The sequence below is a fragment of the Neoarius graeffei genome, chromosome 11 (assembly GCF_027579695.1).
Source record: "Neoarius graeffei isolate fNeoGra1 chromosome 11, fNeoGra1.pri, whole genome shotgun sequence".
NCBI lineage: Eukaryota > Metazoa > Chordata > Actinopteri > Siluriformes > Ariidae > Neoarius > Neoarius graeffei.
In genome coordinates, this window is record NC_083579.1 from 37862905 (window position 1) to 37927319 (window position 64415).

Here is a 64415-nt window from a genome sequence, read left to right on the forward strand (position 1 = left end):
AATCTCTCCGTCTCCCATTGTTTCAGTGTTCCAGTGTCTCAGTGTCCCTGTATTTCAGTGGTCCAGTGTCTCAGTGTCTGAGTGTCTCAGTGGTCCAGTGTCTCAGTGTCCTTGTGTTTCAGTGTTCCAGTGTCTCAGTGTCTGAGTGTCTCATTGTTCCAGTGTCTCAGTGTCTGAGTGTTTCAGTGTTCCAGTGTCTCATTGTCCCTGTATTTCAGTGTTCCAGTGTCTGAGTGTCTCAGTTTTCCAGTGTCTCAGTGTCTGAGTGTCCCAATGTTCCAGTGTCTCTGTGTCTGAGTGTCTCAGTGTTCCAGTGTCTGTGTGTCTCAGTGTCTGAGTGTTCTAGTGTTTCAGTGTCTGAGTGTCCCAATGTTCCAGTGTCTCAGTGTCTGAGGGTCTCATTGTTCCAGTGTCTCAGTGTCTGAGTGTTTCAGTGTTCCAGTGTCTCATTGTCCCTGTATTTCAGTGGTCCAGTGTCTCAGTGTCTGAGTGTCTCAGTGGTCCAGTGTCTCAGTGTCCTTGTGTTTCAGTGTTCCAGTGTCTGAGTGTCTCAGTGTTCCTGTGTCTCTGTGTCTGAATGTCCGAGTGTTTCAGTGTTCTAGTGTCTGAGTGTCTGTGTTCCAGTGTCTCAGTGTCCTAGTGTTTCAGTGTTCCCGTGTGTCAGTGTCTCAGCCTCCTTTTGTGTCAGTGTTCCATTGTCTCAGTGTCCCTGTATTTCAGTGTTCCAGTGTCTCAGTGTCTGAATGACTCAGTGTTCCAGTGTGTCATTGTCCTAGTGTTTCAGTGTTCCAGTGTCTCAGTGTTTCAGTGTTCCAGTGTCTCAGTGTGTGAATGTCCGAGTGTCTCAGTGTTCCAGTGTCTCAGAGTCCTAGTGTTTCAGTGTTCGTGTGTCAATCTCTCAGTCTCCCATTGTTTCAGTGTTCCAGTGTCTCAGTGTCCCTGTATTTCAGTGGTCCAGTGTCTCAGTGTCTGAGTGTCTCAGTGGTCCAGTGTCTCAGTGTCCTTGTGTTTCAGTGTTCCAGTGTCTCAGTGTCTGAGTGTCTCATTGTTCCAGTGTCTCAGTGTCTGAGTGTTTCGGTGTTCCAGTGTCTCATTGTCCCTGTATTTCAGTTTTCCAGTGTCTGAGTGTCTCAGTGTTCCAGTGTCTCAGTGTCTGAGTGTCCCAATGTTCCAGTGTCTCTGTGTCTGAGTGTCTCAGTGTTCCAATGTCTGTGTGTCTCAGTGTCTGAGTGTTCTAGTGTTTCAGTGTCTGAGTGTCCCAATGTTCCAGTGTCTCAGTGTCTGAGTGTCTCATTGTTCCAGTGTCTCAGTGTCTGAGTGTTTCAGTGTTCCAGTGTCTCATTGTCCCTGTATTTCAGTGTTCCAGTGTCTGAGTGTCTCAGTGTTCCTGTGTCTCTGTGTCTGAATGTCCGAGTGTTTCAGTGTTCTAGTGTCTGAGTGTCTGTGTTCCAGTGTCTCAGTGTCCTAGTGTTTCAGTGTTCCCGTGTGTCAGTGTCTCAGCCTCCTTTTGTGTCAGTGTTCCATTGTCTCAGTGTCCCTGTATTTCAGTGTTCCAGTGTCTCAGTGTCTGAATGTCTCAGTGTTCCAGTGTGTCATTGTCCTAGTGTTTCAGTGTTCCAGTGTCTCAGTCTTTCAGTGTTCCAGTGTCTCAGTGTCTGAATGTCCGAGTGTCTCAGTGTTCCAGTGTCTCAGTGTCCTAGTGTTTCAGTGTTCCAGTGTCTCAGTCTCCCTGTATTTCAGTGTTCCAGTGTCTGAGTGTCTCAGTGTTCCAGTGTCTCAGTGTCTGAGTGTCTCAGTGTTCCAGTGTCTCAGTGTCTGAATGTCCGAGTGTTTCAGTGTTCTAGTGTCTGAGTGTCTCAGTGTCCTACTGTTTCAGTGTTCCAGTGTCTCAGTGTCCCTGTATTTCAGTGTTCCTGTGTCTGAGTGTCTCATTGTTCCAGTGTCTCAGTGTCTGATTGTCTCAGTGTCCCAGTGTCTCAGTGTCTGAGTGTCCCAATGTTCCAGTGTCTCTGTGTCTGAGTGTCTCAGTGTTACAGTGTCTGAGTGTTTCAGTGTCTGAGTGTTCATGTTCTAGTGTTTCAGTGTTCCAATGTCTCAGTGTTCCATTGTTTGAGTGTCTCAGTGTTCCAGTGTCTCAGAGTCTGAGTGTCCTAGTGTTTCAGTGTTCCAGTGTCTCAGTGTTCCAGTGTCTGAGTGTATCCGTGTTCCAGTGTTTCAGTGTCTGAGTATCTCATTGTTCCAGTGTCTCAGTGTCTGAGTGTCCTCGTGCTTCAGTGTGCCAGTGTCTCAGTTTTCCAGTGTCCGAGTGTCTCAGTGTTCCAGTGTCTCAGTGTCTGAATGTTCAAGTGTTTCAGTGTTCCAGTGTCTGAGTGTCTCAGTGTTCCAGTGTCTCAGTGTCTGAATGTTCAAGTGTTTCAGTGTTCTAGTGTCTGAGTGTCCCTGTATTTCAGTGTTCCTGTGTCTGAGTGTCTCATTGTTCCAGTGTCTCAGTGTCTGATTGTCTCAGTGTCCCAGTGTCTCAGTGTCCTAGTGTTTCAGTGTTCCAGTGTCTCAGTGTCCCTGTATTTCAGTGTTCCTGTGTCTGAGTGTCTCATTGTTCCAGTGTCTCAGTGTCTGATTGTCTCAGTGTCCCAGTGTCTCAGTGTCTGAGTGTCCCAATGTTCCAGTGTCTCTGTGTCTGAGTGTCTCAGTGTTACAGTGTCTGAGTGTTCATGTTCTAGTTTTTCAGTGTTCCAATGTCTCAGTGTTCCAGTGTTTGAGTGTCTCAGTGTTCCAGTGTCTCAGAGTCTGAGTGTCCTAGTGTTTCAGTGTTCCAGTGTCTCAGTGTTCCAGTGTCTGAGTGTATCCGTGTTCCAGTGTTTCAGTGTCTGAGTATCTCATTGTTCCAGTGTCTCAGTGTCTTAGTGTCCTCGTGCTTCAGTGTGCCAGTGTCTCAGTTTTCCAGTGTCCGAGTGTCTCAGTGTTCCAGTGTCTCAGTGTCTGAATGTTCAAGTGTTTCAGTGTTCTAGTGTCTGAGTGTCTGTGTTTTAGTGTCTCAGTGTCCTAGTGTTTCAGTGTTCCAGTGTGTCAGTGTCTCAGTCTACTATTGTTTCAGTGTTCCAATGTTTCAGTGTCCCTGTATTTCAGTGTTCCAGTGTCTGTGTCTGAATGTCTCAGTGTTCCAGTGTCTCAGTGTCCTAGTGTTTCAGTGTCCCAGTGTCTGAGTGTCTCATTGTTCCAGTGTCTCAGTGTCTGAATGTCTCAGTGTTCCAGTCTCTCAGTGTTTGAATGTCCGAGTGTTTCAGTGTTCTAGTGTCTGAGTGTCTCAGTGTTCCAGTGTCTCTGTGTCCCTGTATTTCAGTGTTCCAGTGTCTGAGTGTTTCAGTGTTCCAGTGTCTCAGTGTCTGAGTGTCCCAATGTTCCAGTGTCTCAGTGTCTGAGTGTCCCAATGTTCCTGTGTCTCTGTGTCTGAGTGTCTCATTGTAACAGTGTCTGAGTGTTTCAGTGTCTGAGTGTTCCAGTGTTTGAGTGTCTCAGTGCTCCAGTGTCTCACTGTCTGAGTGTCTCAGTATCTCAGTGTCTGAGTCTCTCACTGTTCCAGTGTCTCACAGTCTGAGTGTCCTAGTGTTTCAGTGTTCCAGTGTCTCAGTGTTCCAGTGTCTGACTGTCTGAGTGTATCCGTGTTCCAGTGTTTCAGTGTCTGAGTGTCTCATTGTTCCAGTGTCTCAGTGTCTGAGTGTCCAAGTGCTTCAGTGTTCCAGTGTCTCAGTGTTCCAGTGTCTGAGTGTCTCAGTGTTCCAGTGTCTCAGTGTCTGAATGTTCATGTGTTCCAGTGTCTGAGTGTCTCAGTGTTCCAGTGTCTCAGTGTCTGAATGTCCAAGTGTTTCAGTGTTCTAGTGTCTGAGTGTCTCAGTGTTCCAGTGTCTCAGTGTCCTAGTGTTTCAGTGTTCCAGTGTCTCAGTGTCCCTGTATTTGAGTGTTCCAATGTCTCAGTGTCTGAGTGTCTCAGTGTCTGAGTGTCCCAATGTTCCAGTGTCTCTGTGTCTGAGTGTCTCAGTGTTCCAGTGTCTGAGTGTCTCAGTGTCTCAGTGTTCTAGTGTTTCAATGTCTGAGTGTCTCAGTGTCTGAGTGTCCCAATGCTCTAGTGTCTCTGTGTCTGATTGTCTCATTTTTCCAGTGTCTCAGTGTCCTAATGTTTCAGTGTTCCAGTGTCTCCATGTCTGAGTGTCCCTGTGTCTCAGTGTTCCAGTGTCTCAGTGTCTGAGTGTCTCAGTGTCTGAGTGTCTCAGTGTTCCAGTGTCTCAGTGTCCTAGTGTTTCAGTGTTCCAGTGTCTGAGTGTCTCATTGTTCCAGTGTCTCAGTGTCCTGGTGTTTCAGTGTTCCAGTGTCTCAGTGTTCCAGTGTTTGAGTGTCTCAGTGTTCCAGTGCTCCAGTGTCTCACTGTCTGAGTATCTCAGTGTTCCAGTGTCTCAGAGTCTGAGTGTCCTAGTGTCTCAGTGTTCCACTGTCTCAGTGTTCTAGTGTCTCAGTGTCTGAGTGTATCCGTTTTCCAGTGTTTCAGTGTCTGAGTGGCTCATTGTTCCATTGTCTCAGTGTCTGAGTGTCCTAGTGTTTCAGTGTTCCACTGTCTCAGTGTTCCAGTGTCTCAGAGTCTGAGTGTCCTAGTGTTTCAGCGTTCCAGTGTCTCAGTGTTCCAGTGTCTCAGTGTCTGAGTGTATCCATTTTCCAGTGTCTCAGTGTCTGAGTGTCCTAGTGTTTCAGTGTTCCAGTGTCTCAGTGTTCCAGTGTCTGAGTGTCTGAGTGTCCTAGTGTTTCAGCGTTCCAGTGTCTCAGTGTTCCAGTGTCTCAGTGTCTGAGTGTATCCATTTTCCAGTGTCTCAGTGTCTGAGTGTCCTAGTGTTTCAGTGTTCCAGTGTCTCAGTGTTCCAGTGTCTGAGTGTCTCAGTGTTCCAGTGCTCCAGTGTCTGAGTGTCTCAGTGTCTGAGTGTCTCTTTGTTCCAGTGCTCCAGGGTCTCAGTGTCTGTGTGTCTCTGTGTTCCAGTGCTCCAATGTCTCAGTGTCTGAGTGTCTCAGAGTCCGAGTGTCCTATTGTTTCAGTGTTCCAGTGTCTCAGTGTTCCAGTGTCTGAGTGTCTCTTTGTTCCAGTGCTCCAGGGTCTCAGTGTCTGTGTGTCTCAGTGTTCCAGTGCTCCAATGTCTCAGTGTCTGAGTGTCTCAGTGTCTGAGTGTCCTAGTGTTTCAGTGTTCCAGTGTCTCAGTGTTCCAGTGTCTGAGTGTCTCACTGTCTTAATGTCTCAGTGTTCCAGTGTCTCAGTGTCTGAGTGTCTCAGTGTTCCAGTGCTCCAGTGTCTGAGTGTCTCAGTGTCTGAGTGTCTTTTTGTTCCAGTGCTCCAGGGTCTCGGTGTCTGTGTGTCTCAGTGTTCCAGTGCTCCAATGTCTGTGTCTGAGTGTCCTAGTGTTTCAGTGTTCCAGTGTCTCAGTGTCTGAGTGTCTCAGTATTCCAGTGTTTCTGTGTCTGAGTTTCTCATTGTTCCCCTGTCTGAGTGTCTCAGTGTTCCAGTGTCTGTGTCCCAGTTTCTCAGTATCTAAGTGTCCTTGTGACAACAGAGACCAATAAATTAAGAAATTTGTTTTTAAATGTGTCACAAATTTATTATTTCTAGTTATGCTCTTCACATATGTTCATTAACAAGACTCATTTTTTTCGTCTTGTCCTCCATGTTTTTTTGCCCTCAAAGCTGTGACCTGATTGGTCAAAAACCCTTGATATCACTCTTTAAAAAAAAAAAGCTTGACTGATGATTAAAAATGGCAAGAGCAGCATTTTTTAAATTGCAGAATTACAAAATAAATTGTGCACTGGTGTTGGAGAAAAGCAGCGATTGTAAAAGCAGAGAGATAAAATATATAAATCTCTCATCCTGGTGGAATGTGACGAATTTTTGTCTCTGGTAGCATTAATGCTTCAGACCTGAAGATGCAGGTGAGAATCATAAATACCAACAGCATCTGTCCTTATCTGTCCCCTGACCCTCTCTCTCTCTCTCTCTCTCTCTCTCTCTCTCTCACCCACACACCCACACACACACCACATTGTGTGTGTGTGTGTGTGTGTGTGTGTGTGTGTGTGTGTGTGTGTGTGTGTGTGTGTAAAGAACGAAATTACATTTAACTGTCTGCTCCCTGACATCTGACTCCTTTTGTCAACTCTTTAATGACTTTATTACCATTTCCTCAGGCTAGACACACACACACACACACACACACACACACACACACACACACACACACACACACACACAAATTAAAATTCCCACAGATGATGATCCAAATGGGCGTTACAGCATCTGGCCAATCAGCGGCTTCGCTTTAGCTCACATAATGCACATTCATTACCCTCTTAATAGACACTCACTATTAACACATACAAGCACACACTGTCTTTAATTCTTTCTTACTTCTTCATCATGTGTGTGTCTTTTTTTTCTTTGCCTTTTCATTCCTATTTTTCTTTCTATCCCCCCCCCCCCCGCCGCAGTATGCAGTAATTGTGTGTGTGTGTGTGTGTGTGTGTGTGTGTGTGTGTGTGTGTGTGTGTTGCAGCCCTGCAGCACTCGTCTGTGTGTAAAACTTTATGCCATTTCCACTACAAGCAAAAACGTGTTCATCTCAGCACACTGTCATTAACACATAAAGTCAATTACACAGGGTAATAATAGCTGAGGAAACAGAAGTGAACACATCAAACACACTGGCTGTGCCACATGTGTGTGTGTGTGTGTGTGTGTGTGTGTGTGAGAGAGAGAGAGAGAGAGAGAGAGAGAGAGAGAGAGAGAGAGAGATAAAAAGCTCCTGCTTTATTATAAAGCTAACAGTAGCTGAGATGAACATAATGACTCACTTTACTGAGTCAGTTCTTTGTGCTGTTCATTTAAATGAATCAAACTTTGATGGTTTGGTTTGTCCCTCAGTGACTGAAGCGAAACACCACACAGGCGGCGATGTTAAACACTGTCTTCAACATGATGTGTGTTTCAAAATAAAGATTCCTGCATTCTTGCAAATTGATTCATCTGATTCAGTTAAATGAGTCGTTTAGAAAAGAGAATGTCACAATATTGCACTGTTGTAAGATATACATTAACTAGGTAATCTTGTGATAACTAACACTACATAAATCATCTCACTCTCTCTCTCTCACACACACACACGCACAGGAAAAGACAAACACACTATTATGAGCCATTAGACTGAAAAACACAGGGTTAACTCCTGAAAATGCTAAACGGAGAACTTCCTAGAACTAATTTAGACAGATGTGCGGCAGGGAGAGAGACAGACAGACAGACAGACTCTGTGCGTGTGTGTGTGTGTGTGTGTGTGTGTCTGCCTGTCTGTCTCTCTCCTCTTGGACAGGAGAAGAGGAAAATCCTAGATGCTTGGCGACGATGGACCCAATAATTGCAGCGTAAACACAGCTGTTGGTTTGTGTGTGTTGTGTGTGTGTGTGTGTGTGTGTGTGTGTGTGTGTGTAGCACATCTGGTTTGGTTGGAAACTGTTCTGCCAGAGGATTTCACGATGACACACTTTATCATTTGTGTATTACTCAATAACGTTACAGCACAGTCTCCCATCAGATTATATACCAACTCTGTTCGAGAACATTCCAATCATTACACTAGAGTTCTCAATCTTCACACTATTAATGTACTACAGAGTGCACATGCTGTAGTGTAGAAACGTCCTTACATGTAAGTGCACTAGTGTTATAGTCAAGATCACCTAAACAGAGACCAAATCATGACCGAGACCAGTGTATCGAGACCGAGACAAGACCAAGACTTTGATGGGTTGAGACCAAGTCAAGACCGAGACCAATGCAGGGTAAGACCAGATCAAAACCAGGACAAGACCGGTGTGTGTGACGTGGGGTGGGGGGAGGGGTGACAGCCGTTAACAGGAAGAAAAATTGCAAATTAGCAATAAGACACATTAGTGGTCACACTTGAAGCAGGACATTTTACATCCAATCACAGTAACAATGTTAACAAATAAATCAGACAATGTACAGGCAATTTAGTGAAATCCCCACAGGTGTGGTCTTGACTGGTCTTGAAATATAATCCTGAGTCCTCTATGTCCAAGACCAAGACAAGACCAGGTAAAAATGCACTCGATTCCGAGACGAGAACGAGACCTTCAAAAAGTGGCCTGGAGACCAGTCTTGAATACAACACTACTTTACACCACAACACAGCAGAAGGTGTTGATTAATTTTCTATTCTTGGATTTCAGTCATGTGACTTTTCTTAGTGATTTCACTTCCGGTAAAACAGCTGGTGGTCAATCAAACCAAAACGGCTGCGGTAGTGCAAACAACTAGCGATAACTTATCAGAGTATGTTGGTAATCTAGAAGCCACTGCTGGCTTTAGATATATTCAGAAGATTGCTATGTGCAATGGAATCGACCCCTACAGTCTGGGAAAGAAGGATTTGCCATACAATCTTGAAAACTACCCTTCAGTCGAGTTCCCCGACATCTCGAACTATCTGGTGTTGCAGACATCCTTCTACACCGCAAAATGGATGAAAGTGTGGAAGGGTATGGAGGCTTACAACCTTTTTGTATGTGGCTGGGTAAAGGACCTTGGTATCGAGTCGCTGATGAATGAATCCTGTATTGTTTTTGCCCGTGTAAGTATGTTTGTTTTAAAGCTTTTCGTTCACATCTTTACAACAAAGTGCTGCAAGTTGAAGTGTAAACAAATAACAGTTCGCTTGATTCTCACTTGTGTTGGCTCTTATCTCTCAGGTAAATCATTCACAAAGATCATCAGAAACCCCTTTAAAGACCTGGATCTTAGTTAAACAGGATGGAGAAGTGATCACAGTGCATTGTAACTGCACAGCTGGGTAAGAATTTTGTCGCGACCTTCATGCATATGGACTTTGTGAGGAGTAAACAAAGAAACAGCTGGGGACTTTAGCGCTTCATGACTAAAAAAAATACCATAAAATAACGACACATAGCAAGAAAAGTACTTGGAAAACACTAAGAACATAGCTGGGAGGGAAATACAAACCTTTCACCAAGTGATCACTGCAAACTCGATCATGCTTCGACTCTGCTCCCTTCGATTTCAGTGAGAGGTTCAAAAGCCACCTTTCTCAACGTCTTTTGTGAAATCCTGTGTTCATTCGCTCTTTTTTATTAGTTCACGAGGAACCCTGAAGAAACTTTTATCAGTTTCACGGTTTGATCAATTTGAACAACCTAAAACAATGCAAGCATGGCATTTTTCATGCGAACAATACACCTTCTCCGTACAAACACTTTGTCAACTGAGCTTTGATAGACCACCAGCTAAAGTTTTGAATAACTAATGAGGCGGATGTGATGTCACATGAAACCCAAGAATAACAGCAGCTCTGACAGTTAATGCACTCATTCTACAGGTAATACATTATTGTTTCCAGAGTAACAGCTCTTTCACAGGGACTTATACAGTCAACACTCCGCTGATAATAAACTGATTAAAAATCATTGATGTGGTGAAGTTTTGTGGAAGGAGAAATGTGTTTCTGTAACATGTATGGAAGGAGGCTCCAGTGTCAGCACTTTGTAACAGTCAGAGGTAAAGCTGTAACTGTAAGTTTTCCGGTTTCTCCGTAACATGACAAGCTGCATTTTTTTTTTGTCTTATTAACTTGAAGAGAGAGAAAAAAGAGAGGCTGGTGAGAGAATGACTGTTTACAGCTGCTGAGAACAGGAACGGACTTGTTTTGTGAACATCCACAACATTAAATGTAACGATAAAGTGTGATGTTGTTCATTAATAAATAAAAAGTTGCCACTGTTGGTAAATCACTGTGGTATGAGTTTACTGTCAGTGTTCATAACAAGTTCCTCTTAGAAGACTTCCAGGACATTAAATCACTGAAATCACATTTTTAACAATGAGATTTTTGCCGAGAACTCTGTTTTCCACTTCTAGTAAAAATGTAAAATACGTTTTGAACAGAAGAGAAGCAATGAACCAGGAGTGGAATAAAGCAGCAGGGCGTCGACTGCATCTCATCCACATTGCTGCCTTTCTTCTGAACACAGAGTCGGTGCATTTGGTGTTAATTAGATACTCACATTATTACAGTGTTTATTAGGAGATCAAAGAGATGCAGCAGCTTTACTTCCCTCATTAACCAACGTATGTGTGTGTGTATGTGTGTGTGTGTGTGGGGGGGGGGGGGGGGGGGTCTTTAATAAGGTCCAGGTTTCTATCCCTGTGCACCAGAACACATCAAACATCACACACTGCTCTTCTATATCATTAATGTGTGTGTGTGTGTGTGTGTGTGTGTGTGTGTGTGTGTGTGTGTGTGTGTGTGTGTGTTCTTCTTCAATGCATGATCAATGGAGGAAAAATCCACTGTTTTCAGTTTTATTTTTAAACATTAAATGGCTTATTTTAACCCCAACAATCCACAAGGGTTACTTTTCACGACTGCAGGGGTTAAGTGGGAGGTCAAAAGGTCAACTCAGGACACTATTATAAGGTGTGTGTGTGTGTGTGTGTGTGTGTGTGTGTGTGTGTGTGTGGTGTCACCTGTGCTGAAACAGTTCACACACACCCCATTCACATCCACATTGTTGAAATACTACACATACCCCCCCCCCCCCACACACACACACACATATACACACACTTTCTTTAATGCAGTATGATGTTTGGTTGCTGTTAAACAGCAGCTGGTTTCTATATTTATGTTGTATTTTATTTATTAAACACATCCTGTTATTATTTATACTGTAGATGAAAAGCTTTACAGTAACATGCTGAGTGTTGCATAAAACCCTGTACATCATTTCATTATTATAATAATAAAATATGAATAACATTTCCATAAAAGTGGCATTAGAGCAGAATAATTATAAAGATTAAAGTGCTGCTTTAATGATGTACTAACCCCATTTCCATAAAAGTTGGGATATTTTCCAAAATGCAATAAAAACAAAAATCTGTGATTTGTTAATTCATTTGAGCCTTTATTTAACTGACAAAAGTTGGGACAGAGGCAAAATAAGACTGAAAATTTATTGGCTATTCAAGTAACACCATTTTGGAAGATTCCACAATAAACAGGTTAACTGGTAACATGACTGAGTATAAAAGGAGCAGCACCAAAGGCTCAGTCTTTGTAAGCAAGGATGGGTCATGGTTCACTGCTAGTGAACAGTATGGGTGAGCTGCATGTGTGTGAAGGTACCATTGACACGGAGGTGTAGCATTTTAGAGAGACGTATATTGCCATCAAGGCAACGTCTCTTCCCAGGAAGTCCATGCTTATTTTAGTAGGATAATGCCAGGCCTCATTCTGCACGGGCTACAACAGCACAGAGTGCGTGTGCTTGACTGGCCTGCTGCCAGTCCAGATCTGTCTCCTACTGAGAATGTATGGCGCATCATGAAGAGGAGAATCAGACAATGGTGACCACTGACTGTTGAGTTGCTGAAGTCTTGTATCAAGCAAGAATGGACAAAAATTCCAATTGCAATAAACATTGATTTGAAATCATAAACAGTTTAACTTGCCAGCTAATTTCCTTATAAAACAGCACAATTTGTACCTGAGACTTTTTTAAGGCAAAGGGTCGTCACACCGAGTGACTTTATTTCATTTATGACTGTTTACTGCTGTTTATAGTATTTTTTAAAATATCAAAACATTTAATTGAAATAAAAGTAGTCACAAGTGCAATTTGTGCAGCTTTATAAGGAAATGAGCTGTAGGTTTTATTGAGTATCTTACAGAATCAGACACAGCTCGTCTGGACACTTTGTCACACTTGCTTATTATTTTTGCAGCAAAACCCAGCAGTGTTCATTATACCTTTTTGTCTGAAAAGTGTCTCTTATGGTGGCACGGTGGTGTAGTGGTTAGCACTGTCGCCTCACTCACAGCAAGAAGGTTCTGGGTTCGAGCCCAGTGGCCAGTGGGGGCCTTTCCGTGTGGAGTTTACATGTTCTCCCTGTGTCTGCGTGGGTTTCCTCTGGGTGCCCCGGTTTCCTCCACAGTTCAAAGACATGCAGTTAGGTTAACTGGCTACTCTAAATTGCCCATAGGTGTGTGTGCGTGCGTGTGTGTGCGTGCACGCACGCACAGAAAGGAACTGGCCAACCTGCTGCTGCAATTTCGGCCAAGTCAACCAAACATGGTTGACTAGGTAATGCAGAAGTCATAAAATAAAAATCTATGAAAAAATTTGTCCTAAAAATTAGGGTTCCTAAAACTTTTACACAGAACTGCAAATGTAAATGAATGTTTCAGTATCATGCTCGTGTCACTGTAATAATAATAATAATAATAATGATGATGATGATGTGAGTGAGGTTTGTGTGTGTAAATGAAGTGAACTTCTCCAGTGCGCGCCTGTGATTTATTCCACGTAGCCTGAGCTTTGTCTCCTGCTGAAGCAGTGATTTCAGTGTCAGAGGGAGAGAAGGAGAGACCGAGGGAGGGAAGGAAGGAGGGTTTAGGGTGGTAAGGGGAGGGAGGTAAAAGGAGATTGTGAAAGGGGGGCAGAATGAGACTCCAAACTGCCCCCGTTACTCCAAGGGAAGAAAAAATCCTTCGCGTCTGGGCTCCGGTTTGGACCTGGATTTAACCAGATCGGGGTATAAAACCTAAACCCGTTCACAGCCAGGTGATGATGAAGTGAGTTTGGGCTGTGTTCCAATCGGAGACACAGGGTAAACCTGTGAGAAGGAGAAGGATCTTTAAAGCTCATCTGTGGAGGCTGTAAATCATGGAGTGGCTCAGTGCGCGTTTCTCCCCGTGCGCCTTTCTGTGGGACTGATCTCAGGACGCGGGACTTACAGCAGGTTTCAGGCTCTTCAGCGGTGTGTTGGGGGGATTTTACAGGATGGCTGGGGTTCGGCTGCTTCTTCTGATGGTGTGTATGTGTGTGTGTGGAGCCTCGTGGGGCGGACAGCAGCGCTACAGCCTGTACGCAGGGAGCAGGGAGCAGGGACACACTGGGGACGGAGCCCGAGCCGCAAGCAGGCACAGGTACTGCAAAGGGACTGCTAAAGCATATACATCAATAAATAAACACAGAGAGGGAGAGAGAGATTTACTCTTAGGAAGTTTAATGTGGGGGGGGGCATCACTGCAACATATAGAGGAAAATACCTGTACATTAATAATATTAACTGATTCATCCACGTGTCTACCTTTAACATGAGACAGATGTTTAAATGAACACACACAGTTTAATTTAATTAATAAATCATAAAGAGTTTAGTGAACACTTATGAAGCACAATGACCTTTTCCTAATATAATATTTATATAATAGATCATATCTAATAAAGCAATGTGTAGTGTTCATCAGTTTAATACCAACATGTGATCAGAGTATAATAATAATTATTATTATTATTATTATTATTATTATTATTATTATTATTATTATTATTATTATTATTTTAACTTAAAGCACCTTTAAAGCACCAAAGTACAGTGTGTAATATATAAAGGTAATCTGAACAAAACTAAAAAGCTAGCAGTAATAGATCATTCCCATGTCTGTGTGTTTATTTTCAGTTTACAGAGTGTATAAGGCATGAATTAGTGTCTATAATAATGAATAAACACAGTAAGTTCTGAGTGAATGAGAAAAGTAGTACATTATATACTCTATACACCAGGCCTATATACTATACTATACTATACTATACTATACTATACTATACTATACTATACTATACTATACTATACTATACTATACTATACTATACTATAGTGAATATTAATTATGTATATATAACTGGAAGGGAAATTTACTATATTCTATACTATACTAGTACAAGTATTATAATACACTGATTATGAATATATATGTGGTATTTATAATTGCAGTACTATACTAAATTGTATACTTTACCATATACTATCCTAGTAAGAGTGTGAGTACTGTAATATAGTGGATATGTGTACACTATAAATTAGTGAAGTAGTATACGTCTTCATCACTCCTATCATACTGTATATGTTCTTTACTGTAATGAAGTGTACAAGGGAAGTGTGTCGGGAAATTTGTAGAAGTGTAAGTGTATAAGGGAAGTGCATCAATTTATAGGCGATGTGTGTAAGGGAAGTGTATAAGTGTATAAGTGTATTGGGGAAGTGTACAGGAGAAGTGTAAGTGTATAGGGGAAGTGTGTGGGCGAAGTGTATCAATGTAGAAGGGAAGTGTATAAGGGAAGTGTATAAGTGTATAGGGGACGTGTACAGGAGAAGTGTAAGTGTATAGGGAAAACATGTAGGGAAAGTGTATAAGTGTATAGGGGAAGTGTAAATGTATAGGGGAAACGTGTAGGAAAAGTGTATAAGTGTATAGGGGAAGTGTATAGGGGAAGTGTATCAGTATGTAAGGGAAGTGTATAAGTGTATAGGGGATGTGTACAGGAGAAGTATAAGTATATGGGGAAGTATGTAGGGGAAGTGCATAAGTGAATAGGGAAAGTGTATAGGAGAAGTGTAAGTGTATAGGGAAAGTGTATCAGTGTAGAAGGGAAGTGTGTAAGGGAAGTGGATAAGTGGATAAGGTAAGTGTATAGGAGAAGTGTAAGTGTATAGGGGAAGTGTACAGGAAAAGTATAAGTGTATAGGAGAAGTGTAAGTGTATAGGGGAAGTGTATAAGTCTATAAGGGAAGTGTGTAAGGGAAGTGTATAAGTGTATAGGGGAAGTGTTTAGGAGAAGTACAACCCCGATTCCAAAAAAGTTGGGACAAAGTACAAATTGTAAATAAAAACAGAATGCAATGATGTGGAAGTTTCAAAATTCCATATTTTATTCAGAATAGAACATAGATGACATATCAAATGTTTAAACTGAGAAAATGTATCATTTAAAGAGAAAAATTAGGTGATTTTAAATTTCATGACAACAACACATCTCAAAAAAGTTGGGACAAGGCCATGTTTACCACTGTGAGACATCCCCTTTTCTCTTTACAACAGTCTGTAAACGTCTGGGGACTGAGGAGATAAGTTGCTCAAGTTTAGGGATAGGAATGTTCACCCATTCTTGTCTAATGTAGGATTCTAGTTGCTCAACTGTCTTAGGTCTTTTTTGTCGTATCTTCCGTTTTATGATGCGCCAAATGTTTTCTATGGGTGAAAGATCTGGACTGCAGGCTGGCCAGTTCAGTACCCGGACCCTTCTTCTACGCAGCCATGATGCTGTAATTGATGCAGTATGTGGTTTGGCATTGTCATGTTGGAAAATGCAAGGTCTTCCCTGAAAGAGACGTCGTCTGGATGGGAGCATATGTTGCTCTAGAACCTGGATATACCTTTCAGCGCTGATGGTGTCTTTCCAGATGTGTAAGCTGCCCATGCCACACGCACTAATGCAACCCCATACCATCAGAGATGCAGGCTTCTGAACTGAGCGCTGATAACAACTTGGGTCGTCCTTCTCCTCTTTAGCCCGAATGACACGGCATCCCTGATTTCCATAAAGAATTTCAAATTTTGATTCGTCTGACCACAGGACAGCTTTCCACTTTGCCACAGTCCATTTTAAATGAGCCTTGGCCCAGAGAAGACGTCTGCGCTTCTGGATCATGTTTAGATACGGCTTCTTCTTTTAACTATAGAGTTTTAGCTGGCAACGGCGGATGGCACGGTGAATTGTGTTCACAGATAATGTTCTCTGGAAATATTCCTGAGCCCATTTTGTGATTTCCAATACAGAAGCATGCCTGTATGTGATGCAGTGCCGTCTAAGGGCCCGAAGATCACGGGCACCCAGTATGGTTTTCCGGCCTTGACCCGTACGCACAGAGATTCTTCCAGATTCTCTGAATCTTTTGATGATATTATGCGCTGTAGATGATGATATGTTCAAACTCTTTGCAATTTTACACTGTCGAACTCCTTTCTGATATTGCTCCACTATTTGTCAGCGCAGAATTAGGGAGATTGGTGATCCTCTTCCCATCTTTACTTCTGAGAGCCGCTGCCACTCCAAGATGCTCTTTTTATACCCAGTCATGTTAATAACCTATTACCAATTGACCTAATGAGTTGCAATTTGGTCCTCCAGCTGTTCCTTTTTTGTACCTTTAACTTTTCCAGCCTCTTATTGCCCCTGTCCCAACTTTTTTGAGATGTGTTTCTGTCATGAAATTTCAAATGAGCCAATATTTGGCATGAAATTTCAAAATGTCTCACTTTCGACATTTGATATGTTGTCTATGTTCTATTGTGAATACAATATCAGTTTTTGATATTTGTAAATTAGTGCATTACGTTTTTATTTACAATTTGTACTTTGTCCCAACTTTTTTGGAATCGGGGTTGTATAAGTGTATAGGAGAAGTGTACCAATGTATAAGGGAAGTGTGTAAGGAAAGTTTATTTATAGTGTATGGAAGTTTATTAACTGTGTCAGGAAAGTTTAAGTGTTGAAGTGTATAAGGAAAGTTTATGTATAGTGTATAGAAGAAATGTATGGGGAAATGTGTAGGGGAAGTGTATAAATGTATTGGGGAAATATATAGGGGAAATGCAGATGTGTAGCTGGAACAGAGTTAATAATGTAAAGCAGTTTGTGTAGCACCTGTGCAGTACACTCATCCTGTACGCTCTCGTACGTCCTCGTCCCAATCCCACTGAGAGACTCCAACAGAGGGCCCAATTAAGTGCCTTTCATCCAAACGCACTATTATCATAAAGGGAATCAGAAAGACACTGAACAGTCAGTAACATTACACAGCTGGGTGAACACACACACACACACACACACACACACACACACACACACACACACACACACACACACACACACACACACACACCTCCCTCACTTCCTTTCCAGCATATCCACCCGCCCTACCACTGGAGTTTTGGCTGTGTGTGTGTGTGTGTGTGTGTGTGTGTGTGTGTGTGTGTGTGTGTGTGTGTGTGTGTGATTATAAGCAGCAGTTCCAGCTCCAGCGGTGACGTGTATGCATCTGGGTTTCCTTTCTGACGCAGTGTTTGAGGCTGATGATTCACAGCAGCACATTAATAACAGTAATAACACACACACACACGCACACACACACACACACACACACACACACACACACACACACACACACACACACACACACACACACACACACAGACACACACACACACATCTTTAGATAGAAGTCATTAACACACTTGTCCAGGTGCTGAGTCACTCTGTCATCACTGCAGAAGTTATTACACTATTAATATGGATACGGAGCAGGAATAACACTATTATAATACATGAGTATAATAATATTTACACCACAGTGCTGCTGAATTCTGGATTGTGATTGGTCATTAAGTGTTGATTAATTTTCTGTAACAGCAGCTTTGACAGTAGTGCAGCTGCAAATCACAGGTTTATATTAATGCGCTCATTCTAATGTGTTATTGTTTCTATAGTAACAGTTTATTCACAGGGACTCGTAGATGGATTAAAAACATCATTGATATGATGAAGTTTTATGAAAATAAGATGTTTAACATTTATGGAAGGAGTCCCCAGTGTTTGATGATAATTTGACTGAATAAAATATTTGTTATATCAAATGCATCCAGTAAGAGTTTCTAAGTGTTGCAAAAAATACTAATGATATTGAAATACCATATTAATATCATATTTTAATATCAATGATATTAAAATATCTCAGAGATTTGTATTGTGCCATAATTGATCACAATATTGATATTCTCTTCCTATCGCTTGGTCCTGAGTGAGAGCAGAGACTCTGTTATCAGCCTGTTTCTAAACACAGCAGCACTATCGGGTGTTTAAGTAAGAGTGTGTGTGTGTGTGTGTGTGTGTGTGTGTGTGTGTGTGTGTGTGTGTGTGTGTGTGTGTGTAAGATCCTGGAGTGTGTTTAGAGCCTCAGCAGGACTCTGTATTGCTCTCTGGAGTGTTTTAGCTGGAAGAAAGAAACACCCATCAGTGTGATGTCATCAGTGTGTAATGCAGAGTGAGACATGATTTACTGAAAACACTTCAGAGTGAAAAAAGCTTTTATTTTCCTTCGCTTTATAAGGTTAGTTGTGATGTTGTAGCTTTTCTCCTTCTGTCCTTCTGCATCTTTTGTTCCGTGTGTTGATGTGGCTGAGAGTTGAGATGTGCGCCAAATGTATGGAATGTGTAAAAACTTTGTTCTTAGTGAATGCTGCTTCATGAGGAGGGGTGGTTCAGTGGATTGCAGATTTCAGGTTCTGAGTTTGAATCCCAGGGTTCATCTACATTTATGTAAGTGTATCAGAAGGTTGCACTTTCTTTAGACAAAGTCATGGTGATGGGGACAGGAAATGATGAAACACAGTGGTGTTAAAGTGCCATTCCACCATTGGATGTATTTTTTTGGCATAAAATACAATATATTTTATGACAACATGACTAGACAGAGAAATCTTTTAGCTTCAAAATGATATATCAAACATAATTTTTTGACAACGACAAGTATATTAATTTTGCGACCAAAGTTACCTACCCTTTTAATTTCCGCGCGGTAGTGAAACGTGATGTCATCGGCAGGTTCCCCTTCTTGTGTACCACGTCACGTGTGACGTGGCACAGATTATCAGCAATGGCGGATAGAACGCGATTGTCAGCTTCGGAAAAGAAGCGAAGGAAAATAGCAAGTGATGCCCAAAGGAGACGGTCGATGGTGAATATCGGCACAGCAATCTACAAGTGGAAATCGCGTTCTATCCGCCATTGCTGATAATCTGTGCCACGTCACACGTGACGTGGTACACAAGAAGGGGAACCTGCCGATGACATCACGTTTCACTACCGCGCGGAAATTAAAAGGGTAGGTGACTTTGGTCGTAAAATTAATATACTTGTCATTGTCAAAAAATTATGTTTGATATATCATTTTGAGGGCGGCACGGTGGTGTAGTGGTTAGCGCTGTCGCCTCACAGCAAGAAGGTCCTGGGTTCGAACCCTGGGTCCGGCGAGGGCCTTTCTGTGTGGAGTTTGCATGTTCTCCCCGTGTCCGCGTGGGTTTCCTCCGGGTGCTCCGGTTTCCCCCACAGTCCAAAGACATGCAGGTTAGGTTAACTGGCGACTCTAAATTGACCGTAGGTGTGAATGTGAGTGTGAATGGTTGTCTGTGTCTATGTGTCAGCCCTGTGATGACCTGGCGACTTGTCCAGGGTGTACCCCGCCTTTCGCCCGTAGTCAGCTGGGATAGGCTCCAGCTTGCCTGCGACCCTGTAGAAGGATAAAGCGGCTAGAGATAATGAGATGAGATGAGATATCATTTTGAAGCTAAAAGATTTCTCTGTCTAGTCATGTTGTCATAAAATATATTGTATTTTATGCCAAAGAATACATCCAATGGTGGAATGGCACTTTAAATAAAATCTCTGATACGCAAAGAGACTCTCAGGATCACGGCAGGGATGAAACACTAAACAGTAATCTGGTGTGTGAGATGGAGAGGAGGTGAATATTTTAGAAAAGGTTTCACTGTGAGGATGTAGGAGATGTATCTTTAGCATAATGACAGACAAACAGACAGAAATCGACAGAGAGACAGATGCAGTGGGCACACAGATAGACAAAAGGTAGATAAGACAGACAGACAGGTGGAAAAATTGACAGAGAGAGACAGACAAGCAAATAGACAGAGAGACAGAAGTAAAAACTGACAGACAGACATACAATCTGACAGACAGCGTGATAAACAGACAGGCAAACAGGGAAATTAACAGATAGACAGACAGAAAGGTAGGCAGTTTCACAGACAGACAGACAGATTGTCAGAGCAATAGAAAGACAGACAGACAGACAGACAGACAGACAGGGAAATTAGCAGACAGAAAGGTAGGCAGTTTCAGACAGACACACAGACACACAGACAGACAGAAAGGTAGGCAGTTTCACACAGACAGACAGACAGACAGAAATGTAGGTAGTTTCACAGACAGACAGAGATACAAACATATTGTCAGAGTGATAGACAGAAAAACAGACAGACAGACAGACAGAAAGAGAAACAATTAAATTTACAGACAGACAGACAGATATAAAATCTGACAGACAGAGCAATAGGCAGACAGACAAACAGGGAAATTAACAGACAGACGAACAGAAAGGTAGGCAGTTTCACACAGACAGACTGTCAGAGTGATAGATAGAAAACCTGACTGACAGACAGACAGACAGACAGACAGACAGACAGACAGACAGACAGACAGAGAAACAGGGAAATTAACAGATAGACAAAAAGGTAGGCAGTTTCACAGACAGACAGACAGAGAAACAGACAGACAGATATAAGAACTGACAGACAGCGCAATAGACAGGCAAAGAGGGAAATTAACAGATAGACAGACAGAAAGGTAGGCAGTTTCACAGACAGACAGACAGAGATACAGACAGAGTGGCAGAGAGATAGATAGAAAACCAGACAGACAGACAGACAGACAGACAGAGAAACAGGGAAATTAACAGACAGAAATGTTGGCAGTTTCACAGACAGACAGATATAAAACCTGAGAGATAGAGCAATAGACAGACAGGCAAAGAGGGAAATTAACAGGTAGACAGACAGAAAGGTAGGCAGTTTCACAGACAGATAGTGATACAGACAGCTTGTCAGAGTGATAGAAAGACAGACAGACAGACAGACAGACAGACAGACAGACAGACAGACAGACAGACAGACAGGGAAATTAACAGATAGACAGAAAGGTAGGCAGTTTCACAGACAGACAGACAGACAGACAGACAAATAAACTGGCACTTGAAATTGTTTTCCTGACATCCACACGATTTCTGCTCTCTCACTTACACACACACACACACACACACACACACACACACACACACACACACACACACAGAGATACACACACAGCTCCACAGTTGTGGTTAAAGTTGATAATGTTTCCTCTGAAAAGTTACTGATAACAGTAATAGTAACATTACTACTTATCTGGAAATCTGAGTGTGTGTGTGTGTGCGTGCGTGCGTGTGTGTTTGTGTGTGTGTGTGTGTGTGTGTACAAGTTTAGCGGAACTAAAAATACAGAGCTTGTGTTCCATCTACACAGTTTCTCACAGTTTATTGACTGATTTATTCTGTTTCTATCAGCCATGTTTGTTTGCATCACAATTTTCTTTCCGTGAACTTGAATGTAATACTGAACTTCAATTTAAACTCATCTCATCTCATTATCTCTAGCCGCTTTATCCTTCTACAGGGTCGCAGGCAAGCTGGAGCCTATCCCAGCTGACTACGGGCGAAAGGCGGGGTACACCCTGGACAAGTCGCCAGGTCATCACAGGGCTGACACATAGACACAGACAACCATTCACACTCACATTCACACCTACGGTCAATTTAGAGTCACCAGTTAACCTAACCTGCATGTCTTTGGACTGTGGGGGAAACCAGAGCACCCGGAGGAAACCCACGCGGACACGGGGAGAACATGCAAACTCCGCACAGAAAGGCCCTCGCCGGCCACGGGGCTCGAACCCGGACCTTCTTGCTGTGAGGCGACAGCGCTAACCACTACACCACCGTGCCGCCCTTCAATTTAAACTCAAGCTTGAATTAAGCCTTTTTTTATTTGTCACATGTACATCAGAGCACAGTGAAATTCTTTCTTTGCATTTACCCCATCTTTTTTTTTTGGGGGGGGGGGGGGGGGGACACAACACGCACACACACGAGTTGTGAACAAGCACACATACCCAGAGCAGTGTGTAGCTGTGCTGCAGCACCTGGAGAGCAGTTGGGGGTTAGGTGTCTTGCTCAAGGGCACTTCAGCCATGGATGTAGGGGGAGGGAAAGGTGCTGTTCATTAACTCCCTCCACCCACACATTTTTTCAAACCGGTGACCTTTTGGTCCCAAAGCTACTTCTCTAACCTTTAGGTCATGGCTGCCCTATGTGACTTGTATTTATACTAGTGCATCTCAAACAAATAGAATATCATAAAAAAGTTCAACCTTTTCCATAAGTTATTTAAGAAATGAACATTTAATATATTCTAGACTCATTACATGTAAACTAAAAGGTTTCAAGCATTTTTCTATTTTATTTTTCATAATTATGGCCTAGATTGCAAAAAAATCTCTAAATATTAGTGTATTTCATTTCGAGTTTGAGTAAACCAGTATAAATACCGTGTATCTCTCGGTCTAGTTCAGTACACACAACCACAATCATGGGGAAGACTGCTGACTTGACAGCTGTCCAGAAGATGATCACTGACACCCTCCACAAGGAGGATAAGCCACAGAAGGTCATTACTGAAACTGCTGGCTGGAAAAGGTGCACAAGCAACAGCGATGACCGCAGCATTGAGAGGATCATCAAGAAGATTCGAATCAAGAACTTGGGATAGCTTCACAAGGAGTGGACTGAGGCTTGTGTCAGTGCATCAAGAGCCACCACGCACAGATATCTTCAGGAAAGGGGCTACAACTGTCATATCCCTAATATCAAACCACTCCTGAACCAGAGACAATGTCAGAAGCATCATACCTGGGCTAAGGAGAGAAAGAACTGGACTGTTGCTCAGTGGTCCAAAGTCCTCTTTTTGGATGAAAGTAAAGCTTGCATTTCATTTGGAAACCAAGGTCCTAGAGTCTGGAGGAAGAGTGGAGAGGCACAGAATCCAAGGTGTTTGAAGCCCAGTGTGAGGTTCCTGCAGTCTGTGGTGATTTGGGGTGCCATGTCATCTGCTGGTGTTGGTCCACTGTGTTTTATCAAGTCCAAAGTCAACGCAACCATCTACCAGGAGATTTTAGAGCACTTTATGTGTCCATCTGCTGACAAGCTTTACGGAGATGCTGATTTTCTTTTCCAGCAGGACTTAGCACTTGCCCACAGTGCCAAAACTACTACCAAATGGTTTGCTGACCATGATTACTGTGCTTGATTGGCCAGCCAACTCGTCTGATCTATACTCCAGAGAAAATCTATGGAAAATTGTCAAGTCAAGTGAAGTTTATTTGTGTAGAGCTTTTAACAATAAACATTGTCACCAAGCAGCTTTATAGAATTTGAACAACTTAAAACATGAGCTAATTTTATCCCTAATCTGTCCCCAATGAGCAAGCTTGTGGCGACGGTAGTAAGGAAAAACTCCCTCAGACGACATGAGGAAGAAACCTCGAGAGGAACCAGACTCAAAACGGAACCCATTTGGGCAACAACAGACAGCATGACTATAACATTAACAGTTTTAACATGAAGTCAGTTTCGTTGATGTTATAACTCTTCATTGATGGAAACTTGAGTGCAAAACTGTTCATGACAACTGCAGTCCTAAAGTTAGCAAGTCAACTGTAGTCCTTAGCCATAAAAGCATTACTGTAAGAGTCCAGAGCGTCCTCCAAGTGTGACTTTCAACTGTCCCCATGGGGCCGTCCTCCACAGGAGCGATGCGATGAGACTCCAACCAGACACAGGGCACCAGGATGGATCAAGCAGGTCCGAGGAGCAGAAGAGGCCAGCACCCCAATCCCAGGACCAACATGCAACCCAGAGGGATAGATTTGGGGGGAGGGGGGAGGGGAGAGAGAGAGAGGGAGAGAAAACACAGGTTGTTAGGTATGTCCAATGTCACTTGAATAAGTAGGAACAGTATACATATTGCACTGAGTACAAGCAGGGACTCCGGCAACTAACTATGACAGCATAACTAAAAAGGGGAGAGCCAGAAGGTAACACAGGCATGAGGGAGCCCCAGGACATAAAGCATCCAGCCACTACACCGTCAACAAACTCGAGTTAACAAGCAAGTGGGGACTGACAGCATCCATACATCCTAGTTTACCAAAACACTGTATGTCTGAGGACCCTCCAGATCTACACCTTTACCTCATAAATACCATTAACAAAAGGCTTAACTAAACAGATATGTTTTCAGCCTAGACTTAAACACTGAGACTGTGTCTGATTCCTGAACACTACTTGGAAGGCTGTTCCATAACTGTGGGGCTTTGTAAGAAAAGGCTCTGCCCCCTGATGTAGCCTTCACTATACAAGGTACCAGTAGATAGTCTGCACCTTTTGATCTAAGTAGGCGTGGCGGGTCATAAAGGACCAGAAGTTCACTCAGGTACTGTGGTGCGAGACCATTTAGTGCTTTAAAGGTCAATAGTAGTATTTTATAATCAATACGAAATTTGATTGGGAGCCAATGCAGTGTGGATAAGACAGGGGTGATGTGATCATATTTTCTAGTTCTAGTAAGGACTCTTGCTGCTGCATTTTGAACTAACTGGAGCTTGTTTATGCACTTATTGGAACAACCAAACAGTAAGGCATTACAATAATCCAACCTGGAGGTAACGAAAGCATGAATTAGTTTTTCTGCGTCACGTAGTGACATTAAATTTCTTATCTTAGCAATATTTCTGAGATGAAAGAAAGCTATCCGGGTAATGTTATCAATGTGAGTTTCGAATGAAAGACTGGGGTCAATAATCACTCCGAGGCCTTTTACTGCTGCACGTGAAGAAACAGAAAGGCCATCCAGAGTTACTGTGCAATCAGAAAACTTACTTCTAGCTGCATGTGGTCCTAGTACAAGTACTTCAGTTTTGTCAGAGTTAAGCAGAAGGAAATTAATAAGCATCCAGTGTCTAATGTCCTTTACACATTCCTCAATTCTATTAAGCTGGTGTCTCTCATCAGGTTTTGCAGAAACATACAACTGTGTGTCATCAGCATAACTAATACAATGTTTATGAATAACATCACCCAGAGGTAACATATATAAAGAAAAAAGCAGTGGGCCCAAGACAGAACCTTGTGGAACACCAAACTTTACCTCAGTACGTCTAGAAATATCACCATTTATATCAACATACTGATAGCAATCAGTTAAATAAGAGCTGAGCCAGGAGAGGGCCATTCCCTTAACTCCCACAACATTTTCTAGTCTATCCAGAAGAATGGAATGATCAGTGGTATCAAATGCTGCACTAAGGTCAAGCAACACAAGCAGCGAGACACAGCCCTGATCAGACGCCAACAGTAGGTCGTTTACTACTTTAACCAAAGTTGTCTCTGTGCTATGATGAGGTCTAAATCCTGACTGATACATTTCATGGATGTTATTCCTATGTAAATATGAGCATAACTGCTGTGCCACAGCTTTTTCAAGGATCTTGGAGATAAAGGGGAGGTTTGATATTGGCCGATAATTGGACAGCTGACAGGGATCAAGTTCAGGTTTTTTAATTAGGGGTTTGATAACTGCTAGTTTAAAGGATTTGGGTACATAGCCAATCGTAAGAGAAGAATTAATTATTTTTAGAAGCGGTTCAATTACTTCAGGTATTATCTGTTTGAATAGATGTGTAAGTAAGGGATCTAGTACGCAAGTTGAGGCTTTTGATGCCGAGATTAATGAAAGTAATTCAGTTTCTTTTAGGGAAGTAAAACATTCTAATTGATGATCTGATACAGTTATATTGTTAACTACAGGGTCACTTACATTGTCTGACCTTAAATTAGTAGTTTGAATTTTTTGTCAGATATTCTCAATTTTATCATTAAAAAAATTCATGAAATCGTTGCTACTACATACTGCACGTATGCATGTGTTTATAGTGGACTTATTCCTGGTTAATTTTGCTACAGTATTAAATAGGAATCAAGGATTATTTGGTTATCTTCTATTAGGGAGGAGAGATATGTTGATCTTGCAGCACTAAGAGCTTTTCTGTACTTCAGGAAGCTCTCCTTCCATGCTAATTTGAACACTACCAATTTTGTTTGACGCCATTTACGTTCCAATTTTTGAGTGGTCTGTTTTAATGTGCGAGTGTCATCATTATACCAGGGTGCTAATTTTTTGTCTCTGACCATTTTCCTTTTAAGAGGAGCTACATTATCTAAAGTATGGCGGAATGTTGACTCTAAGCATTCAGTTGCCTGATCAAGTTCTGCAGGGGCTGACAGTGACCCAATCAAAGTTGATAACTCTGGGAGATCATTTATAAAGCTCTGTGCAGTAGTTGACGTGAATGTACATTTAATACAGTAGCGTGGCGAGGTGCATATATTATTACTCAGACATAGTTTGAATGAGATGAGATAATGATCTGAGATAACTTCAGACTGTGGAAGTATGACTATATTTTCTACGTTTAACCCGAATGTTAGTATTAGATCGAGGGTGTGACCATCACTATGGGTCGGTCCTATGACATTCTGATTAATCCCTACTGAATCTAAAATGGACACAAATGCTGTTTTTAAAGGGTCTTCTGGGTTATCGAAGTGAATATTAAAATCTCCGACAACTAAAGCTTTGTCTAAGGAAATAACCAGATCTGAGATCAAATCTGCAAATTCAGAAAGAAACTCAGGATATGGCCCTGGGGGCCTGTAAATAATAAGTAATGGAATTAACTGGGTAGACTTATTTTTTGAGGCTACATACATTATATGAGTATGAAGAACTTCAAATGCATTAAATTTATAACCAGGTTTTTGTGTTACACCTAGATAATCATTATAAATAACCGCAACGCCTCCTCCTCTGCCAGTTAGACGAGGCTGGTGTACATAACTGTATCCAGGAGGACTCGCGTCATTCAATGCTATATATTGATTTGGCTTAATCCATGTTTCAGTTAAACAAAGTACATTAAACTCCTGATCAGTAATGAGTTCATTAACCATTAGCGCTTTAGATGTAAGCAATCTAATATTTAATAGCCCCACCTTTAGATCAAAGGTGCTGGCAGCAGCTGTACAGTCAGTATGATCTAATTTTATATTGATTAGGTTACTGGAACAAACTCTCTGAATATTTCTACCTTTTTTGTTGAGCTCGGGGAACAGACACAGTCTCGATGTAGTGGACCCTGAGTGACGACTCTGTGCAGCTAGCAGACAGTCGGTTTAGCCTGTTCGTCTGCTCCCTGGCCTTGGCTCTGGATTGTCAGAAATTAACTAGGCCTGTTCTGAGACGATGAGCTATGCTGCAGGAAATGAGAGCAGCACTTCCCGAATGGGATGGATATCGTCCCACCCTAACAGGCCAGCAGTGCCCTCAAAATTAGCCCAATTATCTATAAAGCCCACACTGCTTTCAGAGCACCACCTGGACAGCCAGCAGTTCAGCGACCATAACCTGCTGTAAGCTATATCGCCACGCCACATTGGGATGGGGCCAGAGCATACTACAGCATCGGACATCACCTTCGCTAATTTAAACACCTCTACAAAGTTACTCTTAGTAACCTCAGACTGACAAAGGCGTATATCATTAGCTCCTGCATGGATAGCTATCTTTGAGAACTGGTGCTTGCCTAGGACCCTAAGATTACCTGCTATGTCCAGCACCCTGGCTCCCGGTATACACCTGACTAAAGCTGCTAGTGCCCCTAAAGGCTGAGCTAATTTCACATGTCGTATGATAGAGTCCCCTATAACCAGAGCTCTTTCAGGTTTCTCAGCGGGTGCATCACTAAGGAGAGCAAACTTGTTCAACACGTGACGCGGAGAGGAGTGGTGCTCCTGTGGGCGAGCCTCAGGGGTAGCTTTGGCTCTACGCTTATGCCGCCGAGCCGTCACCCATTCGCCCCTCTGTAAGGGCTCTAATGCCGGAGTTGGGGGATTACTAACTCCACCTAAATTGTCAAGAGGAAGATGAGAAACACCTAACCCAAAAATACAGACAAGTTGAAGGCCATTATCAAAGCAACCTGAGCTTCAATAACACCTCAGCAGTGCCACAGACCGATCGGCTCCATGCCACACTGCATTGATGCAGTAATTCGTGGTAAAGGAGCCCCAACCAAGTACTGAGTGTATAAATGAACATACTTTTCAAAAGTTGGACATTTCTGTATTGTAAATCCTCTTTTTGATTGATCTTAGGAAATATTCTAATAATTTGAGATACTGGATTTCTGATTTTCATGAGCTATAAGCCATAATCATCAAAATTAAAACAAAAAGGGCTTGAAATATTTTTACTTTACATGTAATGAATATAGCATATGTGAAAGTTGAACTTTTTGAATTAAATTACAAAAAAAAGAACTTTTTGATGTTATTCAAATTTTTTGAGATGCACTAGTGTATGGGGAAACCGGAGCACAGCGGTGCTTTAAAGTTTGTGAACCCTTTAGAATTTTCTATATTTCTGCATAAATATGACCTAAAACATCATCAGATTTTCACACAAGTCCTAAAAGTAGATAAAGAGAACCCAGTTAAACAAATGAGACAAAAATATTATACTTGGTCATTTATTTATTGAGGAAAATGATCCAATATTACATATCTGTGAGTGGCAAAAGTATGTGAACCTCGAGGATTAGCAGTTAATTTGAAGGTGAAATTAGAGTCAGGTGTTTTCAATCAATGGGATGACAATCAGGTGTGAGTGGGCACCCTGTTTTATTTAAAGAACAGGGATCTATCAAAGTCTGAGCTTCACAACATATGTTTGTGGAAGTGTATCATGGCATGAACAAAGGAGATTTCTGAGGACCTCAGAAAAAGCGTTGTTGATGCTCATCAGGCTGGAAAAGGTTACAAAACCATCTCTAAAGAGTTTGGACTCCACCAATCCACAGTCAGACAGATTGTATACAAATGGAGGAAATTCAAGACCATTGTTACCCTCCCCAGGAGTGGTTGACCAACAAAGATCACTCCAAGAGCAAGGGGTGTAATAGTTGGCGAGGTCACAAAGGACCCCAGGGTAACTTCTAAGCAACTGAAGGCCTCTCTCCCATTGACTAATGTTAATGTTCAAGAGTCCACCATCAGGAGAACACTGAACAACAATGGTGTGCATGGCAGGGTTGCAAAGAGAAAGCCACTCCTCTCCAAAAAGAACATTGCTGCTCGTCTGCAGTTTGCTAAAGATCACGTGGACAAGCCAGAAGGCTATTGGAAAAATGTTTTGTGGATGGATGAGACCAAAATAGAACTTTTTGGTTTAAATGAGAAGCGTTATGTTTGGAGAAAGGAAAACACTGCATTCCAGCATAAGAACCTTATCCCATCTGTGAAACATGGTGGTGGTAGTATCATGGTTTGGGCCTGTTTTGCTGCATCTGGGCCAGGACGGCTTGCCATCGTTGATGGAACAACCAATTCTGAATTATACCAGCGAATTCTAAAGGAAAATGTCAGGACATCTGTCCATGAACTGAATCTCAAGAGAAGGTGGGTCATGCAGCAATACAACAACCCTAAGCACACAAGTTGTTCTACCAAAGAATGGTTAAAGAAGAATAAAGTTCATGTTTTGGAATGGCCAAGTCAAAGTCCTGACCTTAATCCAATCGAAATGTTGTGGAAGGACCTGAAGCGAGCAGTTCATGTGAGGAAACCCACCAACATCCCAGAGTTGAAGCTGTTCTGTATGGAGGAATGGGCTAAAATTCCTCCAAGCCGGTGTGCAGGACTGATCAACAGTTACCGGAAACGTTTAGTTGCAGTTATTGCTGCACAAGGGGGTCACACCAGATACTGAAAGCAAAGGTTCACATACTTTTGCCACTCACAGATATGTAATATTGGATCATTTTCCTCAATAAATAAATGACCAAGTATAATATTTTTGTCTCATTTGTTTAACTGGGTTCTCTTTATCTACTTTTAGGACTTGTGTGAAAATCTGATGATGTTTTAGGTCATATTTATGCAGAAATATAGAAAATTCTAAAGGGTTCACAAACTTTAAAGCACCACTGTGTGTGTAGATAGATAGATAGATAGATAGATAGATAGATAGATAGATAGATAGATAGATAGATAGATAGATAGATAGATAGATAGATATTCTATTAATATATTCTATTTATGTCATCATAAAACCATTGTGAAACAGTTCCTCCTTCTTGTTTAAAGAGCTTAGCCAATCAGAGTGAAACTATTTACATGGTTAATATTTAAAAGTACAGATGCAAAATCAGCCCCTCTCATCCTATCAGGTTTCATACTAAAACAGCAAGAGAAAAATTAACCAAGGCAGTTTTTCAATTTAAAAAAAACTTCCAAATTTTACAAAATGGTTGTAAAGCATCTCAGGGAATAATCTAAAATAATTGAAAGGTGTATGGAATGTCCCCTTTAATCAACACTTTCTGACCAATCACAATCCAGGACTCAGCAACATGGTGTAATATAACCCTCACTGCTGCTTTCAATCAGATTTACTCTTATGTCCAGTGTGCTGGTATGATATGTCTCCATCTTCACTTTCTGTGTCTGTGTCTCGAGTGATCTGGCCCAGACAGGACCTTTGACCTCAGACCTGTGTGTGATGTGTGGAAGAGGAAATGGTTGTATTGGAGGTTGTGGAATTTCTGAGGTTTTGTTTATGTTCCAGAGGGAGAAAAGTAAGTGTGTGTGTGTGTGTGTGTGTGTGTGTGTGTGTGTGTGTGTGTGTGTGTGTGTGTTTTTATCCTAGCAGCTGAATTTTAAGCTCATTCCATACACAAAAACAGCACGCCTTCATTTTTCTCTACAAAGTCATGCTAACTAAATCCACACGTTTGCACGCTGGAAATAAACCAGATGCTCATGTGGGGATGAAACTTTATTAGTTTGTGTTACTAAAACTGATCCTTTTATTAGCTTGAAACTGACTCTAAATCAGCTGAATACATACGCAAGGTCCATAAGAACCAGTATTTGGTCCTCTTTTGTACACTATACAGCCAAAAGTATATGTACCCCAACTAACACCCATGTGTGGCTCTTCCCCAAAGTTTAAACCACACAATTTCACTTCACTGGAACTAAGAGGCCTAAACCTGTTCCAGCATGACAATGCTCCTGTGCACAAAGCGAGCTCCATGAAGAAATGGTGTGTTAAGTTTGGAGTGGAAGAACTCGAGTGTCCTCTACAGAGCCCTGACCTCAACTCCACAGAAAACACACACTGAAACATCCTGGCTGAAATATCCCACAAGCCTCACTTGTGCTTCCTTACATAATTCAGGTCCACAAATATATGAAAAGGAGTTGATTATGTTGAATAAATTTCAGACTTCCTGTGTAAAGTGTATAAAGGATAGAATTTTGGACAGAATTTTAGAGTCAGATGATTTTAATTTGACACAGAACTGAAAGCAGGTGTGTTTCTGTGTTATTCTATGGAAGATAAGAAGCACCGAGCTGATGGTGGACACTAAACCGCTTGCGTCTGATTGGTCGCTTTATATCCAAAACACATTTCTGAGCTTCTTCACTTCACTGTTTTCTGATCCCTCCCTTTTCCTAGTGTTGTTGTACAGGTGTGTTAACATTTACACAGAGATAATGGAAAGTGTGTGAACGGAAAAACGGAAGCAGCTCCAAACCTGTAATTACAGCCAACATGTGATGTGTTTTCCCTCCATATAGCTCAACAGTGTAAAATAAATAATCCTTTGAAGTTTTTTATTTTATTTCTCCCACTGTGGATATCACACACTCCCCATGTTCTTGACTTTAATAACATATTTCCAACATTATTACGCACATTGTAAAGAATCCCACACTATGACACAATGTATATCTTTTCTAATGAAATATAATTTGTCCAAAAATATTTATTTCCTAAACAGGAAGTACACATCAGTTCCCTGTTCCTTATTCTTTATTAATTTTGTGCCCATCTGTTATGTGTTAAGCGTGAACTTTTTTACAACACATCAAAAATGTCTGAGAACATGCTTTAAAGTCATAATGATTCAGTTACAGGAATATAGAGGTGTCACAGAAACATTCTCACTAACTGAAACAGAAAATAAGACAGCACAAGCAGCAATCATTGGTGTCCAAGCACCGGTTTGAAAAGACTGTCATTAATAAAAACCTATAAGTATTTGTTTTAACATGTTGTTAGTTCCATAAATGTTGGCCTGTCGTTCTGATATCATGTCCTGATGATTATGATATCCTGTGGAATGTTTAAATGTCATAAACATTTTAATAATTTAATAGTCTTTGTGTGGCAGAATTGCACAAACCCATGAGAAACTCTTATACGGCTTCTGTACACACAGCATGCAGCGTTCCATAAAAATTACCAGTGCGTCTCAAAAAACTAGAATATAATGAAAAACTTCAATATTTTCCATCAGGTAATTAAGAAAGTGAACATTTAATATATTCTAGACTCATTACACATAAGCTAAAATGTTTAGAGCATTTTTCTATTTTTATTTTGATAATTATGGCCTACAGTGCAAAAAAAAAAATCTCACAATATTAGAATATTTCATTCTGAGTTTGAGTAAACCAGTATAAATACCATGTATCTCTCGGTCTAGTTCAGTACACACAACCACAATCACGGGGAAGACTGCTGACTTGACAGTTGTCCAGAAGACAATCATTGACACCCTCCATAAGGAGGGTAAGCCACAGAAGGTCATTCCTGAAAAGGCTGGCTGGAAAAGGTGCACAAGCAACAGCGATGACTGCAGCCTTGAGAGGATCATCAAGAAGATTTGATTCAAGAACTTGGGAGACCTTCACAAGGAGTAGACTGAGGCTTGTGTCAGTGCATCAAGAGCCACTACACACAGATATCTTCAGGAAAGGGGCGACAACTGTCGTATTCCTAATATCAAGCCACTCCTGAACCAGAGACAACGTCAGAAGCATCATACCTGGGCTAAGGAGAGAAAGAACTGGACTGTTGCTCAGTAGTCCAAAGTCCTCTTTTTGGATGAAAGTAAAGTTTGCATTTCATTTGGAAACCAAGGTCCTAAAGTCTGGAGGAAGAGTGGAGAGGCACAGAATCCAAGGTGTTTGAAGTCCAGTACGAAGTTTCCGCAGTCTGTGATGATTTGAGGTGCCATGTCATCTGCTGGTGTTGGTCCATTGTGTTTTATCAAGTCCAAAGTCAACACAGCCATCTCCCAGGAGATTTTAGAGCACTTCATGCTTCTGTCTGCTGACAAGCTTTATGGAGATGCTGATTTCCTTTTCCAGCAGGACTTAGCACCTGCCCACAGTGCCAAAACTTCTACCAAATGGTTTGCTGACCATGATATTACTGTGTTTGATTGGCCAGCCATCTCGTCTGACCTGAACCCCAGAGAGAATCTATGGGGTATTGTCAAGAGGAAGATGAGAAACACCCGACCCAAAAATACAGACAAGTTGAAGGCCGTTATCAAAGCAACCTGGGCTTCAGTAACACCTCAGCAGTGCCTCAGGCTGATCGGCTCCATGCCACGTCACATTGATGCAGTAACTCATGGTAAAGGAGCCCCAACCAAGTATTGAGTGTAGAAATGAATATACTTTTCAGAAGTTGGACATTTATATATTGTAAATCCTTTTTTTGATTGATCTTAGTAAATAATCTGAGATATGGAATTTCTGATCTTCATGAACTATAAGCCATAATCATCAAAATTAAAACAAAAAAAGGCTTAAAATATTTCACTTTATGTGTCATGAATACAGAGTATATGAAAGTTTACCTTTTTGAATTAAATTATGAAAAAATTGAATTTTTTCACGATATTCTACATTTTTGAGATGCACTAGTAGCTTGTGTGTCCTGTCACATCCCTAACATTGGGTAAGCTGCCTTGACAAGCAAACCTGAACTAGTAACTTGAAGTGGTGAAAAAGGACCCTTGGTAATAATAAAATCACACAATAGTCAATTCAGATAATGTAGCCTAGCAAGCTACGTACAGTATGTCAAACTAATTTAAATTTTATCAAGGATTTTTTTTTATTTTAACATGGAAATGTGGGGCGGCACGGTGGTGTAGTGGTTAGCGCTGTCGCCTCACAGCAAGAAGGTCCTGGGTTCGAGCCCCGGGGCCGGCGAGGGCCTTTCTGTATGGAGTTTGCATGTTCTCCCCGTGTCCGCGTGGGTTTCCTCCGGGTGCTCCGGTTTCCCCCACAGTCCAAAGACATGCAGGTTAGGTTAACTGGTGACTCTAAATTGAGCGTAGGTGTGAATGTGAGTGTGAATGGTTGTCTGTGTCTATGTGTCAGCCCTGTGATGACCTGGCGACTTGTCCAGGGTGTACCCCGCCTTTCGCCCGTAGTCAGCTGGGATAGGCTCCAGCTTGCCTGCGACCCTGTAGAAGGATAAAGCGGCTACAGATAATGAGATGAGATGAGATGAACATGGAAATGTAATAGAAATTTTAATTTTATATTGTAAATTACTTTACAATACTTTACTTTAGCTGACCAACTAATGTTACCTGAGGGTTTTGACTGGACATGTAAGTGAACTAAGATTCAGTCCAGAAGGAGAACTCTATTACAGTTTTCAATACAACATTTAATGTTTGAGGGTGGTTTTTTTGTTTGTTTTTTGTTTTTTAATTTTGAATGTTTTGCTTACAGTTTGTGGACAGGCGGTCGACCCCAATAAAAGTGGCACAGCTCCATCTTCTTGATTCAGCTTGTTATGGTCATATGATAATGGAGGGTGGTGCCATAAAAAATGAGAGGAGATTCTATGTAAGAATTATGTACTTTTGTAATTGATCTGCGCTGGGTTTCCCCAAAAGATTCTTGACTCTAAGAGTGTCTTAACTAGGAGAGAGCGCATTCATTGTGCTGCTCGCTCTACCATTAACAATGATCTTTGTGCTGCAAAGCTTTTGAGAAACTCAGGCCTGTTCTCTCCACCTATTTTCTTTCTATGGCCATTACAGTCAGGGAAGGTAACAGTCCACATTGAAGGGCCCAGTATGTCCCCAAGTCACATCAACATATCTCATTTCAAAAACAAAAAGGAAAAAGATTTTCCACAGCATGTCCTCTTTAATTCTTGATAACAGCAGTACTCGTCAGCGGGTATGCGTCTGCTGGGATGCATGTATATCCAGATGTTTTACCGTATCTAATGGTGTCAAACAAGGTGGGGTATTGTCACCAATCTTGTTTATAGTGTATATAGATGAACTAATTGTGACATTGGAGCGGTCTGGTATAGGCTGTCATGTTGGGCGTCATTACGTCGGCGTTCTGGGCTACGCTGACGACTTGACGCTGCTCAGCCCCAGTCTAAAGGCACTTAATGAAATATTAGTCATATGTAGCACATTTGCTGTAAAATATAACATATGTTTTAATGCTAAGAAAACTGCTTGTATAAAATTTGGATCAAATGTGAAGGGTAATGAAAAGGTTTATCTGGATGGATCTGTGATCGAGTGGGTTGATTATGTTAAACACCTTGGTCACTATGTGGACTCTGACCTGCGGGACAACCACGACTGCACTGTGAAGAAAGGTGTTTTTAATGCTGCTGTAAATAAACTGGTTGTATTATATGGTAAACTGCAAACATCTAATATTGTGTATCTGTTTCGCACCTTTTGTTGTTCTTTTTATGGATCTCAGTTGTGGGACTTTTCGTCAACTGGTTTTAAATCTTGTTGTGTTCAATGGAACAAGGCTTTGAGGAAACTTTTACCGTACCATACACATTGCTGGTTATTAGGACCAATAACTAATCAACTGCATATTTCTGTCCAACTGCAAATCAAGTCCCTCAGATTTTTGTATAATATGTTTTATCATGTAAACCCTGTTGTTTCGTACATTGCAAAGGTTGCTCATTCATGTGCTATGTCTCCACTTGGTAGAAACATTGCTCATCTTCGTTATGCATATGACACTAATTTTAATGATGATTTGTTGTTGAATATCCGTCGGATACACAATGCATATGAGTTAACAGCTGACCAGAGTTCTATTGTCAGCGTGTATCATGATATGTCCTCTCAATCTGTGGTCATACCAGGTTTCTCGAGGGAAATGTGTGATTATGTTATGAATAATATATGTGTAAATTGATAGCTTGAAATTTGTTAACTGTTCTTTTCTATTTTTAATTTTTATGTTGCTGTTAGTTGTACTTAGAGTACGAAATAAAGACATACATACTGCAGATGCAAATCACAGGTTTATATTAATGCAGTCATTCTAATATGTTATGGTTTCCATAGTAACAACATATTCAAAGGGACTTGTACAGCAGTGTACTTGATGTGGTGCTGTTTTCTGTAAGGAGATGTTTATTTAACATCGATGGAAGGAGTCTCCAGTGTCAGCACTTGTAAGCATCAGTAACTTTAATTCTTCAGGACAGAGGAGTTTATACTTTGCATTTCCTCAGGAGCGTAAGAAGCTGCGTTTTTTTTTTTTTGTCTTATTAATTTCAAGAGAGAGAAAAAAATGGAGGCTAGCGAGAGAACAACTGTTTACAGCTGCTATAACATAAGTGAGAACAGGAACTTACTTACTTCACTGTAACTATTTATGGATAAAAAGTACACTGCGTCATTCATTAATAAAGAAAATATTATAATTATGACAGTACCTCTACATCATCACACCACCCCATCATGTCGTATTGTACTATAACACACACACACACTGTTTATAAAGACATGGTTAGCTAGTTAGCTAGCAGGCTATGTTAGTGTGAAGCTAAATGATTTCTTGCAGCTCATCTTTGTGTCATGTTAAAATTCGCTTAAACACTGAAGTTTGAGACACGGCCTGACTGTTAGCCTGCAGCTGGACTTCATTTGGACATCAATGACCTGAGTTTGAACTTCCTGTGTGTCACATCTGCTTAAAAATGATTGTATGACGTCAGGAAATAATGTGTAGCATGGGCTAAACTACAGGATGTGGAGAAATAATTACCCTCTGAGTGACTAACAGAGTTTCTGTTGAATCAAACAGTCCATTCAGAGGAGTCCTCTGGTCAAGGTCAGAGAAGATGTCAGATAAAAATCTGTACAACATGGACGGCGACTAATCAAATAATAAATAAGAAAATAAGAACATTAGAAAATAATGAATAATGTATAATACAAGCATTAAAGAACACATAATAAAATAAAAAGAAACTTATACAAGTTCTAACATGCCATCCGTGAATTAACCTCAGTGCCAATCAATGAGGAGCACAAATAACCCAGAAGTCATTGCTGAAGTAAATCTCGTTTTCCTTTTTAAAAATGACAACCTGATTCCTAAAAACACAAAGGACTGCTGATGGAGGTGCACATTATTTAAACTATTTAGCATGCTAGTTATTAAGCTAGCATTGGAGATAGTTATTTCACTAGCTAGTGATATGAGAAGTGACAGTGTCACTTTTAACACATTTAAAAGTAAAATTGCTTTAAAAAGTATGAAAGATCAGTCGTTTGTGGTGATCTGTTTATTACAAATGTGTTTGTTTGTGTATGTGTGTTCAGGAACTGGTGTGCGTATGTAGTGACGAAGACAGTGAGCTGTGTGGTGGAGGATGGAGTGGAGACGTACGTGAAGCCTGATTATCAGCCATGTTCCTGGGGAGTGCAGTGTCCTCGCGTCTTAATGTGAGTGTAACCATGTGTGTGTGTGTGTGTGTGTGTGTGTGTGTGTTTTGGAAAACTGCATTTGTATTTGTAAAACTGTAGATTTTATATAAAAAGTACAAAAGGAGCTGAAACGTTTCCTTTCTGTTTCTGAGATGAAGGTGACAGTTCGGTGTAACACAACATCAACATTAATTAGCTGCATTAATAATGATATTAATAGAAGGTCCTCACAATGATAGTAAGACAAATGTGTAGGTGTATGTGTAGCTGTTGACATTATGCGGGCTGCCTGTAATATATTTTTTAATTTGATGATATTTACATCATTTTCAGTCAGATTTTTTTTTTAAAGTCATGCAGTTTGACACTTTAAACACAGTTCACTCTTGCAGCAAAGCTCTAACTGAATAATCCTCTAACTGCACTTGTTAAACAGTAAAAATGTTAACAACTATATTTTTCAAAATGGGCGGCACGGTGGTGTAGTGGTTAGCGCTGTTGCCTCACAGCAAGAAGGTCCGGGTTCGAGCCCCGTGGCCGGCGAGGGCCTTTCTGTGCGGAGTTTGCATGTTCTCCCCGTGTCCGTGTGGGTTTCCTCCGGGTGCTCCGGTTTCCCCCACAGTCCAAAGACATGCAGGTTAGGTTAACTGGTGACTCTAAATTGACCGTAGGTGTGAATGTGAGTGTGAATGGTTGTCTGTGTCTATGTGTCAGCCCTGTGATGACCTGGCGACTTGTCCAGGGTGTACCCCGCCTTTCGCCCGTAGTCAGCTGGGATAGGCTCCAGCTTGCCTGCGACCCTGTAGAACAGGATAAAGCGGCTAGAGATAATGAGAATGAGATGAGATATTTACATCATTTTCAGTCAGATTTATTTTTAAGTCATGCAGTTTGACACTTTAAACACAGTTCACTCTTGCAGCAAAGCTCTAAATGAATAATCCTCTAATTGCACTTGTTAAACAGTAAAAACGTTAAAAACTATATTTTTCAAAATGGGTGGCACGGTGGTGTAGCGGTTAGCACTCTCACCTCACAGCAAGAAGGTTCTGGGTTCGAGCCCAGCGGCCGATGGGGGCCTTTCTGTGTGGAGTTTGCATGTTCTTCTCGTGTCTGTGTGGGTTTCCTCCGGGTGCTCCGGTTTCCCCCACAGTCCAAAGACATGCGGTTAGGTTAACTGGTGACTCTAAATTGACCGTAGGTGTGAATGTGAGTGTGAATGGTTGTTTGTCTCTATATGTAAGTCCTGCGATGATCTGGTGACTTGTCCAGAGTGTACCCTGCCTCTCGCCCATAGTCAGCTGGGATAGGCTCCAGCTTGCCCGCGACCCTGCACAGGATAAGCGGCTACAGATAATGGATGGATTTTTCAAAATGGATTAGATGTTTTTTGAAAGTTTAGACATTAAATAACATTAATAAAGCTGAGCAGCTGTTTTATAACAGCTTATATTTTGACATTTTCTACACTTCACAGACCTCAAAATCACACTTATGAATTAAAGAAATGAAATTTGTTTTAAAGAAGATGTGAAACATGCCTCAGCTGATTGAGTACATCTGAGTAAAGGGAATGTTAAGGATATTTTAGTAGTTCAAGTTTTGGCCAACAAGTAAAATGGAAAAATGGAATACAAAATAAGGACATAATGAGAAACAGTTGGATGAGGAGTAGCTAACACACACACACACACACATACATACTTACGGCTATGTAAGGAATGAGATGATGCATCATTCCAAAGTCCACAACCGCAGGAATGAGACTCCAAAACATCAGCACTTTATTTCTAAATGACTCGATTCTGCTCTCGCTGTGAGGTTCTCACACTGACTGGAGAACCACAAACAACAAGAGCACCAAGAACAGCACCAAACTGAAGAGAGTGAGCATAAATAACATGATAGAAATAAGATAAACCAAATACATCATGGTATTTTAGATGAACACACACACACACACACACACACACACACACACACACACACACACACACACACACACACACACAGTGTGGGAAATAAGGAATTTTAAGCAGACTGTCGCAGGACAGACAAGTCTGAAATGCAGTCTGTCCGTCCAAATTTCTGCCTGTCCAAATGACGGGTCAAAGGCCTGGAACAATGCAGCCAGGGGTCCGGGGCCCACCTTAGGGCCCCGCAAGCTGAAGGGCTTTAGATGCCTGGAGATGGGTTCTCAGCTATTTCCAGGCACATTTTTGTGATCTTCAAAGGCCAGATTACACTAGACATTAGTTTTTAATTACACTACAAATTGAATATAATTTACAAGAAAATGTCAGAAGATTCAAGTAAAACATGCTTAAAGTTATACCTAAGAAAACAGTAGCACACACAGGTCAGTTCCATGTCTATAAAAAAGTAACAAGGAGAACAAGGATGTTCCAATTGGTTACAACTTACTGGGAATCATATATAGGTACGATAATAACACTCATGAAACATTATGTCAACAATGACTATTCTTTTATACTATGTTTAAATGTAATAATTAACAATATATATATATCATATATAAACTGTATGTATGTATATATATGCATATGCATAATTGTATATAATATATATGCATAATATGCATAATTATGATATTATGGGTGTCTGTGTACGTATAGATATGTGTATAGTTACAGGTATGTGTATATGTGTATATGTATGTACTGTATATATGTATTGTATGGGTGTATATATGTATAACCTAAGTATCTGTATATATGATTTGATTTGGTCGATATTATACCATGTTGGTATGTCTTGGTATGTTGGTATGTTTTCTTTTTTGTTTGTTGTTTTTGTTTTCTCTTTCTATATATAGTTTATTATGGCGGAAAGTGACGTTTGATTAGCGGTGGTATAGAGGGCTTGGATTTGATAAGTTATTTACTTCTTCCTAATCCTTTCCGAACATTATTATGTTATTGCCTTGTGGCTAGGCTATTCTGTTTGTTTATGACGATGTATTGATTATTGCATTTTTTATTTTTTTATATCTTTCTTCTTTACTGTTTGGAATCAATCAATCAATCAATCAATCAATCAATCAATCAATCAATAAAATTATTCTTACATAATAGAGTTTAAATTTTAAGTACAAGATTTCAAGTAACTTTGTAACAAAATGACTTTTAAAATGACTCAGAACTAGACACAGGAATATCATTTGGCATTCAGACTAAAATCTGCTGGACTAGGACTTAGAAAATAGAAGAAAATAAAAACTCTATTAAAATATAAATCTACCTCCTACAAAGCATATGACTATGACTGTCATTCTTATGAATAAAAAAATGCACATAATAATAATAACATAATCACTGATTGGCAGTTTGTACTGCAAAGTTTCATGTAAACTGAACTCTTAATCAACTGACTGGATCAATCAGATGCTGTCAACCCTAAAACACGAGTTCAAATGCATCGTGAAATAAAAACAACAGTGAATACTGAGTGTATTATTGTTGCCTTATTTTGTGTACCACTTGGGGAGAGGGAGGAGCCTGTAAATTTTGATGGGGCTAGGCCCTTCAGTGGCAGAGTTATGAATTTTTAAATCCCCGCATGCATGAGCGACTGGAGCCAGGGCTCATACTAAAGCTTTCCGTGATCCGTGCTTGCTGCTGATATCAGATCGGGCCAAGCCTGGGCTCATTCGAAAGGTCTCAGGGAGAGGGATGTGGCTGTAAAATTTTGTGGGGCTAGGCCCATCGGTGGCTGAGTTATGAATTTCTAAAATCGCACCCGCAGGGGCCCCTGTTTCACAGGCCGTGTTATGATATAATGTATTTGCCCAGTGTAACATTTGGAAGAAAACTGTAAGTAGATTACACCCATATCTGTACGATTTTTTCATGGGCCATCTGGTGTGATGCTTTTGAAATACAGACAGACACATTCAAATTATTTTTTATCAGCCAGCCAGTATGATGCTTTTGAAATACAGACAGACAAATGTGAAAATTACCGGTCAATGTCCACTGGTCCGGCCTTATTTCCCACACTGCATATATAATATGAGTTTCCCCTAAAGCGTCACAGCATAGCGGCCCTGCTATGCTTAATTTATTGACCGATATGCTTCATGACATACTGTAACGCTACCCATTAAACCGCCGCCACGACACTTACAATTTAGGCCTACAGTATAAAGCTAGAATCACCATCAGGGCTTGACATTAACGAGTGTGGACGGGACAAGTAATTGTTTGATCCAGACAAGTCAAATCCGCATCTCCTTGTCCAACAGGACAAGTTGAATTATTCCCAACTCTCCCAGAAGCTCTGGGAGTCTCCCGCATATTGATGTCGACTCCCTGAGAGAGAGCGTGAGTGCATGCTGATTGCTCTGTCTTGTTCAGTAGACCAATCAGTGTTCTGTGTGGGCGGGCTTTACATCTTCTCTGTCGGACTGAGAGTCCATCAGTTCAGTGTATCCAGGAGTGTCATGGCAGAGTGCCCCAAAAAAACAAAATACAAAACCCACTTCACCTCAGACTACACAAAAGTGTCCCCTTGCCTAATAAGGGTAAAAATAATGACGGTGTTGTGCACTATATTGTTTGTAACAATGACTTTAGCCTTGCCCATGGCGGGGTAAATAATTGTAAAAGACATGTTGAGGCGAGTTTAACGGTGTCATCTGTTCATGTGCAAATTATTTATACGAGCTGGCTCGGGTGCTAAGGCTACATGATAAGGCCAAACTCCTTGAAAACTTGTTTAAAATTGCCATAGAATATAAAATGAGTTAAATAATAGTAATAAGCAGTTTACATAAATAGTATAAGTAGTCTACAGATTTTGTCATATTTTCTACATATAGGCCGATCTAATTTGGTTTACAGTCGAGAGAAAATTACTCAGAGTATTAACATGTAACCGTCCCAGATGATATAATAATGAAACATTATGCTTTTACATCTTTTAGGGATTGTTGAAAATCACCAGTTTTTAATTCATTATTCCATAGTTACATCAGCAAAGTTCCAACAAAACCAGTTCAATTCCCTCAGTGATCCGGCCGTGTTATTTGTTTATGAAATTCCAGGGAAGCCGAGTGCAGCAGGTGTGTGTGTGTAAAAATAACCACATCATAATATCCAATTATAGATTATTAGACTCTGAATTCATAGAAATCAGAGAAATGGCAATCAAATACCTCAATAAAATAAATGTCTGTGGTGAATCTTCATTTCATTTGGACCTTTTATTGTATTTTTCTTTTGTATGGTACACATTAACACATTATCGTAAAATATTTTGTGGGAATTTTACAACAGTGCCAAACTCCCTTACAGTTTGTTTTCATTCACAACGTGATTCTGTCCCCCTTATCATGTTCAACTTGTTTTCTTTTGGTTTCATTTCTTTAAATTAATTTATACTTCAGGTTTTACTGGATTAAACAAGATTTAACTTTAGTGAATTTGGGTGAGTCGAACTCTTAAAACTGCAGATCAGGGAATGGGTTAGAACAACACACGCACCATAATGGGGTTTGAGTCTTATTGAAAAATTATAAATCATTAAAGCATAATGATTATCATAACTATACCTGCTTTTTGATAAATTTTGTTAACCACTGTCAGTAAGTACAGGTTGATTGGAGAGGAGACAGATGTATATGCAGGAAGAGTGTCTTTATTATAAAAGAAACAAATTGGCATATAGTCCAAAACCGCAGGCTGAATCAATAACGGTAAACAAGCAAAAGGGATGAGTGAGGCACAAACAGACTAAACTGGGCAGGACAAGATCGGGAAGCAAAACACAGAAACGAGAGCCAGTAACCAGGAAGACAATCCAATAACAACAGCTTGGTAATGGTGATAAACAACGCAATACTTCGCACTGTGTAGATATGTGCAGCGTCCTTTTATGCGCGAGCTGATTGAGTTTAATCCAAAGCAGATGTTTGTCGTCAGAGCGTGCGTCAGTGAAAGTCTGTTGTGCATGCCAATGCACTTGGGTGTGCCAATCACTTTCCTTTAATGGAACTATTAAATACATAGTAATAAAAAGGTTATGGTCAGGACAAGTTAATATGTGGTCAGGACAAGTGAAAAATCTTGCTGCTTGTCTGACTGGACAAGTGAATTAAAAAGTTAATGTCAAGCCCTGAACATGCATGTTTTTTGTAGCCTTTGAGCAGGTAATCAATTCAGTCCATGCAAGCCCATGGTCCTAAACTTGACCTAAGTTCACAGCTGATGTCAGAGAAGGGTATTCCGCGCTGATTGGCTGAGTATATGCAGTATTCTGCATTGATTGGATGAGCAATGCACAATTAATATTCATAGGTAACTTGTGCAAAAATGGTGGCGCCTTCAAGCCTGGTATGAGTGAGCAAAACACTGACGCGTTGCAGCTTAATTACGGAGTTTTTCACAAAGAAAACTGTGGAAAACAACTCAGCAACAGTGGCAGACCATAGCTGTGAGACTGTGACGGCCAGTTCACTGCATGTTGATGACCAGCTCGAGTCTGACAGTGAGAGTATATAGTTGTGGCAGCGGGGGCGTGGTCAAGCATCGGTCTGTGACAGGAGGGTGGAGCCGGGGAAGGTGAGTGGCAGATTCGCTACACCTGACGGTAATTAACCTGTGTTTTGTGTGTGTTTTCCCAGTAAACCGCTCCCTATTTTAAGAGGCTGAGAGAGAGCAGAGGGAGCGCGACCCGGGAGTGGAGGCTGAGAGTGTGTCTGTGTGCTGCGAGTTCTTTTTAGACTGAAAAGTTTATGAATAAAATACGCTGTTACTACCTCCAAACGTTGTCCTGCCGTCCTCTGTGCTCCACCCACGCATTGTCCGCGCTACAGTGGTGCCAAAACCCGGGAAAAGGTGGAGCACCAGTGCTACAGCTCCATGGAATCCTCCCCGTTCGCGGACTTGGTCCACGCCCTCGCCACGGCTCAGCAGAGCCAGCACCAGGCACTCGTCACGCTCCGAACGGAGCAGGAGCGCCGCTTCGAAGCCCTGGTGCTGGCTCAACAGGAAGATCGAGAGGCGTTCCGGCGGCTCCTCGCGTCGGCGGGGTCCACCAGCGCCCCGGCCGCGGGCCCGTCTCCCCTCACTGTGACCAAGATGGGCCCGCAGGATGACCCCGAGGCTTTCATCACCTTGTTCGAGCAGGTCGCCGAAGCCTCGGGGTGGCCGATGGAGCAGCGCGCGGCGCGCCTCCTCCCCCTCCTGACTGGAGAGGCGCAGCTGGCCGCATTACAGCTCCCCGCCGACCGCCGGCTGGCCTACGCTGACCTTCGCCGGGCCGTCCTCCAGCGCGTGGGGCGCACGCCGGAGCAGCAGCGCCAGCGCTTCCGCGCGCTGCGGATGGAGGAAGCCGGCAGCCCGTTCGCGTTTGGCCAGCAGCTCCGGGACGCCTGCTGGCGGTGGCTGAGGGCCGAAGATTGCGACGCCGAGGGAATCATCGACCAGGTGGCGCTGGAACAGTTCGTTGCCCGCTTACCAGCCGGAACCGCGGAGTGGGTCCAGTGCCACCGCCCGGCGTCGCTGGATCAGGCCGTAGGACTGGCGGAGGATCATCTGGCGGCTGTACCGGCGGCAGGACAACGGATGACATCGTCTTCTGTCTCCTCTTCTCTCTCTCTGTCTTCCCCCCCTCCTCCCGTGTCCCGTCCTCGCCCCATTCCCCCACCACGGAGGCGGGGGCCGGCCCCACCCCAGCCGGCCCGCCGCACCCGTGGTGCCCTCCCGTTTCTCCCTTCTGTGTCTGTCTCTCCCCCCCCTCAGGTGAGTGAGCCCCAGAACACAGTTGCAGAGGGGAGGCCCGGGCCGGTTTGCTGGCGCTGCGGGGAACCGGGCCACCTGCAGCAACAATGTGCAGCGATGGAGGTGGGGGCGGTGGTGCGGATCCCCGACGCGCCAGAGGCTGCCCTCGATCGGGCCGGAGCGTATCGCATACCGGTAAGTGTACAAGGGGCTACATATCAGGCGTTGGTGGATTCAGGCTGCAATCAGACCTCGATCCGCCAAAGCCTGGTGCAAGACGAGGCATTGGGGGGAGCACAAGGGGTGAAGGTGTTGTGTGTGCACGGGGATATTCACAGCTACCCGTTGGTGTCAGTCCACATATATTTTAGAGGGGAAAAATCTATAGTGAAGGCGGCGGTTAATCCTCGCCTTACCCACTCTTTGATCTTGGGGACCGATTGGCCGGGATTTCGGGGTTTAATGGCACGCCTAGTAAAGAGTGGGTCCTGCCGGTTGATGGGGGAGGGTCCCGGTGTCGCTTTGGCTGGAGCGGCGGTCGCAGAGCCGTCTACGTCACCTCCGCGACAGGGGGAGGAGCCGCCGGCCCCTCCTCTTTCTATTGGGGAATCCCTCGTGGATTTCCCACTGGAACAATCGCGAGACGAGACTCTGCGACACGCGTTTGACCAAGTGAGAGTAATCGATGGTCAAACGCTCCAGCCGAACGCCACCCCGTCCTTCCCCTATTTTTCCATTTTGAAGGATAGATTATATCGAGTGACGCAGGACACTCAGACGAAAGAGCGAGTCACCCAGTTATTAATTCCAAAGAGCCGCCGGGAATTGGTATTCCAGGCGGCCCACTTTAATCCCATGGCTGGACACCTCGGGCAGGATAAGACACTCGCCCGGATAATGGCCCGATTCTATTGGCCGGGGATTCGCGGCGACGTCCGTAAGTGGTGTACGGCGTGCCGCGAATGCCAGTTAGTAAATCCAGCGGCCATTCCAAAAGCGCCCTTGCGCCCCCTACCATTAATTGAGACCCCGTTCGAAAGAATTGGGATGGATCTCGTTGGGCCATTAGATCGGTCAACACGAGGGTACCGCTTTATATTAGTCCTGGTGGACTATGCAACGCGATACCCGGAAGCGGTGCCTCTTCGCAATATCTCAGCACGCAGTATTGCAGAGGCCCTCTTCCACGTCATCTCCCGGGTTGGAATCCCGAAAGAGATTCTGACTGACCAAGGCACCTCGTTTATGTCACGAACACTGAGCGAACTGTATGGGCTACTAGGTATTAAGCCGATCCGCACCAGCGTTTATCACCCACAGACGGACGGTTTAGTTGAACGGTTCAATCGCACCCTCAAGAATATTATTAAAAAATTCGTAAGTGAGGACGCACGTAACTGGGATAAGTGGCTCGAACCCTTGTTGTTTGCAGTGCGAGAGGTCCCCCAAGCCTCCACGGGGTTTTCCCCGTTTGAATTATTATACGGGCGTAAGCCGCGCGGCATCTTAGATGTACTGCGGGAAAATTGGGAGGAGGGACCTTCACAGAGCAAAAACGAAATTCAGTACGTTATGGATCTGCGCGCAAAACTCCACACGCTCACCCACCTAACTCAGGAGAATTTGCGGCAGGCCCAGGAACGGCAAGTCCGCCTGTACAACAAGGGCACGCGCCTTAGAGAGTTCACTCCGGGAGAGAAGGTACTCGTCCTGTTGCCCACGTCGAGCTCCAAATTAATCGCCAAGTGGCAAGGACCCTTTGAGGTCACACGGCGAGTCGGGGACGTCGACTACGAGGTTAGGCGAACGGACAGGGAGGGGGCGCTACAGATCTACCACCTCAATCTGCTGAAACTCTGGAATGAGGAGGTCCCCGTGGCGTTGGTGTCGGTAGTTCCGGAGAAGGCGGAGCTGGGGCCGGAGGTCCCCAAAGGGTCATTGGCATCACGTACCTCTCCGGTCCCCTGTGGAGACCACCTCTCCCCGACCCAACTCGCGGAGGTCGCCCAGTTGCAGGCCGAGTTTTCGGATGTGTTCTCGCCCCTGCCCGGTCGCACGAACCTCATAGAACACCACATAGAGACGCCCCCGGGGGTGGTAGTGCGTAGCCGCCCTTATAGACTACCCGAACACAAAAAAAAGGTGGTTCGGGAAGAACTTCAGGCCATGCTCGAAATGGGCATCGTCGAGGAGTCCCACAGTGACTGGAGCAGCCCAGTGGTCTTGGTTCCCAAGGCCGACGGGTCGGTCCGGTTCTGTGTGGACTATAGAAAAGTCAACGCGGTGTCTAAATTCGACGCATACCCAATGCCTCGTATTGATGAGCTGCTCGATCGACTAGGCACGGCTCGCTTTTACTCGACACTGGATTTGACGAAGGGATATTGGCAGATCCCCTTGACTCCATTATCCCGAGAGAAAACGGCCTTTTCCACACCGTTCGGCTTACACCAGTTCGTCACACTTCCATTTGGGCTGTTTGGGGCGCCCGCTACGTTTCAGCGGCTGATGGACCGGGTCCTCCGGCCGCACGCCACCTATGCGGCCGCGTACCTAGACGACATCATCATTTATAGCAATGACTGGCAGCGGCACCTGCAACACCTGAGGGCCGTCCTTAGGTCGCTGAGGCGGGCGGGACTCACTGCCAACCCGAAGAAGTGTGCGATTGGGCGGGTGGAAGTACGGTATCTGGGCTTCCACTTGGGCAACGGGCAGGTGCGTCCCCAAATTAATAAGACTGCAGCGATTGCGGCCTGCCCGAGGCCCAAGACCAAAAAGGGGGTGAGACAGTTCCTGGGGCTGGCTGGCTACTATCGTAGGTTTATACCTAATTATTCGGACGTCACCAGCCCGCTGACTGACCTCACTAAAAAGGGGGCACCAGATCCGGTCCAGTGGACGGAGCAGTGCCAGCGGGCTTTCTCTGAGGTAAAGGCTGCACTGTGTGGGGGGCCACTCTTACACTCCCCTGACTTCTCTCTCCCTTTTTTGTTGCAGACGGATGCGTCGGACAGAGGGCTGGGGGCCGTTTTGTCCCAGCAGGTGGAGGGGGAGGACCGCCCAGTCCTATACATCAGCCGCAAGCTGTCAGTGCGTGAGGGGCGCTACAGCACCATTGAGAAGGAGTGCCTGGCGATCAAGTGGGCGGTCCTCGCCCTCCGTTACTACCTGCTGGGGCGCTCTTTCACCCTCTGTTCGGACCACGCGCCCCTCCAGTGGCTCCACTGCATGAAGGATGCCAACGCGCGGATCACCTGTTGGTATCTGGCACTCCAACCCTTCAACTTCAAGGTGGTCCACAGGCCGGGGGCGCAGATGGTCGTGGCGGACTTCCTCTCCCGTCAAGGGGGGGGGGGAGTCGGCTGCGGGCCGGACGGGCGCCCGGCCTGAGTCGGGCGGTGGGGGTATGTGGCAGCGGGGGCGTGGTCAAGCATCGGTCTGTGACAGGAGGGTGGAGCCGGGGAAGGTGAGTGGCAGATTCGCTACACCTGACGGTAATTAACCTGTGTTTTGTGTGTGTTTTCCCAGTAAACCGCTCCCTATTTTAAGAGGCTGAGAGAGAGCAGAGGGAGCGCGACCCGGGAGTGGAGGCTGAGAGTGTGTCTGTGTGCTGCGAGTTCTTTTTAGACTGAAAAGTTTATGAATAAAATACGCTGTTACTACCTCCAAACGTTGTCCTGCCGTCCTCTGTGCTCCACCCACGCATTGTCCGCGCTACAATAGTCATTCGCACTATTACCAAAATTTAATGATCAGTATTTTTGAATAACTCATGCCATGTTGCATCACCATTCACTTTGTTTGTAAACTACATAATAAACTACAATCTGTAATAAACTAGTCTCCTTTGGAACAGGACACTGCTTGTGAGATGCAAGTGGGTATTGTATTGACTTTGTTGTTTTTCTGTTTTTAGGGTGGGAATTCAGTAAAATTATAACTAAAATATAGCCTTTTCCCCAACATGTTACACTGGTAAAAAGCAGCTCTAGATGTCACCAGAAGCCATGATATGAACCCTTATATTTCAAAATTTTCCAGGGCAGCATGCCCCCAGACCCCCCAAGCTTAGGCAGGCTCTTTGCACCTCGCTGCGTTCAGGGGGGCCACTACTCTTTCCAGTTTTTTTAGGGGAAACCTTGAAATATATAAAGTTTGAAAACCCTTGAAAGTTTGTGAACCCTTTAGAATTTTCTATATTTCTGCATAAATATGACCTAAAACATCATCAGAATTTCACACAGGTCCTAAAAGTAGCTTAACAGAACCCAGTTGAACAAATAAGACAAAAATATTATATTTGGTCATTTATTTATTGAGGAAAATGATCCAATATTACATATCTGTGAGTGGCAAAAGTATGTGAACCTCGAGGATTAGCAGTTGAAGGTGAAATTAGAGTCAAGTGTTTTCAATCAATGGGACGACAATCAGGTGTGAGTGGGCACCCTGTTTTATTTAAAGAACAGGGATCTATCAAAGTCTGATCTTCACAACACACGTTTGTGGAAGTGTATCATGGCATGAACAAAGGAAATTTCTGAGGACCTCAGAAAAAGCGTTGTTGATGCTCATCAGGCTGGAAAAGGTTACAAAACCATCTCTAAAGAGTTTGGACTCCACCAATCCACAGTCAGACAGATTGTGTACAAATGGAGGAAATTCAAGACCATTGTTAGCCTCCCCAGGAGTGGTCGACCAACAAAGATCACTCCAAGAGCAAAGCGTGTAATAGTCGGCAAGGTCACAAAGGACCCCAGGGTAACTTCTAAGCAACTGAAGGCCTCTCTCACATTGGCTAATGTTCATGAGTCCACCATCAGGAGAACACTGAACAACAATGGTGTGCATGGCAGGGTCGCAAGGAGAAAGCCACTGCTCTCCAAAAAGAACATTGCTGCTCATCTGCAGTTTGCTAAAGATCACGTCAACAAGCCAGAAGGCTATTGGAAAATGTTTTGTGGACGGATGAGACCAAAATAGAACTTTTTGGTTTAAATGAGAAGCATTATGTTTGGAGAAAGGAAAACACTGCATTCCAGCATAAGAACCTTATCCCATCTGTGAAACATGGTGGTGGTAGTGTCATGGTTTGGGCCTGTTTTGCTGCATCTAGGCCAGGAAGGCTTGCCATCATTGATGGAATAACCAATTCTGAATTATACCAGCAAATTCTAAAGGGAAATGTCAGGACATCTATCCATGAACTGAACTTCTCAAGAGAAGGTGGGTCATGCAGCAAGACAATGACCCTAAGCACACAAGTTGTTCTACCAAAGAATGGTTAAAGAAGAATAAAGTTCATGTTTTGGAATGGCCAAGTCAAAGTCCTGACCTTAATCCAATCGAAATGTTGTGGAAGGACCTGAAGCGAGCAGTTCATGTGAGGAAACCCACCAACATCCCAGAGTTGAAGCTGTTCTGTACGGAGGAATGGGCTAAAATTCCTCCAAGCCGGTGTGCAGGACTGATCAACAGTTACCGGAAACGTTTAGTTGCAGTTATTGCTGCACAAGGGGGTCACACCAGATACTGAAAGCAAAGGTTCACATACTTTTGCCACTCACAGATATGTAATATTGGATCATTTTCCTCAATAAATAAATGACCAAGTATAATATTTTTGTCTCATTTGTTTAACTGGGTTCTCTTTATCTACTTTTAGGACTTGTGTGAAAATCTGATGATGTTTTAGGTCATATTTATGCAGAAATATAGACAATTCTAAAGGGTTCACAAACCTTCAAGTACCACTGTGTGTGTGTGTGTGTGTCTTAAATTTTAATCAGTTATTATATTTTAGCAATTTGATATTTTTTTAATTCATCTTATACTATGCCAATATGAAGGGTAACATTATGAAAGGAAAACGTTTTGTCTCTCAACGACTTCTTTCATTTGTGTGTGTTGAAGGTATAGGACGTATTTGAGGCCAAGATATAAAATAGCGTATAAAATGGTCACTGAGATGGAGTGGAAGTGTTGCCATGGATACAGTGGAGAGGACTGTAACACATATAACAGTGGTGGGAATGGAGGATCTGTCACTCAAATCTCCACAGCGAGACCATGGCCTAAACCCTCAAACCCAGGACACACAGGACAGGGGCAGAATGGAGGGAGTGGTATGTTTTATATTTTAAAGTCATCATAATAATTTAATTTCAAACGTTTTTTGACAAAACCTGGCAGAAAACGTTATGCACTATGTGTTTTTGTTAAGTGTTTTCTCTACCATTGTCTCTACAGTTTATTCATGTTTTAGCGAAGAACAATATTTAAGAAATATTATATAACAGTAATGATTTTGTTGTGTGTTTAGGGAGAGGTGACAGTGATAAGATGAAACAGATGGAGGACAAAATCCAACATTTGACTAAAGATCTTAATGATTTGCAGTCGACGTTACGCACCATGAACGAAAAGTTTCAGGAGGAGATGAAAAAGCCCGGATCAAGTGGTGGAAAAACGCCAGCGGACGCGGCTCAGCCTGAAATGAAGGAAACAATTCACAACATCCAGACCAAACTGGATCAGCTGGACAATCGGACTCAGGCTCATGATAGAACCCTTGATAGCATCAATAATCACCTGGTTAATGGAAGAGGTGGGAATGATCTGGACATCCATGATGGAAGCAGATTCAATTTCTTGAAGGAGGAAATCCTGCGCGAGTTAGAACGCCGGGTTTCTCTGTCCTGCACTGCTTGCCAAGCCGGAGTTGATGACCTGCGGCGAGAACAGCAGAGGGACAGAGAGAGGATTTCAGCTTTGGAAAAGAAGCTCAATGACCTGGAACAGCGTAACCGCCTGGTTCTGGATGGTCTGCGTCGGGATCTGAGTCGATCTCAAATCTGCTGTGATAAAACCCGGGATCTTGAGACGAATCTCAGGGATGTGGATAAGAAGCTCAAGTCAACATCTGAGAAATGTACCAGCCTTGAGGATCATCTGAAGAAAGAGCTTGACAGGACGGGAGATGGTGGAGGTTTTAGAGGAGGAGGAGGAGGAGGAGGAAGTGGAGGAGGAGAGAGAAGACCAGAAGATACACTGAACGGTTACCTTGAAGACTTGGAAAGACGAATTAACAACACAGTGCAGAAGACAGAAGAAAACTGCGCTTACATGGAGAATGATTTGAAGGATTTGTTCCAAAAAGGCCTCATAGACTTACGCAAGGAGTTCAATGCTCACCTCGATGTCCAAGACAGCAAAATCACAGATATAAACCTGGACATCAGGGACGTGAAAGAAACCTTGTTTGATCTGGACAAGCGCTTGTCTCGGCTGCAGAATGCCACATCGCATATGGATCGGAGAATAAATGAATGCTCTTCATGCTCTGGTCCTAGAAGACCCCCAGGAGGAAGTGGAATTAGACCCACTGAAGATACGGATACAGTCAAGTCCCTGGAATGGAGGGTTGTTGCCAATGAGGATGAGATCAAGAGATTTGACACAAGGATCAAAGATCTCTCTATTTCTGGTGAATCTCTGCTGGATAAAGTGATTGATCTTAGTCATGACGTACGCAAAATTAAAGAGGTGACTGGTGACAATGGTGAACATTTTACTCGTATCATTACTAAACTTGAGAACTGCCAATCAGACCTTTGTGGGACAGTGCAAGATGACCTAAGAAAGCTCAAAAACATCACGAACCATGCCATGGATAAGTGGCAAAAGGATATGAATTACATTAAGGGCAAAGTGGATTCGGGTTGCTCGGACTGGTGCAGCACCCTGCAAGAGGAAGTGAATATACTTAAAGAGGATGTGCAAAAATGCAAGATCTGTTTGACAACACCAACAGGAACAGAACCAGGAGACCTAGATGGTCCTCAGAAACCCCTTGATGGCCACAGTGTGATCAGCAGCAACAATCCTAACCTTGGATCATTCCAGGGTGAGTTATCAGGAGTCATTTTAACGTTCAGCTCCATCAATGACACTCTGAAAGGTTTGGAGCACAGCGTCCGGAAACATGACAGCGTTATCACTGATCTGGGAAACACGAAGGACAAGATCATCTCTGAACTTGATAAGATCCAACAGGAAGTGACGGAGCACATTGAGGACAGTAAAATGCGTTTTGACAACATTGAACGTGACATCAAGCGTTTTGGAAACAACAACTTTTTCGAGAGAACAAGCAATGGCCTTGACAAGAGGATCACCAAACTTGAAGGGGTTTGTGGTCGACTCGATTCTGTATCTGAAAACTTGCAGAAAATCAAAGAAGGACTCAACAAGCACGTGACTGGCCTGTGGAGCTGTGTAAACGGGCTGAACAGAACTGTGATTCACCACAGCAGCTTCATCGACACCATTGAGAGCACACATCTGGACAGCATCCACGGCAAGATCAAACAGCTCAACACCTCAATACTGAATCTTCTCACGGACTTCAAGAGCCTGAAGGAGCATGACTTCACAGGTATGTCTTTAAACCACATAGTTTATACATGTTTATATATCTGTAGAGATTATGCGCACACAGGAGGAGAATCAGGAGAATCCTTAAGCACCAGGGTTACATTTCCATCAGTATTATTTACTGTTATTAATGAGCTAATCAAATGCCTTAGCTGATTTCAGCATTATCCCTGCAGCCATAGCTATCTGACATTAAAGACCTAGTTACTGTTCCATCCCAAAGTTGATTATTTTCCTGTAATTAATTACAAATTAAGCCCTGGGATAGATTGGCGATCTGTGCAGGGTGTACCCCAACTCTCACTTAAAGTCAACTGGGATACCTTGACGGATAAGCAGTATAGATAATGGATGGAATTATGAATTAAAGTCCACATTTTTTACCTTTTATTCCAGTACAAGCTAAATCTGACTTTCTTATTCATGTAAACTTGTATAGAGAAGGTGTAACATTTCCTGCAGCCATTATATAAAAAGGAAATAGCTTCACTTCATCCTTTTCTAGATCAGATATCCAAACACAAACAGAAACGTTCTTGAGTAAGTTAAAGTGGGTAAAAGGTTAACATTGAGACTCCTGATTTCAGGTCTGCCTGGACCCCCGGGTCCTCAGGGAGAGGCAGGTGAAAGAGGATTTTCGGGACTTCCTGGACCACAAGGACCACCTGGTAAACCAGGTGTGGAAGGACCAAGAGGACCACCAGGTAAAAAAAAAAACATTATGTTGCCGAAATAAGAGAAAAAAATGTTTCAATAAACAATTCATAAATAATTGCAACAGTAATATTTCCAGTATTCTTAATAGTACACTATTAAAAAAAACAAGAATCATACTGTTATAGTTGTATTGCAGAAAAAAGGACAGAAATAAAAATAAAATGACCTTTATATAGTGTTTTAATGAGAGTACCATAAATAAACACAATCATAATTCTTTTTTTTTCTGTTTCAGGTCTCAGAGGAGAACGAGGTACGAGCTTTATTTATTTATTTATTTATTTATTTTAAAATAACCCTCTCAAACCCTGAGGCTATTTTAGATGTAGCAGATGTGTGTGTGTGTGTGTGTGTGTGTGTGTGTGTGTGTGTGTGTGTGTGGTTTTATCCAAAACACCAGTGTTTACTAGAAGAGTCCTGACAAGGGTTTATGTGTTGCAGGACACACACACTATAGAGGAAAGAGTAAACTGTAATTTCATGCTTCTGTATCCTATGTGTGTGTTTATTTCGTGTTATTTTGCATTCCAGGTCTCCCAGGCGTTGATGCTAATGTTCCTCAGGTCTCCTTCTCGGCCGCACTTACGAACCCGATGACTTCATCAGGAACCATAGTGTTTGATAAAATCTTTGTGAATAAAGGAGACTTTTATAATCCCCGTACAGGTAAAACCATCATTCAGGAATTAAACGATTCATATTTTTATTATTTATATTTATTTGTTATTTAGTAAATGAATATGATTACAAATGGATTTAAAACATTTAAATTCAACATTTGTTTATAATTTTTTTTTACATTTTATGATAATCACTTTACAGTTTATTTTATAGCAAATATATTATTTTATACATTTTATATAGAGTAATGTTTTGACATTTTATTAATTTAATTTTAGAATTAATGTATAAACATTTCCTGTTATAGGAAAATAATCATCTTTGAGATGGTAACAGGAGCTCATCAGTAACTAATCACACCACTCTGTTGAGCATTAGTTCCCTCTAGCAGTATTTATTTCTTACTTATTATATGATTGAAGATGCTGATCCTGAGCATTGTTCTCGTCCTGCAGGAATCTTCACAGCTCCTCGGGATGGTCATTACTTCTTCAGCGCCATTCTGACGGGCCACAAGAATGAGAAGATCGAAGCGGTTTTGTCCAAATCGAACTACGGAATTGCACGTGTGGACTCGGCTGGGTATCAGCCCGAGGGCCTGGAAAACAAGCCAGTGGCGGAGACGAAGCCAGTGCCTGGATCTCTGGCTGTGTTCAACATCATCCTGCCGCTGCAGTTGCACGACACAGTGTGTGTGGACCTGGTAATGGGGAAACTGGCACACTCTGTCGAACCTCTCACCATGTTCAGCGGTGTCCTGCTCTACGAGGATTACTCATAACCCTGAGGTTTATCAACGACGGGGCCAAACCTCGACCTCCCAAGTCGCACCCTGGACACACTCACACACGTTTCTGTGATTCTGTTCTTGTGTGAACTCCTGAATTCAGAAGAGGATTTAATTCAATCGATTATATTTACTCTTTCCTTTTGACCTTTTGGAGACGTGTTTTTTTACAGAAACTACTGTTTTGTTTATTTTTATTATTATTATTATTATTATTATTATTATTATGATTGATATGAAAATTATTTCAGATTTTATATAAATCACATGGTGTTATGAATCGTTTATCACCAAAGTTTCACTTCCAGTGTAAAAGTAGGCTAAGACTCTCGCTACAGGGCATGTGTTGATATCGCTAATAATATCCCATCACAATAGTTAATCTTTAGAATTAGGTTTACAATATCATAATAGTGTATCTTCACTGACATTGATCAACTTTTTGAGCATGGATAAACTTCTGAGTAGTGCCTAATTTGGGATTGACTAGAAAAAAACTTATTTTCCTAGCAAGCATGTAGCCATGAAGTCATTCAGTCAGACACACTTTATAAAAACACACTGAGAGTGGAATGGGCCAGAATTATCCAGAACATCAACATTTACCTCAGATGTGTTGGGAAATTATGAAAAGAAAGACTCCATAAGACAAAAATTATGCTGTAATTCCAGGTAGCATCAACCGCTAACTCAATAATAGTCAGAAACCACCATAGTGAGAAAATCAGCTCTCAGAAAGGTTACGTTTTCAAACAAAGAGTGCTATGTTCATTTAAAAACAATGCACACACAAAATTGGAACAAATTATGCAGCAAAAAATACAAGCATAGTTTTTAGTTCTTGCAGCAAAGAACAAGTTAACTAGCTTAGTTAACACTAGCTAGCAAGTCCCACAGGTTAGCTACATGTTAGCAAAATGTAACCATGACAACTGCTTTTGTCACTCGACAAACACAAATCTGACTGTTAGTCAGAACAGGAAAGAAAATATTCACTGTGAGTTAGCAGTTAGTGCACATAATTAGCGTGTTAGCGTTTCCTCAGTTAGAGAGACAGTTCTGCCAGCCATGTTTTTTAACCTTTATTGTGGTGAACAGAATTATGAGGGAAAAAACAAAATGTCTCAAATGAGGACATTTAGATGACTGTTATGTTTACGCTACAATAGTAATGATGTACAGGCTAAATGTATCGTATAACTGATTAGCGGCACATGCCTAGCGCTCATCTGATAAAGTGTGTGTGTGTGTGTGTGTGTGTGTGTGTGTGTGTGTAAAGAAGAGCATTTCACATTTCATGATATTTGCGTTTGTGAGTATTAGTAATTAATCCTGTGCACCTTCCAGACATTTCGCTGAGCCTCAGTGAAACCTGCTTCGTCTCTGTTACACCATTTTGTTAAAAAAAATGCTTTATGTTGGCTGGTAAATTTGGAAACCATCACCATCAATGAACATTAAAGAAAAAAAGACAACTCACAATATAAAAACAATATAACACACAATGTATCACACACAAGATCTGTCAAAGAATTAAAAATGAAAAACAACAAAATGCTATTTCAGCATAAATACAAAAAAGACAAATGTTTACAGCGAGACAATAAGCAAACAAACAAAAAAAACAAATAAATTGCAATTTTCAAGCTTGTAATTTATATCAGTTTCAATTCATCTGACAGAATGGTTACTGTTCCTCAATGTGAAGCAACATTAAAGCACCTATAAGCAACATTAGCATTAGTATTCTGTTATGACATTATTTCTCAATGCAGCTTTGGAAAAAAAATGGCTACAGCAAAACAAGTATGACTACGACTCTAAAGAGCCAATAAAGAATATTAGCATTAGCATGAAGAGAACATTCTCTGAACTCCAAGTCTGTTAATGTGGAAAATACAAGTAGATTAAAACTAAATAGATTAAAATTAAATGGATTAAGGCATACATAATGCATGCAAAAAATAAATTATGATTTTAAAGTGCCTATAAAGAGAATTAGCACTAGCATTAGCATTTTGTATGACCTGCTTTGATAATGAGACACTGAGAAAGTGCTTACAGCTGAAATCCAAAGAAATTGCCAGTGCAAGTTTAAAGTGCCTATAAAGATAATTAGCATCAGCAACAAATAGAACATTGTTTTTGGTTTTGTTTTATGAAAAATTCTAAAGTGATGTCCAATTTCATCACTAACTGTTTGTAAACTGAAACTCAACTATGAAACATGAGAATCCTGCTAACCCTCGCCATGTGATGGAGCTTTATGTCATGCTGCTTTCGCTATTCTGCATTACAAGCTGTTATTATTATTATTATTATTATTATTATTTTGACTATTTCCCTCAGAAAACATGTTCACTTTGTAAGCGGTGAACAGCTGAAGCTGAATAACTGAAACACACGTGACGTGACGTGGCTCCTCACGGTTTAACCTGTGACTCTGAATGTGTTTGTTGGCAGCACATGTGTTAAATAAAGCTATTTAATTTTACACAGCTCCATCTCTCTCGGGCGTGGTTGCAGATCTGTCGTGGGTTGAAGTCAGTTGAACAATGTGGTACAACTTTCATAGAACAGAAGTGTATAGCTGCCGTGCCAGAAAAACTGATCAGTATCACGTAATAACATGAAATGTTGATTGTGATAACAAGATGTTTTTCGCTTTATAACAAAATATTTTCACGTCATTATTACATACAAACTTGTGTTATAACGAGAAACATTTCTTATTATAACAATATACTATTATCTTACACATAGAGGATATTACATGGCTGCGCAAAGATATGAAGTTTATCACGAGTGAGTGAAGTGAACAAGTCAAATATTTTCAACACGAGAAGATAAACTTCATATCTTCATGCCACCGTGCAATGTTCTTTATATTATATTGACACATGCACAAAAAAATGCAAGTTAATCAAAAGAATTTTAATTTTGAACCGGTTCACCATTTTCCCAGCGCGCATCTAGTCAGCGGGAAAACACTGGGAGTGACAACACTGGAGTGAAATATCGGGAATTATTATACATACAGGACACTTTTCTGATGGAATAAAAACATGTTCTATTCCCTTCTAGCGGGTTTCATTCATTTGGTTTGACAGCATGCAATATTGTTCGCATATTGCTTATCCTACACGTATTACATCACTCTACCCAATGAAGAATGAGCGTTGAATATGGTTTACAATATTGCATGGTTGCCAAGACAACATGATGTCACACATTGAAGATGTAAAACTTCCATGCTAGCGAGCAACTGTGACAATTTGTAAACAAACATGGCCACCAGGTTTGTTTTGTTAAATACGAAAGATTTTGAGAGAATTTTGAAACAGAAAGACGCATTGAACATCCAAAAGGAATGTACAGCACCCTCCACAATTATTGGCACCCCTCGTTAAGATATGTTCTTAGGCTTCTAATAAATTCATTTTTTTTTAAATAATATAGGACAACAATGCAAAAAAGAGAAAAATCCAAACTTTAATTCAAGTGCATTTATTCAGTGGGAAAAAAATCCCACATTAAGAAATAATTCTTTTACATGAAATCATGTGTGCCACAATTATTGGCACCCCTGATGTTAATACTTTGTACAACTCCCTTTTGCCAACAAGACAGCACTTAATATTCTCCTATGACATTTCACAAGATGGGAGAATACAGAGAAAGGGATCTTTGACCATTCCTCTTTGCACAATCTCTCTAAATCTTCCAGAGTCCTTGGTCCTCTCCTATTAGCCTGGGCCTGCCCATCCTAAGCGTGACGCAACACGAGGGCCTGTTGCGAGCTTAGTCTGGCCAGGCAAGCTATCTACAGCTCTTCCAAGCTCCCGAAAAATCGGGAGCCAATCAACTTTGAGCATCTCTAACGGCCCTGGGTAGAGGCGTGTTCAAGGCAGTGATGTAGTAAAACTGCGACCGGAAGCCATAGATTGTTTACAGAATCATGCTGTATTGAAAGCATTCAACGGGAAGTTCTCATTGAAAATGGAGCAAAGAGCAGCCCTGGAGGTATTTATTGAAAGGAAGGACGTTTTCGCCTTGATCCCGACCGGCTTCGGTAAGAGTTTAATCTACCAGTTAGTCCCGCTGGTAGCCAAATCAATGGGGCTCAGTGAGAATCCTATTGTCGCATCACATATGTCGGAGGAAAGAGTGATGTGATTGGTTTAAGCTTCGTCACAGCCTTTTCTGGCTTCGACCAGTAGCAAACTGAGGCATTTCAGGGAGGCGGGTCAACCACGCACTTTGGGAAACGGTTGGGCTTAATATCTTTGCCAGACCAATAGCTCGCAGAGCTTTGAAGTCGCGTTAGCCAGACTACTCTCCTATGTACTCTCCTCTTCAACTCACCCCAAAGGTTTTCAATTGGGTTGAGGTCTGGGGACTGAGATGGCCATGGGAGGAGCTTGATTTTGTGTCTGGTGAACCATTTTTGTGTAGATTTAGCCACATGTTTAGGGTCATTATCTTGATGAAAGATCCAGTGACGACCCATCTTCAGCTTTCGGGCAGAGGCCACCAGATTTTGATTTAAAATGTCCTGGTATTTCAAAGAGTTCATGATGCCATGCACCCTAACAAGGTTCCCGGGGCCTTTGGAAGAGAAACAGGCCCACAGCATCACCGATCCTCCCCCATACTTCACAGTGGGCATGAGGTGCTTTTCCGCATACTCATCTTTTGTGATGTATTAGAGTGTTTGTTGCCAAAAAGCTCTATTTTGGTCTCATCTGACCAAAGCACACAGTCCCAGTTGAAGTCCCAGTTCCGCTTAGTGAACTCCAGACGTTTACGTTTAAGGTTGTAAGTGAGAAAAGGCTTTTTCGGTGCATGCCTCCCAAACAGCTTGTTGGCATGTAGATAGCGCCTGATGGTTGTTATGGAGACTTTGTGACCCCAAGATGCTACTCTTTGATGCAATTCTCTAACAGTGAGCTTTGGAGAACTTTTTACTTCTCTTACCATCCTCCTCACTGTGCGTGGTGGCAAGATAAACTTGCATCCTCATCCAGGCTTGTTTGCCATTGTTCCAGTTGTTTTAAACTTCTTGATGATTCCTCTGACTGTAGATATGGGCAGGTGTAGGCGAGTAGCTATTGTAGCCATTGCCTGACTTATGAAGGTCGACACACATCTGCCTTACTTGAATGGTGTGCTCTCTTGTCTTTCCCATGTTGAAGAGTGGATAAGAGAAATAGGCCTCTGTGTCACATCATATTTATACCCCAGGGAAACAGGATATGATGAATTACTAATTAAAGGTTCCTAGATACTCTGATCAACTTTATAAACTACAGTAGAAATGACAGAAATGCTTCAATTACATTTATTTTCTAGGAATTGTTATGGGTGCCAATAATTGTGGAACAGGTGATTTTATGAAAAATAATTATTTCTTAGTCAGGGATTTTTTTTAATTCACTTGAGTTAAGGGTTACATTTTTCTACAATTTTCAGTGTGAGATTATGCTTCTGCAATAAAAATGTAATTTATTTTAAGGCTTTTAACACATCTTAACCAGGGGTGCCAATAATTGTGGAGGGTGCTGTATATGGATAATATTAATAATATTGGCTGGCTTTTTTCGTGGTATATCAGATATATTCCATTCAGCTACTCATCTTCGACTTGTTCAGTATCAAGCTAGCTGAATGGAATATATCTGATATACCACAAAAAAAGCCAGTCAATATTATTTAAATATGTCACTCAGATCCGTGATGTATTTACTATGAAAAATGCGAGTTTTTCAATACAAGAAGATAAACTTCATATCTTCAAGCCAACGTTTGATTTTCTTTTTATTATATAGACACATTCACAAACAAAAAGGACCCAAATTTATCAAAACAATTCATCGACTTCCTCACGAGTGACATATAGAGATTTATGTCATGGTTTTGGTTCTCCATGTCCCGGATGTAACGCATATGAAAAATGCAAGTGGTGTATTTCCCAGTAAAACTCTTGTGTTTATGTAATATATACTTATTATAGCTGAATAACAGCAGAATCTCACCACATCTCAAACCCAACCGTAGAGTAGAACTTAATCAAATCATGTCTTCTTTCGGCTGCTCCTGTTAGGGGTCGCAACAGCAGGTCATCATGATCCACATATTTGCTTTGGCATAGGTTTTACACCAGATGCCCTTCCTGACGCAACCCTCCCCAATCTATCCAGGCTTGGGACCAGCATTAAGCATGCACTGGCTTGTGCAACCCCAGTAGCTGGGTATTTTACCTAATCTGCATATTAGGAAGAAACCAAAGCACCTGGAGGAAACACACACAGACACAGGGAGAAGATGCAAACCCCACACAGAAAGGCTTCCGTCGGCTGTGAGGTTCAAACCTGGAACCTTCTTGCTGTGAGGCGACAGTGCTAACCACTGTACCACCAGAAAAACCACCCAACTTAATCAAATCATGTAAATGAGCTGTATTCCTCAGTTGATCTGATCTCCACACACTGATTCATTTACAGCCTTACAACATAATTATCTTGCTATAACATGAAATGTTTTATGTTCTAACAATAATTTATCACATTATAAGAAGAGATTATAAATAGTATACTGTCATAACAAGAAAAGTTTCTTTAGATAAGTCTATATGATGTAATAACGTGAAAATATCTTGATATAACAATAAACTTTTCACGTTATAATGTGATACTGATCCCGTTTTCTTTTTCAGGCATGGCAGCAATATGCTTCTGTAGCAAAAGAACTTCTCCAAACTCCTGGAAAATTATATTTCATTTCCTAAATTTTGGAAAATTATCAGTAATCCACCAGGATTCAGATGAGTCATGGATTTTTTTTTTTTTTAATCATTGACATTTGAATGAGTTGATTTTAGTTCAGACTTTATATAAAATGTTCATGTTTTGGTTTAAAGGACAAAATTCCTCAAAATTCCTCAATGTTAAATGTTTTGTTTCTAAATGAAAAAGTTCAAAGAAGGTCATGTAAATGTTGTTTGGATTAGGAAAGGTCGCTGGTTTTTTATTTATTTATTTTTTAATCGGATAGTCAGTGTATTAGACCTAGAATTAAGAATAAAGAAAACATTCTTCTAAGTCCTAAGCTGGTTAATGTGGCAAATACTTATTTAACATGATGCACAGTAATTTAAAGCTACTATAAGGAGGATTAGCATTAGGATTAGCCTGAAATGAGGCTTTAAGCGAATGCTTTTTCATCATCAGGAATTATTTGCTTTCTTCGTTCTTATTGAAAACACATCAAGTTGATTAGTTCATTAGCTGGCAGATTATTAACTATCAACAATACCTCATAAACTTTTCACATTATAATGTGATACTGATCCCGTTTTCTTTTTCGGGCGTGGCGGCAATATGCTTCTGTAGCAAAAGAACCTCTCCAAACTCCTGGAAAATTATGTTTCATTTCCTAAATTTTGGAAAATTATCAGTAATCTACTAGGATTCAGATGAGTCATGGATTTTTTTTTAATCATTGACATTTGAATGAGTTGATTTTAGTTCAGACTTTATATAAAATGTTCATGTTTTGGTTTAAAGGACAAAATTCCTCAAAATTCCTCAATGTTAAATGTTTTGTTTCTAAATGAAAAAGTTCAAAGAAGGTCATGTGAATGTTGTTTGGATTAGGAAAGGTCGCTGTTTTTTTATTTTTTATCTTTTTAATCAGATAGTCAGTGTATTAGACCTAGAATTAAGAATAAAGAAAACATTCTTCTAAGTCCTAAGCTGGTTAATGTGGCAAATACTTATTTAACAAGATGCACAGTAATTTAAAGCTACTATAAGGAAGATTAGCATTAGGATTAGCCTGAAATGCTAACTAACTGACCTACTCAGTTAGCTAGCAGGCTAGCAGGCCACAAGCCTTTCAAGCATGCTGTAACGTGTAAAAGTTATGGCACCCCGTGTTCTCTGTGATGCAGTATATGTACCCACACAGAGACCATCCCAACCCACCAAGCTTACAGTTCGAATAAACTGTGTAGGCGTTTGGGACGCAGCCATCGATCCTGTAATGCGAGTAGAGCCTCAGTGTGTTCGTTAAATAGGAAAGAAAGCAGCTCGCCTCAGTAAAATGTGACGGCAAGTGAGTTTTCACAGCTGTTCGTGTTTAAAAACTCTCCACACGAGCTCTCAGATAAAAAACACACACACACACACACACACACACACACACACACACACACACACACACACACAATCAAACCGTGTTGCAGACGGAAAACACTCGCTCGCTTTTGTTGCTTTTGTACACACGCCGGATTTTCCAGTGTGTGAGCCAGAAGAGTCATTTATGGAAAGAAAAATGTTTCTGTATGAATATCACTAACACACACACACACACACACGGGACAATGATTATGACATGCTCTGTGTGATATCACTAAATTTACCCAGATTTAGAGTTTATAAAGAAATGAATCATAAATACATATATTAATAAATTCATAAATAATAAACTCGATGTTATTATGAAACATAATGAAAGTAGACTTAAAAATTATAGAAAAATATCACCGCAATAAATATAAATATGAACTACTGAGACATTTCATTATTAAGTTGATACACAGATTTTTGTTGGTCGTTTAATATTCTATTTTTTAAACATCTAAATTATTTCTTAAAATGGATAAAGGTTGTGGAAAAAAATAAAAGCCTCGGGTTTGATTAGGAATCGTTTCCATAGCAACAAACGCAACAATGAAATTGATGCACTGACGGCTACGATAGCTAGCAGTT

At 41.8% G+C, this 64415-nt stretch overlaps 1 protein-coding gene across 2 annotated transcripts; it reads left to right on the plus strand.

The window, feature by feature from the left end:
• Nucleotides 1-12571: 12571 nt before the first annotated feature.
• On the plus strand, nucleotides 12572-58142 carry emilin1b (elastin microfibril interfacer 1b). 2 transcript variants are annotated; one of them, XM_060933810.1, is made up of 8 exons: nucleotides 12572-13049; nucleotides 37234-37356; nucleotides 50997-51208; nucleotides 51406-53520; nucleotides 54107-54223; nucleotides 54472-54489; nucleotides 54768-54902; nucleotides 55313-58142. In XM_060933810.1, the coding sequence occupies exons 1-8, from the start codon at nucleotides 12904-12906 to the stop codon at nucleotides 55636-55638; spliced, it is 3192 nt and encodes a 1063-aa protein (XP_060789793.1). In that variant the 5' UTR covers nucleotides 12572-12903; the 3' UTR covers nucleotides 55639-58142. The 2 variants fall into 2 exon arrangements, with proteins under 2 accessions (XP_060789793.1, XP_060789794.1); XM_060933811.1 differs by lacking the exon at nucleotides 12572-13049 and adding an exon at nucleotides 16971-17066.
• Nucleotides 58143-64415: the final 6273 nt, after the last annotated feature.

Bases quoted from the DNA above. Each gene is read 5' to 3' on its own strand.
- emilin1b (XM_060933810.1), top strand. From the start codon at position 12,904: ATGGCTGGGGTTCGGCTGCTTCTTCTGATGGTGTGTATGTGTGTGTGT. The intron at 37,357-50,996 runs GTGAGTGTAACC...TGTGTGTTGAAG, and splicing joins CAGTGTCCTCGCGTCTTAAT to GTATAGGACGTATTTGAGGC. The intron at 53,521-54,106 runs GTATGTCTTTAA...TCCTGATTTCAG, and splicing joins GAAGGAGCATGACTTCACAG to GTCTGCCTGGACCCCCGGGT.